Source organism: Elephas maximus, chromosome 7, assembly GCF_024166365.1.
Source record: "Elephas maximus indicus isolate mEleMax1 chromosome 7, mEleMax1 primary haplotype, whole genome shotgun sequence".
Lineage (NCBI taxonomy): Eukaryota > Metazoa > Chordata > Mammalia > Proboscidea > Elephantidae > Elephas > Elephas maximus.
Window position 1 is genome coordinate 129,088,558 of NC_064825.1, and position 67,481 is coordinate 129,156,038.

The 67,481-nt window shown below is 51.4% G+C and overlaps 5 protein-coding genes across 6 annotated transcripts; 4 read left to right on the top strand and 1 right to left on the bottom strand.

Moving 5' to 3' along the window:
- Positions 1-336: 336 nt before the first annotated feature.
- Positions 337-11,580, top strand: TSGA10IP (testis specific 10 interacting protein). The gene is given in 9 exon segments (XM_049890363.1): positions 337-483; positions 2,632-2,768; positions 2,866-3,599; positions 3,750-3,897; positions 6,397-6,567; positions 10,177-10,276; positions 10,634-10,758; positions 11,452-11,530; positions 11,533-11,580. Coding segments are annotated over 9 exon segments (1,689 nt in total).
- A 955-nt stretch (positions 11,581-12,535) lies between these two features.
- SART1 (spliceosome associated factor 1, recruiter of U4/U6.U5 tri-snRNP) lies at positions 12,536-28,101 on the top strand. 2 transcript variants are annotated; one of them, XM_049892536.1, is made up of 20 exons: positions 12,536-12,985; positions 14,637-14,694; positions 15,286-15,341; positions 15,791-15,917; positions 16,042-16,147; positions 16,415-16,492; positions 16,597-16,696; positions 16,781-16,923; positions 17,048-17,254; positions 17,959-18,083; positions 18,164-18,303; positions 18,384-18,517; positions 24,785-24,958; positions 25,054-25,164; positions 25,470-25,557; positions 26,134-26,224; positions 26,332-26,467; positions 27,047-27,136; positions 27,824-27,945; positions 28,028-28,101. In XM_049892536.1, the coding sequence occupies exons 1-20, from the start codon at positions 12,673-12,675 to the stop codon at positions 28,044-28,046; spliced, it is 2,418 nt and encodes an 805-aa protein (XP_049748493.1). In that variant the 5' UTR covers positions 12,536-12,672; the 3' UTR covers positions 28,047-28,101. The 2 variants fall into 2 exon arrangements, with proteins under 2 accessions (XP_049748493.1, XP_049748494.1); XM_049892537.1 differs by lacking the exon at positions 12,536-12,985 and having other exon boundaries at positions 15,748-15,917.
- A 21,301-nt stretch (positions 28,102-49,402) lies between these two features.
- EIF1AD (eukaryotic translation initiation factor 1A domain containing) lies at positions 49,403-54,792 on the bottom strand. The gene is made up of 6 exons (XM_049892538.1): positions 54,501-54,792; positions 53,769-53,939; positions 53,524-53,632; positions 53,319-53,427; positions 53,097-53,147; positions 49,403-51,690 (listed from the first exon to the last, which is right to left on the bottom strand). The coding sequence occupies exons 2-6, from the start codon at positions 53,853-53,855 to the stop codon at positions 51,546-51,548; spliced, it is 501 nt and encodes a 166-aa protein (XP_049748495.1). The 5' UTR covers positions 53,856-53,939; positions 54,501-54,792; the 3' UTR covers positions 49,403-51,545.
- A 101-nt stretch (positions 54,793-54,893) lies between these two features.
- BANF1 (BAF nuclear assembly factor 1) lies at positions 54,894-57,127 on the top strand. The gene is made up of 3 exons (XM_049892539.1): positions 54,894-55,174; positions 56,196-56,334; positions 56,603-57,127. The coding sequence occupies exons 2-3, from the start codon at positions 56,212-56,214 to the stop codon at positions 56,747-56,749; spliced, it is 270 nt and encodes an 89-aa protein (XP_049748496.1). The 5' UTR covers positions 54,894-55,174; positions 56,196-56,211; the 3' UTR covers positions 56,750-57,127.
- Positions 57,128-63,705: 6,578 nt separating this feature from the next.
- On the top strand, positions 63,706-65,230 carry CST6 (cystatin E/M). The gene is made up of 3 exons (XM_049890896.1): positions 63,706-63,945; positions 64,606-64,734; positions 65,058-65,230. The coding sequence occupies exons 1-3, from the start codon at positions 63,706-63,708 to the stop codon at positions 65,142-65,144; spliced, it is 456 nt and encodes a 151-aa protein (XP_049746853.1). The 3' UTR covers positions 65,145-65,230.
- The last annotated feature ends 2,251 nt before the right edge of the window (positions 65,231-67,481 follow it).

Sequence of the window (67,481 nt, forward strand, 5' to 3'; positions counted from 1 at the left end):
TAGGAGGGCAGCCATGAGACAGGCTGAGGGACAGGGCCCACTCCAGGAACAACCTGGGCATCTTCATAGGACATCAGGACCCCTATGGCCCCACTTGCAGGTAAGTGGGGAAACACAGGCAGAATGAGGGAACGGGACTCACCAGGCCTGGACCATTCCTCAGCATCCTGCTGAACTCTCCAGCCCTGGAAGGAAGTCAGCCTCACGCACCCTGGCTGACCACTTCCTGGCCTGCCTTTTGCTATAGCCCTTGAGACTGGTTAAGGACTGGTTGCCATAGAGATGGCAGGGGGTGGGGGTAGGGGCAGTTCCACTGCTGGCAGGTAAGGGTGGGGGATGGGGGAGGACACCAATATGCTAAACACCCAGGAACAGTTGGTCAAGACCACAGCAGGGAGGCCAGGGCAGGACACAGGGCCTCAAGCTCCAGGGAAGGCCATAGGGCTGCTCGAGCTTCTGTCAGGCGCCCCCTCAGCAGAGCAGGTAAGGGAGGCCCAGTGGGGAACTTCCAACCGCCTGTAGGCAGGCTGGCTATCTGGCGGTCAGGGGAGACCCATGAGCAGCCACAATGCTGGAGTTTCAGTCCAAGTGACAGTCAGGGAGGCTGGAGGAGCAGGGGCCACAGGGAGGCCTAAGGATGTGGGGTGAAGATGCGGGTTGATTCCTAGGCTTCTGTCATTTAGGGAGCACTGCAGGAGGAGCAAGGAGCCCTAGTGGCACGGTGCTTACGCGCTTGGCTGCTACTTGAGAGGTCGGTGGTTTGAACCCATCAAGCTACTCTGCAGGAGAAAGATGCAGCAATCTGCTCCCGTAAAGACTACAGCCTAGGAGACTCTATGGGGTGGTTCTACAGGTGGTCCTATAGGGTGAGTCGGAATTGACTCAAAGGCAATGGGTTTTTAAGGAGCAGGAGGAGCAGCCCTGGGGGAGGCAAGGCGTTCCTTCCGCCTTGGCTATCTCGAGCCCAGGGCCCTGCGGGGCATTCCAGAAGAGCTGTCCTGGGCAGCCTAGAGCAATGGCGACAAATACAGGCTCTGGAGGCAGATGTTGAGTTGTTACTGCCCCACTCTGACCCTCAGTTTTCTTATCTCCATAATGGGAATCGTAGTATCTACCTCAGAGGATCCCTGGGAAGGTTGAGTTAATCTTTGAAAGTCCTGAGCTCATCAGAGCTGCTCCATAAATGGTGTCTGTGGCCATTTTAATATTAAGAATTGAGGTTAGTAATTGGTTTTAAAGGAGGCTTGGTGCTGCAGTGATTGAGCGTGAGAGAGTGATGTGGCAGTCTGCCTCCGTTACGGTTCCAAGGCTGCAATTTTGTTTGTTTGCTTTTAACAGGCATAAGTTTTTATTTCTCTAGAATAAATGCACAGGAGTACAGTTTCTGGGTCATACAGTAGTTCCGTATATACTTTTTTTTTTTTTTAAGAAACTGCTAACCTATTTTTCAGAGTGGCTGTACCATTTTACACTCATGTATGAGAGATGTACTTTCTCCACATCTTATTGGATTTTGGTATTACCACTGTATCTTTCTTTTTTTAATTTTTTATTGTGCTTTAAGTAAAAGTTTACAAACAAGTCAGTCTCTCATACAAAAATTTGTATACACCTTGCTATATACTTCTGGTTGCTTACCCCCTGAGACAGCATACTCCTTCTCTCCACCTTGTATTTCTGTGTCCATTTAACCAGCTTTGTTCCCCTCTGCCTTCTTATCTCCCCTCCAGACGGGAGCTGCCCACTTAGTCTCATATGTCTACTTGATCCAAGAAGCTCACTCCTCACCAATATCATTTTCTTGTAGTCAAGTCCAGTCCCTGTCTGAGGGTTGGCTTTGGGAATCTTTCCTGTCTTGGGCTAACGGAAGGTCTGGAGACCATGACCTGCAGGGTCCTTCTAGTCTCAGTCAGACCACTAAGTCTGGTCTTCTTATGAGAATTTGAGGTCTACATCTCACTGCTCTCCTGCCCCTTCAGGGGTTCTCTGTTGTGTTCCCTGTCAGGCCAGTGATCAGTTGTAACTGGGCACCATGTAGTTCTTCTGTTCTCAGGCTGATGTAGTCTCTGATTTATGTGGCCCTTTTTGTCTCTTGGGCTCATAATTACCTTGTGTCTTTAGTATCCAAAGCTGCAATTTTTATGGGAGCAGACTGCCACATCTTTCTCCCTCGGAGTGGCTGGTGGTTTGAACTACTGACCTTTGGGTTAGCAGCTGAATGCTTAATCACTGCACCACAGCCTAAGAAATCCTGTAGGGCAGTTCTACCCTGTCCTACGGGGTCGCTGTGGGTGGGAATCGACTCAACAGCATATAACAACAACAACAAACCAAACCCATTGCCGTCAAGTCTATCCCATTGCATAGTGACCCTGTAAGACAGAGTAGAACTGCCCCATACGGGTTCTAAGGAGCACCTGGTAGATTTGAACTGCTGACCTTTTGGTTAGCAACTGCAGCTCTTAACCACTACACCACCAGGGTTTCCAGGTAACAATAGCAATCGGTTTTAGTAGTAACCAGGACCCAGAGGGGCCCAGCCAGAGTGGGCAGGAGAAAGGCATCTCTGGGAAGGTTCGAGGTGGTCCAGGGGGTGCTCAGAGCTGGGCCTCCTCTCCTGTCCTCGCCCAGGGGAGCCTCGGGAGTGGGGAGAGTGTGCTACTTCAGGGCCAGCGGCGGAGGTCTCGCAGTGCAGGACAGACGGCAAAGAAGGACCGGGCACCCTTGAGCGGGAAGAAGAAAGGACATGGCTTCGCAGAGGCTGAGGAGTAAGTGGCTTGTGGGGTGCAGCTGAGTGGGATGTGGGATGTCAGGCCCCCCTGGGGGCCAGCCCCCGGGCCCTGACCCCACTCTCTCCCTCCTCAGTCTCTTCCCCCCTCCTCCTCGGAAGCCCTCCTTCCCCTTCCAGTGGGCCTGGGAGAACTTCACCTTGGATGGCCGGGTCCTGCTTCAGCCTAGCTTCCCCTTGGCCTCTGGCCACCAAGCCCAGAGGGCCCGGGGCCTGCCCTTGCCTCCAGCGGTCTCCCAGTCGCAGCTCCAGCCCAAAACCAGGCGCAAGTCCACCACCAACCTCCCAGGGCCCCAAGGCTTCTGCTGGAAGACAGAGGCGCAAAACGTGGAGAGGAGACGGCTGCCAGAGGCCTGGGGTGGGAAAGGGGAGCACCAGGGGCCGGAGCAGTCCAGCGAGTGTGGCCCCTGGCTGCCCGGGGAGAGGTGGGGAACCAAATCTGAGGAGGCTGCTGGGCCTGAAAGCCCGGGCACTGAGGAGGCCAAGCAGGGTCTGAGCCCTGGGGAACTACCGAAGCTCCCCAGGAGGGAGCCGGTCTGGGAGCAGGAGGATGCAGGGGAGGCCAAGGAAGGGGAGCACAGGGCTCTCCACAGAAGGAGGGGCCAGTCTCGAAGTAAGGGGCGGAATTCTGGCGAGGAGAACTTGCACAAGGGTGAACCACAGGGCCGCAGCCAGGGGAGCAGCTCCAGCGCCAGCGACCTCCGAGGGGCACAGAGGAGAAAGCCAAGGGCCGAGGAGCTGGAGGGGCCGTGGGACCTGGAGAAGCTGCAGAGGCAGTTACAGCAGGACTTGGAGGAACAGGGCCTCTGTGGTGAGTGAGGGGCTCCCCACCCAGGTTTCCCAGGAAGCCACACAGTGGGGAGAGCAGCCAGGGAGCCAGGACTGTGTTCCAGGTGCCAGGGGGACTGCCCAGTGGCCTGGGGAAGGAGGGTGGTCTCTGACTTGGTCCTACTGTGGACAGGTCCCCAAAAGCAGCCTTGGAAGGTTTTGCGGGCTGCTGTCCAGGCCTCTGGCCGGAGTGGCAAAACTCACACCTTGGGAGATGTCGAGACTTCCCTGTCCTCCAACTTCCCTAACCGCACCTTCCACAAACGACAGGAAGCCACCAGGTAAGGTGGGAGAGGAAGGAGGGTGGGGTAGAGAAGAGCTGGTTCTCCAAGAGACACTTAGCCATTCATCCTTTCACTCATTCCTTTATCCATTTACCAATCTTCCTGACCATCCAATCATTGATTGATTCATCCATCCATTCACTCACTCACTGGCCACTCATCCTTCCATCCATCCGTTCATCCACCCACCCACCCACACTTCCTTCCTTTTGTCCATCCATTCACCTACTGATAACATTCATTCAACCATCCATCCATCCATCCATGCGGCCCATCATCCATTCATCTCTCCATCTACTGATATGTCCATTCCACCATTCGTTCGGAAACCCTGGTTGCATAGTGGTTAAGAGCTACAGCTGTTAACCAAAGGTGCTCCTTGGAAACCACACAGGGCAGTTTACTTCGTCCTATAGGGTCGCTATGAGTCAGAATTGACTCAAGGACAACAGGTTTGTTTTTTTTATTTACCATTCATTCATCCATTTTTCTGTCTGCCTGCCCATTGACACAAACCACTTTTCACTCATTACTTATCTTTTCTTCTATCCATCCATTAATCTATTAACTAAGTGACACAATATATACTATCTACTCGTGGGTCTTTACAATATAGAGATAAAAAAAGACTTGGCCCCAGCCCTGAGAAACTCAAAGCCTGGAAAGGGAGGCACATGAGCAAAACAGCAAGGATGGCAGTAGGTAGATAACTGCTACCCTTGGGGCTTAAGCAATAGGCAATGGGAGCAGAGGGGAAAGAGTGGAGGAGCCATGCTGGAAGCTGTGAGGGGCCTGTAGGCGTTGTCTAGGTAAGGGATGATAAGGGCCTGAGCCAGGTGGCCATGGGGATGGAGAGAGGGGGATCCATTTAAGAGATATTTGGAAGTTGGTTGGATGGGCTTTGATGACCCGTTAGAAGTGGTAGGTGAGGAGTGGGGAGGATACATTCAGCACTCTAATAACCCATTGCCATTGAGTCAATTCCAACTAATAGTGACCCCTTAGGACAGAGAAGAACTGCCCCATAGAGTGTCCAAGGCTGTAATCATTACAGAAGCAGACTGCCACATCTTTCTCCCATGGAGTGGCTGGTGGGTTTGAACTGCTGACCTTTTATTTAGCAGCCAAGTGCTTAACCATGGTGCCACCAGGGCTCCTGCAGCATTCTGACAGCACTCCTCAATTCCTACTCTGTCACCCTCTGCTTGAAATCCTTCCCTGCTTCCCAGTTCCCTTGGAACAAAGCCCAGATTCCTTGGTGGGGAGGGTTCCTGTCTCCTGCGCCAGCTGGTCAGAGTGTCTGGAATGTCCCACGCTGTCCCTCCTCTCCTGGGATTTTCATTTTCCTTCACTCATCCAGCATCTTTCAACTCCCATGCCCCCACCCCATTCCAGGAAGGTCTCCTCTGTCACAGGAAGCTTGCCTCTGTCACAGCACTTGCCACATTCCATTGCATCAGGGTGCTGACTGCCCCCTCAGGCACAGGCTGAGGACTCCCTGAGGGCAGATGCCAGATCTTATTGCTCATCCTTTCTGGTGCCCCACATACCACCCTGCATATATTTGGTACCCAATAAATACACACCAAGTGAATGAACACATCTACACTTCTCTTTGTCTACCTGACCATGATTCAAATATGTGTGAATTCACCAAATATATGTTAGTTACTGTTATGGTGCTGGCGATAGATTGATGGTGAACAGGATACACAAGGAACCCTGATCTCATGGAGCTTACAGTCTACTTTGGAAGAAGGATCATTAATAAAAAATGAATAAAATGTAGAACTAGAGATGGAACATACCTGGGAGGCTACTTCAGATGGGATGGTCAGGTAAAGCCTCTTTAGGAAAGTAACATTTGAGCAAAGATATGATTGACAAGAAGGAACTAGCCATGAGATCTAGAGGAAGAATGTTCCAGGTCAATCTAGCTGCTGCCTCTTCAACCATCCACACCATTCAGCCATATGTTCATCTATCCATTGGTTCCTTCGCCATTTTGTTTCACTTTCCCATTCATCCATCTCTCTATTCACATGTCCATCCATCCAACTTTCTGTCCAACCAATAGGCATTAACTGAGCTCCTGCCAGATATGGAGGTCATAGAGAAGAGCAAGACTGCCCCTACTCCCTCAAGAAGAGTGCTTTGTGAGGGGAAGTTAGCAATACAAGTTGGGTCACAGGCTGTGTGTGCTGAATACCACATGGGCTCAGCAAGCCTGGGCTGAGGAAGTCCCCAGTTGGAGCTCACAGCTGGGGTGAGCAAGAGCCTTCCAGGAAGAGAAGGGAAAGGCCAAGCCCCCAGATGCAGACCTCCATCACATGAGGCTGTCATGACAAACTCTATCCCCAAGACTTTGGCTCTCTGGGCTCCCACAATTCCTCTCTGGAGGTCCCCATACTCCCCTACCCGGCCCCTGACCCTCCTTGAGACTCTCATTCCCCTGAGGACTTCTCCCATCCCTCTTTCTCCCCTTCTCCACCCAAGAAGCCTGCTGCAGTCCTGGGAGCGGCAGCAGCAGGAGGAGCAGCAGAGGGCTGAGCTGCGCCGGGCCCGGGAGCAACGGGTACAGCAGCAGGTGGCGCGCTGCCTGGCAGCCTACGCACCCAGAGGGAGCCGCGGGCCAACGGCCACCCAGCGCAAGCTGGAGGAGCTGAGGTAGGAGGCTCAGGGCTCAGAGAAGCTGGAGGGTAGCCAGCAGGGAGGCTAAGAAAGGATCCAATTGCAGGATGTAAGAGACCCAGCCCTCGCTTCCCTCAGGGCTGAGCCTCCACGGCCATCTTTCCACTTCAACCCATTTTACAGATGAAGACATTGAGGCACGGGAGAAGGGGCTGGTCCAAGGTCACCCAGTTAGTAATAACAAGCCCAACAGCTGTTGAGTACTCAAGGTTAAAATGGCCAACGTTACGCATTATCACACTCTCACATTTTGTTCTTCTGACTTCAAATGCCAGACGCGCTTAACATAACAATTTGAGCATTGCAGGAAGAGTTCATAGAGGATTGAACAGCCCCTGACCTGTCTCCTGGAGACAATTGCTGTTCATGGCCAAGTGAATGGTTACCTGTGTTTTTCCCTCTTCTGTATTTTGACCATTTTTTAAAAACAAACTTGGAATTCAGGCAAATCTTTTTAAAAATCATAACAGGCCCACGAGGTAGGTATTATCACCACCCGTATAATTCTGTGGGGGCAGTGATGGTTCAGTGGTGGAATTCTCATCTTCCTTATGCGGGAGACTGGGTTTGATTCCCAACGCGTGTCATGTGCAGCCACCACCGATCTGTCATGGAGGCTTGCACGTCGCTATGATGCCGAACAGGTTTCAGCAGAGCTTCCAGACTAAGACAAACTAAGAATAAAGTCCAGGTGGTCTACTTCTTGGAATCAGCCATTGAACACCCTAGGGATCACAACAGTCTAATCTGCCACTAATCACGGGGATGGCGCGGGACCCAGCAGCGTTTCGTGCTGTTGTGCGTGGGGCCACGAGTTGGGAGGCTGATGTGACAGCAGCTAACAACAATTCTATAGATGAGGAAACCGAGGCTCAAAGGGCTGAAATAATATGTCAAAGATCACAAGTAGGCAGCAAAGCTGGGATTCCAACCCAGCCAGCCCCTTGGCCACCTCACTACTCTGCCTGTGAGTGTTCAAACAGCCCATCTTTAGGTAAGGTGCCCCAGGATTGTCCCCCCAAAGCCCGACCTAATGAATCAGATGATAAAAACTAATATAGTCACCGATGGCATTGATATGGAGCACCTACTGGGTGCAGCTGGTGCCAGAGCAGCCCCTTCCGCCCCTCGCTCCTTCGGTCCTGGGACAAGTGCTGCTGAGACAGAAGCAGGTTCCTGCCCTGCCACCATTGAGGACTCCGTTGGCCTCTGAGCATCTGCTCTTTGTGGCTCAGTCTCACTGCCACTATGTTACAGATGAGGAAACCAAGGCTCCCAGAGGCCAAGTGGGTTTTAGGGGAATCCTTGGCCAGTGATTAGGGAGATGTCTCCTCCTTGCCAGGCCTCAAGTTCAGGGTTGGTTTTTTTTTTTTAATAAGGCAGGGAGCCTAAGGTTCAGAAATCCAGGGGCAGATGCCAGGAGAAGAGGGTTTCACCATGCCCCATTTATTTTCTACTCAAGAGCGGGTTAAGGCATGAGCAGATAGTTCCCACCTGGTCTCTCAGCACTGCCTGCCCGTCAACTCTGAGCAGCACCGGAGGCCCACCCTGCTGAGGAGGGACAGGCAAGAGAGAGCTTTGGCCACAGCGAGGCCCCACGGACTAGGCCTGCCGCCCTCACCCCGTGATAGGGAGGTGATGTGTCCTCCTTTCGTTCCTGACATGGGCAGGGTTGGCCTCCCCCGGCAATGCTTGCTTTCTCATTTGGGGCTCTGAGAGGTGAGCTGCTTCTTATTCCTAATAGAAATGGCACAAAGTACCAAGCAGGAAAAATGCACATGACATCACAGGCAAGACAGAGATGGGTAGCCAGCTCATGCTCCCCACCCCGTAACTGCTATACATACTCTCTTGTATGGGAAACCCCCCCCCTTTTTTTTTTAGTGAAAGTTTACACATCGTCAGTCTCTCATACAAAACCTTCTATACTTGCTTTAGACTTCTAGTTGCTCTTCCCCTAATGAGACAGCACACTCCTTCCCTCCACCCTGTGTTTCCGTGTCCGTTCAGCCAGCTTCTGTCCCCCTCTGCCTTCTCATTTCCCCTCCAGACAGGAGCTGCCCACATAGTCTCATGCGTCTCCTGGATCCAAGAAACCCACTCCTCACCAGCATCACTTTCTGTCTTGTAGTCCAGTCCAATCCCTGTCTGAAGCAGCCCTCTGCTGCTCCTCCTGCTGCTGCCGCTCCCAGGACTGCAGCAGGCTTCTTGGGTGGAGAGGGGGAGGAAGAGGGATGGGAGAAGTCCTCAGGGGAATGAGAGTCTCAAGGAGGGTCAGGGGCTGGGTAGGGGAGTATGGGGACCTCCAGAGAGGAAATGTGGAAGCCCAGAGAGCCAAAGTCTTGGGGATAGGGTTTGTCATGACAGGGTTTGTTCCTGTCTTGGGCTAACAGAAAGTCTGGGGACCATGACCTCCAGGATCCCTCTGGTCTCGGTCAGACCATTAAGTCTGGTCTTTTCACTACAATTTGGGGTCTGCACCCCACTGCTCTCCTGCTCCTTCAGGGATTCTCTGTTGTGCTCCCTGTCATGGTAGTCATCAATTGTCACTGGGTACCACCTAGTTCTTCTGAAAACCCCATTTTTGCAGTAACTTATGTTCTTGGTTCCTGGGTGGTGCAAACGGCTCGCTCTGAACTACTCACTGAAAGATCGGCTGTTCCAACCCACCCAGAAGGCTGCAGAAGAAAGGCCTGGTGATCCGTTTCCATAAAGATTACAGCCAAGAAAACCCAAGAGAGCTCACTTCTCATTAGGAACTCTGGTGGCGCAATGGCTAAGCACTCAGCTGCTAACAAAAAGGGTGGAAGTTCAAACCCACCCAGTGGCTCTGTGGGAGAAAAGGCCTGGCAATCTGCTCCCATTAAGATTACAGCCTAGGAAGACAGGAAACCCTACGTAGCACATGGCCACCCTGTGTGTTACAGAGTAGAACTGCCCATAGGGTTTTCTAGGCTGTAATCTTTGTAGAAGCAGATTGCCAGGCTTTTTTTCTACACTGCTGCTGGGTTGCTTCAAATTGTCAACCTTTTGGTTAGCACGCAAGTACAAAGTTTGTGCCACTCAGGAACCAAACCCCACAAGAAGGAAGAAAACTGAGCCAAAAGCCCAAAGAAGGGCCGTGACTGGGCCAAAGTCACACAGCCAACAACCACAGCTTCCTCCCTGGAGCTGCAACAGGAGAGGGTGTAGGCATGTGGGACTGCGGGATGAGAGAGGCTGAGCAAACAGATGTCCAGGGGTCAGAACCCTGTCCTGACCCCTCTGCCTTGGGGGTGGATGGGAGGCCACGTGGGCCCTGGCTGTACAGCCTGCAAGTCCCCCACTTCCCAGCTGGTCAACCTTGGACAAGTCCCTCAACCCTCCTGAGCCTCAGCCTTCTCATTGGTGAAATGGGGCGAATAATTCCCGCCCTGATGACCTCACCAGGAACCCAGGGATGGGGATGAAGTGGCTTTATAAAGGTGGGGGAGGGGGAAGCAGAGCCCTTAGTGAGGACAGCAGACTCAGAAGGGGGTGGGTTGTGTCCACGGGACCACAGGGCCTGGGGGCAGATTAGCTGCCCTGAGGCTTGTCTCCGTGCAGGTGCCAGGAGCGACAGCGCTTTGCTGAGTACCAGGCAGAGCTGCGGGGCATCCAGCATAGGGTGCAGGCCCGGCCCTACCTGTTCCAGCAGGCCATGCAGGTAAGGGCCTACCTATTCCAGCAGGCCATGCAGGTGAGGGCCTACCTGTTCCAGCAGGCCATGCGGGTGAGGGCCTACCTGTTCCAGCAGGCCATGCGGGTGAGGGCCTACCTGTTCCAGTAGGCCATGCGGGTGAGGGCCTACCTGTTCCAGTAGGCCATGCAGGTGAGGCCAGCAACTGGGCAAGCAAATGACCTCCCCTGAGGACAGAGCATCTCCCAGCTGAATGAGGAGGGAAGCGAGATGGGGAGTGGGCCCTCTCAGAGCCTGGAAGCTCTGAGACCTCCTGCGATCAGAGCTCCATTGTGAGCTTGGTGGCCCCGGTGCAGGACAGGAACCCATCTTCCTTTTCTTCAGGCCAATGCCCGGCTCACTGTGACCCGGCGCTTCTCCCAGGTGCTGTCAGCACTGGGTCTGGATGAGGAACAGCTGCTGGCAGAGGTCGGAAAAGAAGACACAGAGGGCACCTCCAGGAAATCCAGGTGAGGCCGGCTGGCTGGCTAAGGAGCTGGCTCTGCCAAGTTGGGGGAGAGGGGGCCCAACAGGAGTGCTCAGAACCCTACAGAATCCCACCCCTACGTCCAGCCCCACCTGGACTAGGGCTGGACATCTTGCGAAAGGCTGGGGGAACCCCAAGGACAGCCATATTGATCAGCCCTGAATCTAAGCTTCAGTCCGTGCTGCCCTGTGCCATCCTTCTCAGTCTCCCTCCTGGAGGACTCAGCCTAGCCCCAGGGATCAGCAAGGCCTTCCCAGGCCTCCCGTCCTCCACATCACCTGAGGAAGGCAGGGCCTGGATTATTCTGCCCACTTCTTAATAAAGACAGGGCCTTGCCGAAGGACACAGGCAAGCAGCAGAGACAGTCTGGGGCTCCATGGCCATCTGCGGTGTAACACCCCAAGCTCCCATCACAGGGCTGGTGCCCCACCAGTGATCTCAAGTATACCATCCCTTACTCCTTACAATAACCCAGTACAGAAGGAGTCATAAGGCCCGCTTTACAATAAGGAAACTGAGGCGCAAGAAGGGAAGTCACACAGCACTCCAGTTGAGGAGCTGGGATTTGAACTCACATCGTCAGAGACAAGTCTTTCCCCTCCTAGAGCCCAGATCTCCTTGGGCATGGGAGTGGGGTGGGGATGGGGAGATGCGGCCTCTGTGTGTGGTCTTTAAGGAGTCATAGGTCAATAGGGGTGAGAATGGAGCAAACTTCTCAGAGCCTCCCAAGGACAGAACCCAGACTCACCAGAGCCATCCTGATAGACCCTCCACTCCCAGCCCAGACCCAGCATCTAGTCCTTGAGATAAAAATTAAAGGATTTATGGAAAATGCAATGTGGGATTTTGGGGGGAGGGCAGCTGGGGGCTGGAAATAGGAGGTGGCAAGTGGGTAGGCAGCAAGCTTAGCCTCTCCCCATCTGGTTGTCTCTGCTTTTGGGGGTGGGGCAGCTTGAAGGGGAACAGTTCTGACTCCCCCACCCTCAGTCTCTAATACATACTAACACATGCTGCATCCTAGGAATTCAAGGGTGAACGGGACGGACAAGGCCCTGGCCTTTGAGGACTCCCAGCCCAGTGGTGGTCATCACCGTGAAAGGGAAGCATACAACACACCATGACCTGTATGAGATGCGCCACAAGGGGAGCCACCAGAACCCAGAAGCCAGCAAGGCAACTGTTGGATGGAAAGTGTCAGAAGGGATTGTGTGTACTAGGCCTAAATGTCCCAGCCCCTCTTCTCAAGTTAAAAAAATATATATATATGCTTATACACACAACACACAGATATGTCAAATTTTGCGCTCAATTTCAGGGACTTTAGACACAGGCTCATTTGGAGCGCCTTAGCCGTTCACAGACTCCACTGAAAAAATCCAACCCAGGGGACGCCAGGAGGCTGCGTTTGGGGTCAATGCCGACTGTGGGAGCTGGGGGCTCTGGAGGAGGACACGCAGCATCGCCCGACACCTGAGGGAGTACACTAGGAGGACCCCTATCGAGTGGCAATGAGCGCCCCGTGGGGTGTGCAAGTGAAGGGGGCCAAGGAAAGGTTTACAGTTCTAGGGATGTTGGATTAGAACGCCTCTAAATCCCCGCAGCTCCGGGAGTCTACGGTTCCGGGTCTCCAAACCAGGTCCGGGAACCTGGCGGAGCGCATGCGCACTCGGGCCACCGGCGCCAAGGCCACCACCCCGCCCGAAGCGGCCGCGACTGCGCAGTCAAACTTCACTTCCGGCCTTCCCATGAGCCTTTGGGGTAGCCTCCAAGGCGAACGAGGGAAACAGTCGCTCTCGGTTTCCGGCAACAGAACAGCGGCAGCCGGGCGACCCGGAAGTGTTCCCATCTTGCGTCGTCGAGACTCGGCGGTGGCCGGGCTCGGGGTGGACGTGCCACCATGGGGTCGTCAAAGAAGCACCGGGGCGAAAAGGAGGCGGCTGGGACAACAGCGGCGACCAGCACCGGGGGCGCCACGGAGCAGCCGTCTCGGCATCGGGAACACAAGAAACATAAACACCGGAGCGGTGGCGGTGGCAGCAGCGGCGGCGAACGAAGGAAGCGGAGCCGGGAACGCGGGGGCGAGCGCGGGAGCGGACGGCGCGGGGCCGAGGCTGAGGCCCGCGGGAGCGCGCATGGGCGGGAGCGCAGCCAGGCCGAGCCCTCCGAGCGGCGCGTGAAGCGGGAGAAGCGTGACGACGGATACGAGGCCGGTGAGGGGCGGGGCCTCCGGAGGGGCGGGGCCAGGGTTCTGGGGTGGGGACGGGGTCCCGGTGCGTGCAGGCCCAGCAGGCACCCTCAGACTCTCATCACTAGCGCTTGATAAAGAGCCTTCCTGCAGTTGTTAGAATTAAACACTGTTTCTCTTTATACATCTCCACGAGACACAGAGATTATCTGTTTTTTTTAGTTTCCTGGCATATCACAGACCCTTAGTGTGTTGAGTGAATGAATGAATGAAGTGGGAACAACATGTGCAGAGGCAGGAGCAAAGCTGGTATTTGGCGGATTGTGTAGCGTTTATGGTAGAGATGGGAGGCTGTAAGATAGGCACTGAGTGGTTGGAATAAGAAGTGTCCGTAGACCAAGTTAAGAAATGTGAACTCCGTCCTGAGGGCAGTTAGAAGCTACGTATATGAGATGGGGAGTGAGATGATCGGATTCACGGTTTGTAATTATCATTGTCCTGGAAGCTGGGTAGGCAGGACTCGGGGCAGTGAGATCAGGAGTGCTGTAGACACTTGGGGGCTGATGGAGGCCTGCACCCAGGCAGCAGCAGTGGTATAGAGACATGTGAACAGAATGAAGAGGTGTTTTGAAGGAGGAATCAGCAGACCTTAGCGCTAGGATGTGGGTGGTGAAGGAGTAGCGGGTGACTCCTTGGTTTTGATTTAAGCACCTCGGTGAGATGCTGCCGTTTGTTGAAATGGGACAGGTCATGGGAGAAGCAGGTTTGTGGAGGAAGATCATTAATTTTGTGTTAGAGACTGTTGAGTTTGATGTCCAGGGTCTTGCCCAGAGAGGGCAGCTTGGGAATCATTAGTGTTTAAACCAAAAAAACCCAAACCCATTGCTGTTGAGTTGATTCCGACTCATAGTGACCCTATAGGACAGAGCAGAACTGCCCCATAGGGCTTCCAAGGAATGGCTGGTGGATTCGAACTGCCAGCCTTTTGGTTAGCAAGCCTAGTTCAACCACTGTGCCACCAGGGTTTCCCATGGGTATTTAGGCGGCAGGTAAAGCCCCCTGAGAGGGAGCATGGGGTGAGAAGCCAAAATAGGAAAGAGAACCTGAGAAATGGCAATATTTTAGAAGTGGGTGAAGGACGAGGGTCCAAAAAAAGAAGGTAGAGCAGCCAAAAAGGCAAGAGGAAAACCAGAAGAGTCTTGTGTCATGGGATCTCGGAACGAGAGTGTTTTTAGAAGGGAGCAATCAACAGTGTCGCACGTGTAGCACAAGAGAACAAGCAAAACCAGAGCTGAAAAGAATGCATTGGGTTTAGCAATCAGGAGGCTGGTGACCTTGGAGAAAGCCCAGAGGGGCTGGGATCCAGGGCCCAGGTGGAGAGGGGAATCTTTGGGGTAAAAGGGGAGAAGGCAGGTTGGTGGGGTGGGGATACAGGGAGATGAGCACGTGGTAGCAGCTGGTTGGGGAGCTCCATCTGATGGTGTCTAGCTTCTCTGTGGTATCTGAGGTTTGCTGTTCGTGAGGCTGGGGTGAAGGCCCAGGTCTTTGCTGTTTCCTGGGGTCTCTGCAGGGCCAGGTTCTGGTGAGGGACCCTCTTCTCTGCCCTCAGTTGGAGCCAGGGTGCTGGCTTCCTGGCCCTTTGCTCAGCTCCTGAGCCATGCTTCTTGTTTTTCCAGCTGCCAGCTCTAAAACCAGCTCAGGAGATGCCTCGTCACTCAGCATCGAGGAGACCAAGTAAGTCTAGGAATTTCTGCTTTTTCCTTCTGAGACAAGTGGCTTCTAGGTCAGCCACTTAGGGGGGCTTTCCTGTATTGAAGTGTTTTGATGAAAGCTGGACTGGCCAGATGAATCATCTTGGCAAACCATTTGGTGACAGAAGAGAAAACTGAAACCCAAGAGGAAGGGTGGCATTCCATGGGTTGGGGCAGGCCAGGCCCAGTGGCCATGCTCCCTGCTCTTGAGGCCAGCGCCTTTTCCAGTGCCCAGGCTGCCTGAGGCAGATCCTGTGTTTGGGAGACAGAGAAAAAACCAAACGGTTGCCATCGAGTCAGTTTTAACTCATAGAGTAAAACTGCTCTATATGGTTGCCAAGGTTGTAATCTTTATGGAACCAGACTGCCACATTTTTCTTCTGCAGAGCGGCTGGTGGGTTCGAGCTGCTGACGTTTTGGTTAGCAGCCAGGCACTTAACCACCGTACCACCAGGGCTCCTTCGGGAGCCTTAGGACCACTCATTCCCATTCCGTTTCCATCTTCTGTCTGTCCAGAAATGCATCTGATGCGCCATTTCCTGGCAGTCCCTAACACTGTGTTTCTTGTTCTCAGTAAACTCCGGGCAAAGTTGGGGCTGAAGCCCTTAGAAGTCAATGCGGTCAAGAAGGGTGAGTGTGGGGCTGAGGATGGGGCGGGGGAGGCTATGTGAAGGGGTCTTCGAAGAGAGGAGGATTAAAGCTTAGACTCTTCGCTGTTTGGCGGGCATGTGGTGTGCATGTGCAGGGGGGCCCCACTGGTCATTATGAACCATGGGTCACTGCATCATCACTCTGTGGTGAAGTGGTGTGACGTGGGCTGTGAGACGCACAGTTGGCACAGACTGCTCAGGGCCAAGCAGATGTGTGTTTGTTTAAAGCCTCTTTTGAGGAGATTTGGAAGGTGTGGAGGATCCCACCATGCTGTGGGAATGACATGGCAGTAGGGAGGAGAAGGATTCTTCCCGCCCTCCTGGCCCCTTCTGGCCCCCTGAGCTGGAAGGGGGCAAGGTGAGCGGTTCCTTCCTCTCCCCACCAGACCTGGGGGCAGACATGGCCTCACGTCTGGGCCCCCCTTCCAGAGGCGGGCACCAAGGAGGAGCCCCTGGCAGCTGATGTCATCAACCCCATGATCTTGCGACAGCGAGAGGAGCTGCGGGAGAAGTTGGCAGCTGCCAAGGAAAAGCGCCTGCTGAACCAGAAGCTGGGGTGAGGGGGCCCCTCCAGGGCGGTGATGGAGGGCCTGGGGAGGCAGCCAAGGAGAGCTGAAGCTGTGAAGCGGGGCCGGGGGACAGGAGCTGGGGTCCTCAGGGCCCCTGTTTTCCCTTTTCAGGAAGATCAAGACCCTGGGGGAGGACGATCCCTGGCTGGACGACACTGCGGCCTGGATTGAGAGGAGCCGGCAGCTTCAGAAGGAGAAGGACTTGGCAGAGAAGAGGGTGAGGCTCCTGGGGAGCTCCAGGTGGTGGCCAAGTGCCTGTGGAGCCTGGCTGGGTGGTGGGGCAGGAGGCTGACCCTTGGCGGCGGGGCGGGAGGCTGACCCTTGGTGGCGGGGTGGGAGGCTGACCCTTGGTGAAGTTGGCCTCAGCGTTAGGGGGTCTGTGTGTTCCTCTGGATTCCCTCGCCCATGAGGCCGCACTTCTCATGCTCTCCTTTTGACAGAATCTGGTTGTGTACCTGGTAAGTCACACCCCTCTGTTCCACAGGCCAAGCTGCTGGAGGAGATGGACCAGGAGTTTGGTGTCAGCACTCTGGTAGAGGAGGAGTTCGGGCAGAGGCGGCAGGTGAGGCTGTAGCACAGCAGGGGCCCTGCCGTCCTGGTGCTGGGATCCCAGGTCTGGGTCGGCCAGGGCTCCTGACTCAGCTGGCCCTTCCTCCACCCATCTAGGACCTGTACAGTGCCCGGGACCTGCAGGGCCTCACCGTGGAGCACGCCATTGACTCCTTCCGTGAGGGGGAGACTGTGATCCTCACCCTCAAGGACAAAGGTGAGTCGAGCGGGGTGCTCTGGTTGGGGGCACAGGTATGGCTGGGTCGAGGGCAAGTGTGAGTGGCCTCTGCCCTGCCCGCAGGCGTGCTGCAGGAGGAGGAGGACGTGCTGGTGAACGTGAACATGGTGGACAAGGAGCGGGCCGAGAAGAACGTGGAGTTGCGGAAGAAGAAGCCTGACTACCTGCCCTACGTGGAGGACGAGAGTGTGGAGGACTTGGCACAGGCACGGCCAGGAAGCGTGGGCACCAGGGCAGAGCGTGTCAGGGTGTAGGGGGTGAGGAGCAGATAGTGGCTCAGCGGCTCTCAGCAGCCAGGCTGGGTCCCAACCCAAACTGCTTGCTTTACAGCAAAAACCCCGGTCTATCCTATCCAAGTACGATGAGGAGCTTGAGGGAGAGCGGCCGCAGTCCTTCCGCCTGGACCAGGGCGGCGCAGCCGACGGCACCCGGGAACGAGAGCTAGAAGAGATCCGGGCCCGGCTGCGGCTGCAGGCTCAGTCCCTGAGCACGGCAGGGCCTCGGCTTGCCTCCGAGTACCTCACACCCGAGGAGATGGTGAGCCTGGGGCTCCCACTGTGCTGAGGAGTAGGCAGGGATGCCTCCCCCACCCCTCAGGGGTCACGTCCAGCCAGGATGCGCTAAGGAGGGCGGCTGAGTATGGGAACAGTGCCTGGCACCCGTGAATGAGCAGTAAATGGCAGCTCTGGGGAGGTGGTGGGCATGGAGCAGGAACTGCTGAGCCAGTGGGCCTCCATTTGTGTTTGGGCTCTGCCACGTAGGTAGCTTGGTGCCTTGGGTGAGGCATTTAACTGTGAGCCTCACTTGCTATCTGAAATGGGAATGACAGGAGCCATGTCTCCAGAGTTGTCGTGAGGATCAGGTTAAAGTGATCATTTTACACCCTTACGTAGAGTTTGTATCTGGAGTGACTGTGAAGTTACAAGTAGATGGCTCTGTAGTTTATAGCAGACAGCTTGGCGAAGTGGCTAAGAGTAGGCACTCTGGGACCAAGGTTCATTATATTTATCTCTCTTGCTTAGGAGCTGGGTGACCTTGAGCAAGGCACTAACCTCCCTGTGCCTCAGTTTCTGCATCTCACAACTGGGGATAATAGTACCCACCTCACATGTCCTTCGTGTACACAAAGCCCTTCAGATGATGGCCCGCATAGAGCAGTGCTGAGCAAGTGTTCACTCTCGGGAGCTTGCGACTGGCCTGCCATTCCTTTTCACCCTCCTCATGTTCCGCTTTTCCACCAGGTGACCTTTAAAAAAACCAAGCGGAGGGTGAAGAAAATCCGCAAGAAGGAGAAGGAGGTGGTGATGCGGGCTGACGACTTGCTGCCTCTTGGGGACCAGACTCAAGATGGGGACTTTGGTTCCAGGTAGGCTTGGTCACAGATGGGCTGTGAGGGCCGGGCCAGCCCAGGGGCCCATGCTCACTGGGGAGGCCTCTTCCCCCCAGACTGCGGGGCCGGGGTCGGCGCCGGGTGCCCGAGGCTGACGAGGAGGCCCTGGAGGAGGAGGAGAAGGAGAAGGAGGCTGTGCCGCAGCCCCTGCAGTCAGATGACACCCGTGTGGAGAACATGGACATCAGTGACGAAGGTGAGGGGGGCACAGAGGGCAGGCACGAGAGCCAGGGCTCCCAGGAGGTGGCCTGAGTGGCATTGCCTGTGTTTCTGCAGAGGAGGGCGGAGCCCCTCGAGCTGGCTCCCCAGAGGTGCTGGAGGAGGACGAGGCGGAGCTGGAGCTGCAGAAGCAGCTGGAGAAGGGGCGCAGGCTGCGGCAGCTCCAGCAGTTGCGCGATAGTGGCGAGAAGGTGAGTGAGAGCATGAGCTGGGCACAGGCTCTGGTCTGGGCGGGGTGGGGCCTGTGGTCAGAGTTGTCTGTGGTGGCCTGTCCTCATGAGTGTGTCTCCATGTGTCATTGTAGGTGGTTCTCACGTTCCGTCGGAGTTCTGTTCTTGTTTAATACTGCATTATCGGCAGATTTCTGCACTCCTACAGTGTTTGCATTGTTGGGTGTTTTTGTGGTTGGATCCTTCCCTTTCTCTTCTTTCTCCAAGTGCACCGTTCGCGCGGCATTCCAGGGCTGGGAGTCACTGGCACGTGGGACAGAGAAGAGCCCTGCCCTGTGCTCAGGGAGCTGACTTTCTCGGTCAGGGGAGGGAAGAGTTGAGTGAACTCGTGAGCGAGTGAGCAGAGTGATCTCTGATGAGAGCTGGGCAGGTGGTACAAGATAAGAGAGTAATATGGGGGCTGGTACCCCAGATTGGGTATTTAGGGAAAACATTTCAAGGGTGGCTCTGAGCTGAGACTTGAGTAACACAAAGGAGCCAGCCTTGCAGAGATTTGAGGGTGGAGGTAGGGTGGGGTGGGGAGTGGAGAGGAGAGTGGGCGTTCAGTCAGGGAGACCGCAGATGTTCTCAGGGGAATGACCCTAGAAGTGCTTCTGAGGCCCAGGAAGGCTGGAGCAGTGAGTGGGAGGATGGGGCTGTGAGCTGAGGTGGAGCCATTAGCAGGACCATCACAGGGCACTTATGTGTGCCAGGCACGCCGAGACACTTAGTGTGCATCGATTCATTTAGTCTTCACGGCCAACACCCTACGAGGAAGATCCCGTTATCTCCATTTTACAGATAAGGAAACTGAGGCACAGAGGCATTAGGCAAGCTGTCCATGGTTACATGGCTAGTAAGTGGCAGAGCTGGGATGGAACAGCTTGACTGAGTCCACGCTGTATGCGCCCCAGGTGCACTCCCACCTGGGGGGAGCAGGGCTGGAGAAGAGATGAGGCTGAGCAGTGAGCCCTGGGGTACCACCCACAGAGGGTAGGGTGGGGAGGCATTAGAGTCAGGGCTTCTGCGAAGGAGACAAGCAGCAGGCCTGGGGGAGGAGGAAACACAGGAGCTGGGCCCCATAGCCGCCAGGAAAGGGTTTCTAGGAGAGAGTCTCTCAAGTCCTTTGTTCATTTTTAAGCTGGGTTTTATGTTTATGCTTTTGTGGTAAAAAAAGATTAAGGCATAGAAAGCATAAACCGCGAAGGAAATAACAAAGTTGACTACCTAGAGATTAAGAACTTAAGTTAAAAAAAAAAAAAGATAATCACAAAGAATACGAAAAGACAAACCAAAGGGAGATTTTAAAAAACCAAACCTGTTGCCCTTGAATCAATTCCGACTGATAGCGACCCTATAGGACAGAAGAGAACTGCCCCATAGGGTTTCCGAGGAGCACCTGGTGGATTTGAACTGCTGACCTTTTGGTGAGCAGCCGTAGCTCTTAACCACTACATCGCCAGGCTTTCAGAGAGAGGATACTTACCCACCTGTATAGCCAACAGCGGGTTGGTATTAAGAACACGGAAAGAACCTGTCCAAACCAATGAGAATAAACAGTCTAACGGAAGGGTAAGCCGAAGACCCGAGTAGGCAGCTCCCAGAAGATGAACGGCCAGTAAAATGTGTGCTGCTGTTCAGCCTCACTGGGATCGAGGCAAGGGGAGTTCAAACCACAGCGAGGGGTTGTGCCACACCCGCACCGTGGCAAGACGTGAAAGTCTGGCAGTGTCAAGTTGTGAGTGAGGTTGTAGACCAACTGGAATTCTTATGCACACTCTTCGGAGGAGTACCCGGAAGTCTGAACCAGTAGTGAGGACACTGGCTTACCTAGTAAAGTTGAAGGGTAGTGGGTCCTTTAACTCGGTAGTGCCCACTGTGAGCGCGTACCCCGGGGAAACATCTGCATACGTGCACTGAGAAACAAGCATCAGACTGTTTGTTATTGTTGTTAGCTGCCGTCAAGTCAGCTCCTGACTCATGGTGACCCTGTGCACAACAGGATCAGACTGCTGTGATTGTAAGGTTTCCACTGGCTGATTTTCAGAAGTAGATCACCAGGCCTTTCTTCCTAGTCTGTCTTAGTCTGGAAGCTCTGCTGGAATCTGTTCATCATCATAGCAACACGTAGGCTTCCACTGACAGACAGGTGGGGACTGCACGTGAGGTGCATTGGCTGGGATCAAACCTGGGTCTCCTGCGTGGAAGGCAAGAACTCTACCACCGAGCCGCACTGCCTTTAGATTGCTTACAGCAGCGTTCTTTGTGATGACAGAGTGAGGCCATTCTTAGTAAAGAAAGCAGCTAAATGGAGGTACAGTCGTGTCATGAAACATGACTCAGCAGTGAAAACAAATGAACTGCAGCCACTGACATCAAGAGTAATCTCAAAAATATGTTTTCTTTAAAAAACAAATCAGGGCAGAGTCATACAATATGATTCAGATGGTATAATGTTTAAAAAATGCACAGCACGACCGTCCATTGTCCACGGTTAGGTCTTTATGTGGTGAAATGATGAAGAGGCCAGGGAGTCGTGACCACAGATACGGGGGACACAGCACGTGGGCCTGAGCACGTATTTGTGGTGCCATTGCTCAGCGGGATGATGGGTGCATGGATGTGTCTTGGTTATTTTTTCAAACAATGCACGTGTTAGAACCGTTTTGTGTTTGTGATGCAGTTCATTAAAAACCAAGTGTCAGTAATATGACTAAATGGAAGGCGAGGCAGTGGAAAGTGGACATGGCCTCCAGGCTTGCTGGAAAGGGGGCGGCGGGGGCGGGGGGGGATGCAGGTTAAGGGAGATTTTTTTTTTTTTTTTTTTTTAATGCACTTTATTTTTTAGAGTAGTTTTGGGTTTACAGAAAAATTGCCCAGGCATGCAGAGAATTCCCATAAGCTTCCTCTCCCTCTTGCATATAGTTTCTCCTCTTATCCACATCTTGCGTTAGTGTGGTATGTTTGTTACAACCGCTAAACCAATATCAATGTGTTGTTATTAGCTAAAGTCTATCGGTTACGTGAGGGTTCACTCTGCATGTTGTACAGTTCTGTGGGTTTCAACAAATGCGTAACATCACGTACCCACCCTGATGGTGTCACGCAGAGTAGTTTCATTGCACTTAAAACGCCCTGTGCTTCACCTGGTCATCCGTGTCTTTAGTTGTCTGTCTCCCCAGTTAGAGGCTCTGGAGGGTGGAACTGATTGTGAGACCACCACGTTCCCAGTTGCAAGCACTGTACCTGGCACGAATAGGTGCTCGGTAAATACCAGTGGAATGCGTGGATAGAGACTGTCTTCAGTGTGTTTTGAATAGAGGATGACGAGTGGAGGGGCATTGCTGATGGTACTACAGAGAGTAAAGCTGGATAGTGGCAGCTAACAGCTATTGAGTGCTTGCTATGTGTCAGGCACTGTGCTAAGGTCTTGAAATAGGTCACCAGGGAGGGTTTTTTCTTTTTTCAATTGTTGAGAATACACAGCAAAACATACACCAATTCAGTCGTTTCTAGTGTGCAGTTCAGCGACACTGATTATATTCTTCGAGTTGTACAATCATTCTCGCTTTCCTTCTGAGTTGTTCCTCCCTCATTAACATAAACTCACTGCCACCAGTGTTCCTATCTAATCTTTCAAATTACTGTTGTCACTTTGATCCTATATAGATAGTTCTTGAAAGAGCATAATGCTCAAGGCAGGTATATTTTACTAGTTAAGCTAAATATTGTTTTTTTGTTTGTTTTTGAGGAGATTTTTTTCCTAAAATTTATTTAGTTTTTTGTTGTTGAGATAATACATAGCAAAACGTGCACCAGTTCAACAGTTTCTACCTGTACAATTCAGTCACGTTGATTACATTCTGCAAGTTGTGCAGCCATTCTCATCCTCCTTCCTGAGTTCTTCCTTCGCCATTAACATCAACTCACCGTCCGTAAGGTTCTTATCTAAGCTTTCAAGTTGCTGTTGTCAGTTTGATCCCGTGTAGATAGTCCTTAAAAGAGCATAATGGCCTTTTACTAGTGTGATGATTTAGCTCTTACTAGTTAAGCTAAACCACTGTTCGGTTTTAAGATGACTTTAGGGGATATTTTTGGTTTAAGGTTTAAAAATGATCTCAGGGCAATAGTTTCAGGGGTTCATCCACCCTTCAGGGATCCAGAAAGTGTAGAGTCCAAAAGAACTTGAAATTTTGTTCTGCATTTTCCCCTCTTTGGTCAGGATTCTTCTATAAATCCTTGATGAAAATGTTCAGCAATGATAGCTGGGTACCAACCAGTTCTGGTCTCCTGGCAAAGGAGGCAGCTGACCAGGGAGGGTTTTTAAACAGGGGGGATACTGGGTCATACTTGCACGCTGACAGGAACCATGCAGCAGGGAGCAGAGTAGTGGGGCAGTTGAGAGAAGGACATGTCAGGAGCAGAATTCTCAAGTTTTGTAGGGGGCTGAGGAGCTCTGCCAGATGGAGCATGGCCTTAGGTGGGAGCAGGGCCAGCATCTGCTGCTACAGGAAGGAGTTAGAGGGTGTGGTATGAGTGAGTCTGTGTGTGGGGGTGGGTTTAGAAGCTCACAGTGTGGTCAAGTTTTTGGGGGATTATTAATGCAGGAAGCTTATGGTGTGGGCACATCTGTGGGGGAGTTAGTGCTGGAAGCTCGTGGTGTGGGCACATCTGTGGGGGAGTTAGTGCAGGAAGCTCGTGGTGTGGGCATGTCTGTGGGGGGAGTTAGTGCTGGAAGCTCATAGTGTGGGCATGTCTGTGGGGGGTGTTAGTGCAGGAAGCTCATGGTGTGGGCACGTCAGTGGGGGGAGTTAGTGCAGGAAGCTCGTGGTGTGGGCACGTCTGTGGGGGGAGTTAGTGCTGGAAGCTCATAGTGTGGGCATGTCTGTGGGGGGTGTTAGTGCAGGAAGCTCATGGTGTGGGCACGTCAGTGGGGGGAGTTAGTGCAGGAAGCTCGTGGTGTGGGCACGTCTGTGGGGGGAGTTAGTGCTGGAAGCTCGTGGTGTGGGCACATCTGTGGGGGGAGTTAGTGCAGGAAGGTCGTGGTGTGGGCATGTCTGTGGGGGGAGTTAGTGCTGGAAGCTCATAGTGTAGGCAGGTCCGTGGGGAGAGTTAGTGCAGGAAGCTCATGGTGTGGGCATGTCTGTGGGAGGAGTTAGTGCTGGAAGCTCATAGTGTGGGCACGTCTGTGGGGGGAGTTAGTGCAGGAAGCTCGTGGTGTGGGAACGTCAGTGGGGGGAGTTAGTGCTGGAAGCTCATAGTGTGGGAATGTCTGTAGGGGGAGTTAGTGCAGGACGCTCATAGTGTGGGCACGTCTGTGGGGGGAGTTAGTGCAGGAAGCTCGTGGTGTGGGCATGTCTGTGGGGGGAGTTAGTGCTGGAAGCTCATAGTGTAGGCAGGTCCGTGGGGAGAGTTAGTGCAGGAAGCTCATGGTGTGGGCATGTCTGTGGGGGGAGTTAGTGCTGGAAGCTCATAGTGTGGGCATGTCTGTGGGGGGAGTTAGTGCAGGAAGCTCGTGGTGTGGGAACGTCAGTGGGGGGAGTTAGTGCTGGAAGCTCATAGTGTGGGAATGTCCGTGGGGGGAGTTAGTGCAGGAAGCTCATAGTGTGGGAATGTCTGTGGGGGGAGTTAGTGCTGGAAGCTCATAGTGTGGGCACGTCTGTGGGGGGAGTGTGGGGGGAGTTAGTGCTGGAAGCTCATAGTGTGGGCACGTCTGTGGGGGGAGTTAGTGCTGGAAGCTCAATAGTGTGGGCCTGTCTGTACGTAGGAAGCTCCTTTCTCAAGGCTTCAGCTTTTCTCAGTGAAATAAAAGTTTCGGGGAGATGGGCTGTGGAGGGTCAGAGGTGACTGCCCTGTGGCCTCAGGAATGGGGTTCTGGAAGAAGTGATGTTTAAATGAGTCCTGACACTGGGGTTTGTCGGGTGATGGAGGAGCCACAAGAGCGGCCTGGTGCATCGAGGTCCTGCAGGAAGGCGTGGGGCTGAGGGCAGCGGGTAGTGAGGGGGTCGGCAGGGCCTGGTCACAGACGGCCATGTAGGATTTTGGATACTTAGGCAGTGGGGAGCCACTGACAGATTTGGAGCAGAGGAGTGTCTTGGTGAGAACAGACTGGAGCGGTAGAGAGGAGACTGCTGTAGACAGTGCGTCTGGCTTGTCTAACTGCCACCAGGAAGGACCCATGGGTTCCTGAGCCTCAGTGGCATCACTCCAGAGACTTCTGGGCTTGCCCACAGCTGCTCCTTCCCCCAGGTGGTGGAGATCGTGAAGAAGCTGGAGTCTCGACAGCGGGGCTGGGAGGAGGATGAGGATCCCGAGCGGAAGGGGGCCATCGTGTTCAATGCCACGTCAGAGTTCTGCCGAACGCTGGGGGAGATCCCCACCTATGGGCTGGCTGGCAACCGAGAGGAGCAGGAGGAGCTCATGGTGAGTCCTCGGCAGCGAGCCTCAGCTACCCTGCCCTCCTCACCTCTCAGGTGGGGTCGCGCTGTGGGCCGGACTGACCCATCTTCTGTCCCCAGGACTTTGAGCAGGACGAGGAGCGCTCAGCCAACGGTGGCTCCGAGTCCGATGGCGAGGAGAACCTCGGCTGGAGCACCGTCAACCTGGATGAGGAGAAGCAGCAGCAGGATGTGAGGAGGAGGAGCAGGGCAGGGGTGGTAGAGAAGCAGAGGCTTCCAGCCACATGGGGTTCCAGCCCCAGCTTGCCCCTTCCTAGCTCTGGGGCCTTGGGCAAGTTACTAAGTGTCTCAGAGCCTCAGTTTCCTCACCTGTAAAATGGGTCTGTATACCTCAGAGGGTCATTGTGAGGATTAAATGAGGCCTGTAGCCCAGGGTGGCTGTGTGAACAGGGCCTGTCCTTCGTAGTGGGGTGAGGGGGTGACTGAGAAGAGCCGTGTGGGCCACTCACCACCTCCCTCCCCTCTGCATCCCCCAGTTTTCCACCTCCTCCACCACCATCCTGGATGAGGAGCCCATCGTGAACAGAGGGCTGGCGGCCGCCCTGCTCTTGTGTCAGAACAAAGGTGAGGGCTTGAGGCAGCTGTGCTTCCTGCCCTGGTGGGGTCTGGGGTGCCATGTGAGGAAAGGCTGGGTGAGCGCTGACAGACATGGGTACGGCCGTCTGCTCCCTGTGTCGCTTCCTTCTCTCCATCCTGATGCCACGAGCCCACTCCCTGAGACCCCACAGGCCACTCCTCCCCGTGCACCCTGGCATGCGGTAGCTGTGTTTCCTGCTCAGCCTCACCCAGGTTTGAAGGCTTTGCTTACACATCACCCCTGCAAAGTACCTTCATCCTTCGGGGCACAGGAGCCAGGTACAGTTGAAAGAGTCCAGGCTTTGGCACAGAGAGACCCTAGTCCTAGCCTCCCAGCTCTGCTGTTTAGCCATGGCCTAAGTGGACAGAGCTCTCTGAGTCTGAGTTTCTTTGTAAAGTGGGCCTGATGCACAGTATGGTAGGCGGGGTCCCCAGCACCCACTGTGTGGCTGGTCCTGGGGAGGTCAGGGGTGCCAGGCCTGCTCTGTCTCCTCCAGCCTGCCCTGGAGCTGTGCCTGTCTAGGGGGGTGGGCATCCTGGACTCTGACAACCTCCTGTCCCCAGGGCTGCTGGAGACCACGGTGCAGAAGGTGGCCCGGGTGAAGGCGCCCAACAAGTCTCTGCCCTCAGCGGTGTACTGCATTGAGGACAAGATGTAAGTGTCCTGGGGCTTGCCTGGGTCCATGGCACTGCTGCCAGTGAGGGCTGCTGGCACTCATGCGGACTGGGCGGTGGCTGGCACTGAGCGCATGTCTTGGGCAGGGCCATTGATGACAAGTATAGCCGGAGAGAGGAGTACCGCGGCTTCACCCAGGACTTCAAGGAGAAGGACGGATATAAGCCCGATGTCAAGATTGAGTACGTGGACGAGACGGGCCGGAAGCTCACACCCAAGGAGGTGAGCAGGGCCCGTTCCAGACAGGGCCTGGCCAAGGGCCCCCACACAGTCTACCCCCTCAGTCCCTCTGGACACATCAAGCCCCTTAAGGGCTTTCCCCACTGAAGGCCACCATTCTAGCAGGTAGGGTCCAGGCTCTTCTCTGGACTTCTGTGCCCCATGGACCCCAGCTCTAGGCTACAGCCCTTCCAGGCTGGGCCTGACCTTCTATACTGCCGCCTCCCTGTCCCTGCCCCCCCGCACCCTGTGCTCTCCCCAAACACTGCCAGCCCTTCACACCCCCGGCCGGTTTGCCTCCCTGCAGCCCTAGCACAGTGTCATGGCCATGCTCCAGAGCTGAGTGCCCCCACCGCAGCACACCCATCTCCTGATGAGTCTCCCCGACTCTGCTTGGGACCCCCAGAGGGTGCTAGGCTCAGCATCCTTTCCCACCCCCTTCCAGCACAGGGTTGGGTAAATACACAACTTCCCTCCCTGTTCTTAAGCTCCTCTTGGGTGCCAGTGGCCCTGGGCTCACCTGGGGTTCTTGCAGTACCTGGCTCAGTGTGTCTCTGAGGCGCTCGTGCCCTGTGTCCCCAGGCATTCCGGCAGTTGTCCCACCGCTTCCATGGAAAGGGCTCCGGCAAGATGAAGACGGAGCGGCGCATGAAGAAGCTGGATGAGGAGGCGGTGGGTGGCCTGATGGGGAGTGGGGGGTGGCATGCTGGGCTGTTGCTGCCCACGCGGACTGTCCATACTGACTGCCCACACTGACTGCCTGTGGTGACTGCACTCACTCACTGCCCTCAGTGACTGCCCTCCCTGACTGCCCACGCTGACTGTCCATGCTGACTGCCCCCCTCCCTGACTGTCCACGCTGACTGCCCTCCCCGACTGCCCGTGCTGACTGCCCTCGCTGACTGCACTCACTGCCCTCCCTGACTGCCCGTGCTGACTGCCCACGCTGACTGTCCACGCTGACTGCCCCCCTCCCTGACTGCCCCCCTCCCTGACTGCCCTCCCCGACTGCCCTCCCTGACTGCCCACGCTGACTGCACTCACTGCCCTCCCTGACTGCCCATGCTGACTGCCCTCCCTGGCTGCCCACGCTGACTGCCCTCCCCGACTGCCCGTGCTGACTGCCCTCGCTGACTGTCCACGCTGACTGCCCTCACTGACTGCCCATGCTGACCGCCCGTGCTGACTGCATTCACTCACTGCCCTTGCTGACTGCCCTCCCTGGCTGCCCACGCTGACTGCCCTCCCCGACTGCCCGTGCTGACTGCCCTCGCTGAGTCCCCACGCTGACTGCCCTCCCTGACTGCCCGTGCTGACTGCACTCACTCACTGCCCTCGCTGACTGCCCTGCCCCCACAGCTCCTGAAGAAGATGAGTTCCAGCGACACGCCCCTGGGCACCGTGGCTCTGCTCCAGGAGAAGCAGAAGGCCCAGAAAACGCCATACATCGTGCTCAGCGGCAGCGGCAAGAGCATGAATGCGTGAGTAGGGGGAGACCTGGTGGACTGGGTGGCCGCACTCGGGGTGCCCACTCACAGTCTTACCCCTCTTTTCTCTCTGCAGGAACACCATCACCAAGTGAAGCTGGCTTCCCTCCCCTCCCCAACTTTAATATTAAATAAAGTACCTGCCTTATTTTCCCCCCCGGTCATGGTGCAGATCCCAGGGGTGGGCTGAGAGGAGGGGCAGCCAGTGTAACTCGGTGCCCCCTGGCCGCTGGGTCAGGCCACTCTGCGCCATCAGCTGTGTGATTTCAGGCAGTCATCAGCCCGCTCTGAGCCACAGTTTCACCTTTGTGAAATCTCTGCAGTCTCTTCCTGTAGAATGTTTTGTGAAGAGTAAATGGGCTCATTCATTTATTCACTCACTCACCTGGAATTCAGAGCTGAGTGAGACTAGGTAGAGCCCTGGACACATAAGGCTGCTAGGTGGGACGTGGCCATCAGGTGACCTGAATAACTGTCAGCGGATGAAGGGACAGACTTCACCCTGATCCTCTGAGTCGTTCCTCTGCCCCAGCCCCAGGCCTCAGCCAGCCAAAAAGATGGCAGTTGGGTTATTTTCTCAGTACCCCCCCAACCCTCACCCCCCCCCCCCCAACATTCTCACTTCCCACCCAGTGCAAGCTATCTGGTAAGAAATAGAAGGTGTTTTTAGAGGCTTAGTCATTCTGGGGTGACCCAGGGCTCCTGGCCTCCAACCCTGTTCCCCTCCAGGGCCCTCTGGAGCAGAATCCTCCCATGGGCCACAGTCACAGGGCAGCCCTGGGCGGCCCAGCCTGGCAGACAGGGGCTGGGCTCTGTGCAGGGCAGAGGCACAGAGCCCCCAGGTGCCCCTCACGCTCCTACACCACCTTGGTCTGTGTCGGGAAGAGGCAGAGCCATCCTCGGCTGCAGTGTTTCGCCCAGGGCTGGGCTGGGAGTTGGTTACGGGAGATGCTTAGCCCGGCGCCTTCTGGGAGATTTGTCCCATGTGCAGTTAAAACAGAAGAGATATGATTCTTCAGAGTGAACTCTGAAGAAAGCCTTAAAGTGCTGCTGAGGGACGGGAAAGAGCCTGGAGTGGATGGAAAGACAGTGACCAGCTAGCCATGTGCTCACGTCCTCCCCAACGCATGTCAAGATAAATGCCAGATGGCGTGGAAATTTTAAGATAAAAAAAAAGGACACCAAAAAATAAGTAAAAGAAAGGGTGACATTTTAAAAATAATCTGAGGTGGGAAAAATCCACGTAAACAACAAAAGCCACTTGCCTTAAAAGGTTTGTATTGGACAGCATAGTTTCTGCAGGGCAGGCAGTACCACGTGGAGTCCACTTGCTGTTCTTTGAGCTTGTCTCCTGGTGTGAAGTCTGATTTGATTTTCCTTTTGGCTACTTTCTCAGTCTTGTCAGAAAGGGTGTCTTTGGAGGTATACTTGGCGTATCTAGGCTGGGTCCAGGACTTGGGGAATCATGGTCCATTTCTTCTGAAAGCTCAGAGGAACTTCCAGTGTCCCTGGTGAGGCTCACACCTTACCATCTGCCAGAAACAGGGCCCATTGGGAGGCTGTAGAGGAGCCCCAGTGGTGCAGTGGTTAAAGCGCTTTTCTGCCCACCAGGAGGTTGGTGATTCAAACCCACCAGCCGCTCCGGGGAAGAAAGATGTGGCAGTCTGCTTCCATAAAGATTTCAGCCTTGGAAGCCTTGTGGGGCAGTTCTACGGCAGCGGTTTGGTTTGGTTTTGAGAGACTACTGCTGCTGTCCAAGTCAGAAACGACCGAGGCCTGGTCTGGAGCAAAGCTGGACCTAGGCCAGGGTGCCCTCTGCATTTCTGATTTGTGTAATTGGGCAGATGGTTAACCGTGAATGTAACATGTTTCCCCTAGGAAGCCCCATTGGTTGGCACCGTTTGCTTGCTTCCTGTCCTCACCCTCTGGAGCTAGGCCCCAGGCCAGGCTCTACCCTGGTGCTCTCCACATCCTGGGCTGTGTCCTTCCCACCTGGCGGGGGCTGGGAGGCCGCAAGGGATCAGCTCATCCCCTGGAGATATGAGGGGCTGGCACCCCCAGCTCCCTGCTCACTGGTAATACCTCCAGCAATATACCCTGCCCTCTTCCCGGGAGCCTCCCCACAGGTATGGTCGGCCTGGGGATCACCCGACCTCTCAGCCAGGGCCTTTGGGGCAGCACTAGTCCATGGAGCAGGCTGGTCGCTTTTTGCTTTTCCATTTACTGTCTGGCCTCAGGCTAGTTACCTAACCACTCCGTGTTCTTATCTATGAGATGGGGAACATGCTGTCAGACTTACAGGTCTGTGTCAAGCTTGATTGAGAACATCCATTCCTTTCATTACTTCAGGTTTTTACTGGTCATCAGCCAGCGCTGGGAATACAGAGGAGCAGAGCCAGACGGGTCCCTGGCCCATGGGGCTCAGTCAGTGGGTGAGCAAGCAGTGCAACATGAGGGAAGGGAATCCTGCCTGCCTGTCCACGTGGATCCCAGCCCTGCATATGGGCTCCAGGGAGCTGAACTTCAATTTATACAACCCCACCCAGCACCCCCCACAACCCACCAGTGCCTCTTTGTTGCTCTGCTTGCCAGGCTGGCTCAACCCCAGGAAGTTCTTCAGGGCAGATGACCGGGACCGGTGATGGAATCCTTGCTGCAAAGGCCAAGATGGCCGATGCCACTGTGGCGTGGGCTCCAGGCAAGGGCAGGTCAGGTCATCATTCTGTGTTGTTGCTGCCCACGTCCTCCAACTCATCCTTCAAGTCCCAGTGGCCAAGTCCCTGCCTGTGGCGCCACCTGTTGGCTAATGGCCTCTTAGGTTCCCTCCTGGCGGGGTGAGGGGTGTTGAGGCTCAGGACCAGGAACCTCACCTGGCCCCTGGAGTGGTCCCTGGGCACCGCCTTCTCCAAAGCTGGCTGAACTAAGAAGCGTCCTCCCCCATTCATTAGAAGCCTCTGGGGGCCCAGGCCAGGTCAACTACAAAAGTGGCCCTCTGGCCAGACCCTCCAGCGCTGGCGGCACCCCTCTACCCCCACAGCACTGTCCTCCCTGCAATCCCTCAGTCCCTGGCCCAGAATTGAACCTGGGACCTCGGTTCCCTGCTGCCTTCCCCAGGCAGTCCTGCCAGTTGTCCCTTGGCATCTTCAAGAAGGGCTCAGAGAGGTGCAGGCTGGGAAGTGTCTGAGGGAGCTGAGCAGGATGAGGGGCTGGCTTGCTGGAGTCAGGGGCTCTGGGCCTTCAATGTCATAGGCGGGGGTGCTCCCAGGGGGGTGTGCAGCAGGATATATTCAAGTGCCCACTTCCCTCGGTCACTGGACCAGGCCTGCCCTCACTCACCATCCACATGATCCAGGGCATCCCCTGGCCTGGCTGAACCTCCGAAGGAGAAAAGCCTCACCTGGTTGGAGGAAGACTGAAACCAAGGACAGAGAGAGGTTCCTGGAATGGAAACTTCTATTAAGAAAAGAGACACCCAACCAGCCCATCTCCTTCCCTGGCCCCATCCAACGTGGCAAATGTCTACCCAGGAGGGCCAGTGTTGAGTCTCCTGCTTGCTCCTTCAGTCAAACAAGCCAGAGCTGTCCTCAGAGTTGGGCTGGGACTTCACCCGTCCCTAGGACTTGGCTGGGAGTTGGGGCTGGGCTACCCAGGGAGCAGCAAAATAGGCTGGTGCTTCTGAGCCAGTTTTAGAAGCTGGTTTTGATGCCCAGGCCTGAGGTCTTCTCTGAAGGGCCAGGAACTAACAGGAAACAGATGAGGAGTCAGAGCCACAGAGGGGCTGGGGAGGCAGAGAACAGGGCCTTGGCCTGGTGCCCTGGGGTGAGGGAGTGGCTGGATAGGACAGAGCAGAACTGTCCCGTAGGGTTTCCAATGCTGTGAATCTTTACGGAAGCAGACTGCTACATCTTTCTCCCACAGAGCAGCTGGTGGGTTCAAACCACTGACCTTTTGGTTAGCAGCCGAGCACTTTAACCACTGTGCCACCAGGGCTCCCATTCTTTACTGGTTAAGCTACACTACTGGTAGGTTTTGAGAAGACTTTAGGCGAAGATTTAGGTTTAAGGTTAAGGATTCCACATAGTTCTTTTAAGAAATGGCTGAAGGGAAGCTGGGGAAAGCCACGCTTGTCTTGCCCAGTTCTCTCCCACCCCCACCGTGGATAACTTCCTTTAATAATTTTGTGTGTGCCCTTGCCAATGTCTGTCTATGCACAGGCCACACCTGAATGTGCGATCGATGCCCCTCTCCCTGTTGGAATCAGAAGGGAGCAGATCTGCCACACCAGTGCGCGCTGCGCTATAACAGGGAAGTTTCTCCAAAGCAGGGCGCTGGCGGCCTTTCTCACGGCGGCCTGCGTGGGGCGGCGGGAGGGGGGAGCGTCCCACTGTGCACCTGGGCTGTGACATGTTTACCCGGACCCATGCTTTCCCCTTTTGCTGCGGCAATCACGTGTGCACATGTAATTGTAGGATTGTTGGAAAGGGGTCTTTGGAAGAGTGATCGATCTTGCCCCATCGCCCCTGGTGGTGGCTGTGCCACGGTGCCATCCACCAGTGATGCACAGGGACCTGTCCCCATGGCCCTGCCAGCCCCCCTCCTCTTGGGACCCTGACTATTCTACCGTGTGGGGAGCATGCTTGCCAGGAAGCTCTACTCTGGGCTGCCTCCACCTGGGCACTTGTTCTCAGGGGAGCCGAGAACTTGGACCAGGATGTGGGGGTGGGAGGCCCCCAAAACAAATGCCTCCTGGACCGCCCCCCCATCGCAAACACACCTCCCTCACTAGCCAAGTGACCAGGGTTAGGGTGTAGTCACGTTACACCCCTCCCCGTCCCATCCCAGCCTCTTCCATGTTGTCTTCAGCTGGAGACCTGCCTGAGGGGAGGGCCCTGGATGCTGGCTACCTTGTACCTAACTCCGCAGCCCAAGGTCTTCTGTAGGCCTAGAAGCAGTGGGTGGAGGAGAGCCATGATTGGCCCATTGGCTGGAGCTTGAGATAGGTCTGTCTGCCAATGGTGTGGATGGGCTTGGAAGGCAGGGTGGGGAGGCTGGGGCCCTGAAAAAATGCAGATGATCCTTAAAAAAATAATTTGTATATATGTATATGTAATTTTGAAACCATCTTAAACCCATACGAAAATTGCAAGAAAACAGAGAACTCTTTTCCCCACGGATCATTTGAGAATAAGTGGATAATTGTTCTCTGTCAACCCCTGAATACTTCCGTGTGTAATTCTTGCCAGCAAGGACATTTACCCACAGAACCCAGAGCAACCAACAAAATCACCCCTGCAGCCCGCCCCTACAGGGTCGCATGGACCCAAGATCCTCAGTGTACAAGGCAAGGGACAGCATGTCATTTTCCAAACAGGGTTTCTAGAGGGGACATACAAAGCTATAGTTACTGCTGTACGAGTTGCCCTGTGCCCTGATTTGGGTACTTTCAAACTGGAAGAAGAGCAGGGCTGTGGCCTGGTTCCCAATGCACCCCAAGGTCTCACCGACCACGTGTTCCTGGTTGTATATGCTAGAAGGGGTGGGAGAGTGGTCCCTGACATTTCAATAAATGAATTCCTCTCTGGGGGACCTTGTGTTACCTGTGGTTGACCAGAGCCACAATTGCTGTTAGACCGTTTGATTGGGCTGTGATTGCTTTCTCTTACTGGATTGTATAATTTGGATGGGCCTTTTTGTGCATGGGAGCTGTCTTAGTTACTTAGTGCAGCTATAATGGAAATACTACAAGTGGATGGCTTTAACAAAGAGAAATTTATATTGAATTGTATAAGCCTTTTGTGTATTAAAGATACCATATCCTTGAGGGAAAAAAAAAAAAAAAAAAAGGAGGAGAAATTTATTCTCTCACAGCCTAGTAGGCTAGAAGTCCAAATTCAAGTGCCAGCTCCAGGAGAAGTCTTTTCTCTCTCTGTTGGCTCTGGGGGAAGGTCCTTGTCATCAATCTTCCCCAGTCTAGGAGCTTCTCGGCACAGGGACTCCTGGTCCAAAGGACACGGTCCCCTCCTGGTTCTTCATCCTTGGTGGCCTGAGATCCCTTTCCTCTCTTGTTTGATTCTTTTATATCTCAAAAGAGATTAACTCAACATACAACCTTTTCCTGTAGACTGAGTCCTGCCTCATTAACATAACTGCCTCTAATTCTGTCTCATTAACATCATTGAGGTAGGATTTACAACACAAAGGAAAATCACATCAGGTCACAAAATGGTGGACAACTACCCAATACTGGCAATCATGGCCTAGCCAAGTTGACACACATTTTGGGGGGACAAAATTCAACCTGTAACAGGAGCCCAGGGCAAGGTACGGACATGCTGATTGGACATGCTTATTATGACCCTTGCTGGTGGCTTCTATAAACATTGGCTGAATACATAGCAAGGAAGAGCTTGTACCTCCCCAAATGGGCCAAGGTCATGCAGTTGGAACCATACTGCATACCAGAAGGAGGAAAAGGAATTACTTTTCTCATGCAAGAATTAATAAGAAAAGAGTGGTACCCAATACCATCTCCAAGTTTAACAACCTGAACTGGTTAGTAACAAAGGTGTGTGTGTGCTTTAGGTGAAAGTTTACAGAGAAAATTAGTTTCCCATTCAACAATTCATACACAAATTGTTTTGTGACATTGGTTGCCATCCCAGGATGTGTCAACACTCTCCGCTTCCCCACGTCGGGCTTCCTGTTTCCATCCGTCCATTTTTCCTATGCCTCCCAGCCTTCTCGTCTTCGCCTATGGGCAGGTGTTGCCCATCTGGTCTTATATACATGATTGAACTAAGCACTTTTTTTTTTTATTAACTTTTATTAAGCTTCAAGTGAACGTTTACAAATCCAATCAGTCTGTCACATATAAGTTTATATACATCTTACTCCGTACTCCCACTTGCTCTCCCCCTCTTGAGTCAGCCCTTTCAGTCTCTCCTTTCGTGAGAATTTTGCCGGCTTCCCTCTCTCTCTATCCTCCCATCCCCCCTCCAGACAAGAGTTGCCAACACAATCTCAAGTGTCCACCTGATATAATTAGCTCACTCTTCATCAGCGTCTCTCTCCCAACCGCTGACCAGTCCCTTTCATGTCTGATGAGTTGTCTTCGGGGACGGTTCCTGTCCTGTGCCAACAGAAGGTCTGGGGACCATGGCCGCCGGGATTCCTCTAGTCTCAGTCAGACCATTGTTTGGTCTTTTTATGAGAATTTGGGGTCTGCATCCCACTGATCTCCTGCTCTCTCAGGGGTCCTCTGCTGTGCTCCCTGTCAGGGCAGTTGTCGATTGTGGCCGGGCACCAACTAGTTCTTCTGGTCTCAGGGTGATGTAGGTCTCTGGTTCATGTGGCCTTTTCTGTCTCTTGGGCTCTTAGTTGTCGTGTGGCCTTGGTGTTCTTCATTTTCCTTTGCTCCAGGTGGGTTGAGACCAATTGATGCATCTTAGATGGCCGCTTGTTAGCATTTAAGACCCCAGACGCCACATTTCAAAGTGGGATGCAGAATGATTTCATAATAGAATTATTTTGCCAATTGACTTAGAAGTCCCCGCAAACCATGTTGCCCAGACCCCCGCCCCTGCTCCGCTGACCTTTGCAACATTCATTTTATCCCGGAAACTTATTTGCTTTTGGTCCAGTCCAATTGAGCTGACCTTCCATGTATTGAGTGTTATCTTTCCCTTCACCTAAAGCAGTTCTTATCTACTGATTATTCAATAAAAAACCCTCTCCCACCCTCCCTCCCTCCCCCCCTTCGTAACCACAAAAGTATGTGTTCTTCTCAGGTTTACTATTTCTCAAGATCTTATAATAGTGGTCTTAAATAATATTTGTCCTTTTGCCTCTGACTAATTTCACTCAGCATAATGCCTTCCAGGTTATGAAATGTTTCGAGATTCGTCACTGTTCTTTATCGATGCGTGGTATTCCATTGTGTGAATATACCACAATTTATCTACCCATTCATCCGTTGATGGACACCTTGGTTGCTTCCAGCTTTTTGCTATTGTAAACAGAGCTGCAATAAACATGGGTGTGCATATATCTGTTTGTGTGAAGGCTCTTGTATCTCTAGGGTATATTCCGAGGAGTGGGATTTCTGGGTTGTATGGTAGTTCTATTTCTAACTGTTTAAGATAACACCAGATAGATTTCCAAAGTGCTTGTACCATTTTACATTCCCACCAGCAGTGTATAAGAGTTCCAATCTCTCCGCAGCCTCTCCAACATTTATTATTTTGTGTTTTTTGGATTAATGCCAGCCTTGTTGGTGTGAGATGGAATCTCATCATAGTTTTAATTTGCATTTCTCTAATGGCTAATGATCGAGAGCATTTTCTCATGTATCTGTTAGCTGCCTGAATATCTTCTTTAGTGAAGTGTGTGTTCATATCCTTTGCCCACTTTTCGATTGGGTTGTTTGTCTTTTTGTGGTTGAGTTTTGACAGAATCATGTAGATTTTAGAGATCAGGCGCTGGTCGGAGATGTCATAGCTGAAAATTCTTTCCCAGTCTGTAGGTGGTCTTTTTACTCTTTTGGTGACGTCTTTTTTTTTTTTTTAGATGAGCATAGGTGTTTGATTTTTAGGAGCTCCCAGTTATCTGGTTTCTCTTCATCATTTTTGGTAATGTTTTGTATTCTGTTTATGCCTTGTATTAGGGCTCCTAGGGTTGTCCCTATTTTTTCTTCCATGATCTTTATCGTTTTAGTCTTTATGTTTAGGTCTTTGATCCACTTGGAGTTAGTTTTTGTGCACGGTGTAAGGTATGGGTCCTGTTTCATTTTTTTGCAAATGGATATCCAGTTATGCCAGCACCATTTGTTAAAAAGGCTATCTTTTCCCCAGTTAACTGACTCTGGTCCTTTGTCAAATATCAGCTGCTCATACGTGGATGGATCTATGTCTGGGTTCTCAATTCTGTTCCATTGGTCTATGTGCCTGTTGTTGTACCAGTACCAGGCTGTTTTGACTACTGTGGCTGTATAATAGGTTCTGAAATCAGGTAGAGTGAGACCTCCCACTTTCTTCTTCTTTTTCAGTAATGCTTTACTTATCCGAGGCTTCTTTCCCTTCCATATGAAGTTGGTGATTTGTTTTTCCAACACATTAAAAAATGACATTGGAATTTGGATCGGAAGTGCATTGTATGTATAGATGGCTTTTGGTAGAATAGACATTTTTACTATGTTAAGTCTTCCTATCCATGAGCAAGGTATGTTTTTCCACTTAAGTATGTCCTTTTGAATTTCTTGTAGTAGAGCTTTGTAGTTTTCTTTGTATAGGTCTTTTACATCCTTGGTAAGATTTATTCCTAAGTATTTTATCTTCTTGGGGGCTACTGTGAATGGTATTGATTTGGTTATTTCCTCTTCGGTGTTCTTTTTGTTGATGTAGAGGAATCCAAGTGATTTTTGTATGTTTATTTTATAACCTGAGACTCTGCCAAACTCTTCTATTAGTTTCAGTAGTTTTCTGGAGGATTCCTTAGGGTTTTCTGTGTATATAATCATGTCATCTGCAAATAGTGATAACTTTACTTCCTCCTTGCCAATCCGGATACCTTTTATTTCTTTGTCTAGCCTAATTGCCCTGGCTAGGACTTCCAGCACAATGTTGAATAAGAGCGGTGATAAAGGGCATCCTTGTCTGGTTCCCGTTCTCAAGGGAATTGCTTTTAGGTTCTCTCCATTTAGAGTGATATTGGCTGTTGGCTTTGCATAGATGCCCTTTATTATGTTGAGGAATTTTCCTTCAATTCCTATTTTGGTAAGAGTTTTTATCATAAATCGGTGTTGGACTTTGTCAAATGCCTTTTCTGCATCAATTGATAAGATCATGTGGTTTTTGTCTTTTGTTTTATTTATGGGATGGATTACATTAATGGTTTTTCTGATATTAAACCAGCCTTGCGTACCTGGTATAAATCCCACTTGATCATGGTGAATTATTTTTCTGATGTGTTGTTGGATTCTATTGGCTAGAATTTTGTTGAGGATTTTTGCATCTGTGTTCATGAGGGATATAGGTCTATAATTTTCTTTTTTTGTAATGTCTTTACCTGGTTTTGGTATCAGGGAGATGGTGGCTTCATAGAATGAGTTGGGTAGTATTCCGTCATTTTCTATGCTTTGGAATACCTTCAGAAGTAGTAGTGTTAACTCTTCTCTGAAAGTTTGGTAGAACTCTGTAGTGAAGCCGTCCGGGCCAGGGCTTTTTTTTTGTTGGAAGTTTTTGGATTACCGTTTCAATCTCTTCTTTTGTTATGGGTCTATTTAGTTGTTCTACTTCTGAATGTGTTAGTTTAGGTAGGTAGTGTTTTTCCAGGAATTCATCCATTTCTTCTAGGTTTTCAAATTTGTTAGAGTACAATTTTTCATAATAATCTGAAATGATTCTTTTAATTTCATTTGGTTCTGTTGTGATGTGGTCCTTCTCGTTTCTTATTCGGGTTATTTGTTTCCTGTATTTCTTTAGTCAGTCTAGCCAATGGTTTATCAATTTTGTTAATTTTTTCAAAGAACCAGCTTTTGGCTTTGTTAATTCTTTCAATTGTTTTTCTGTTCTCTAATTCATTTAGTTCAGCTCTTATTTTTATTATTTGTTTTCTTCTGGTGCCTGATGGATTCTTTTGTTGCTCAGTTTCTATTTGTTCAAGTTGTAGGGACAGTTCTCTGATTTTGGCTCTTTCTTCTTTTTGTATGTGTGCATTTATTGATATAAATTGGCCTCTGAGCACCGCTTTTGCTGTGTCCCAGAGGTTTTGATAGGAAGTATTTTCATTCTCGTTGCTTTCTATGAATTTCCTTATTCCCTCCTTGATGTCTTCTATAACCCAGTCTTTTTTCAGGAGGGTATTGTTCATTTTCCAAGTATTTGATTTCTTTTCCCTAGTTTTTCTGTTATTGATTTCTAGTTTTATTGCCTTGTGGTCTGAGAAGATGCTTTGTAATATTTCGATGTTTTGGACTCTGCAAAGGTTTGTTTTATGACCTAATATGTGGTCTATTCCAGAGAATGTTCCATGTGCGCTAGAAAAAAAAGTATACTTTGCAGCAGTTGGGTGGAGAGTTCTGTGTAAGTCAATGAGGTCAAGTTGGTTGATTGTTTTAAGTAGATCTTCCGTGTCTCTATTGAGCTTCTTACTGGATGTTCTGTCCTTCTCCGAAAGTGGTGTGTTGAAGTCTCCTACTATAATTGTGGAGGTATCTATCTCACTTTTCAATTCTGTTAAAATTTGATTTATGTATCTTGCAGCCCTGTCACTGGGTGCATAAATATTTAATATGGTTATGTCTTCCTGATCAATTGTCCCTTTTATCATTATATAGTGTCCTTCTTTATCCTTTGTGGTGGATTTAAGTCTAAAGTCTATTTTGTCGGAAATTAATATTGCTACTCCTCTTCTTTTTTGCTTATTGTTTGCTTGATATATTTTTTTCCATCCTTTGAGTTTTAGTTTGTTTGTGTCTCTAAGTCTAAGGTGTGTCTCTTGTAGGCAGCATATAGATGGATCGTGTTTCTTTATCCAGTCTGTGACTGTCTCTTTATTGGTGCATTTAGTCCATTTACATTCAGCGTAATTATAGATAAATAAGTTTTTAGTGCTGTCATTTTGATGCCTTTTTATGTGTGTTGTTGACAATTTCATTTTTCCACATACTTTTTTGTGCTGAGACGTTTTTCTTAGTAAATTGTGAGATCCTCATTTTCATAGTGTTTGACTTTATGTTAGTTGAGTCGTTACGTTTTTCTTGGCTTTTGTCTTGAGTTATAGAGTTGTTATACCTTTTTGTGGTTACCTTATTATTTACCCCTATTTTTCTAAGTAAAAACCTAACTTGTATTGTTCTATATCGCCTTGTATCACTCTCCATATGGCAGTTCAATGCCTCCTGTATTTAGTCCCTCTTTTTGATTATTGTGATCTTTTACCTATTGACTTCCATGATTCCCTGTTATGTGTATTTTTTTTTAATTAATGTTAATTTGTTTGTTTTTGTGATTTCCCTATTTGAGTTGATATCAGGACGTTCTGTTTTGTGTCCTTGTGTTGTGCTGATATCTGATATTATTGGTTTTCTGACCAAACAATTTCCTTTAGTATTTCTTGTAGCTTTGGTTTGATTTTTGCAAATTCTCTAAACTTGTGTTTATCTGTAAATATCTTAATTTCGCCTTCATATTTCAGAGAGAGTTTTGCTGGATATATGATCCTTGGCTGGCAGTTTTTCTCCTTCAGTGTTCTGTATATGTCGTCCCATTCCCTTCTTGCCTGCATGGTTTCTGCTGAGTAGTCTGAACTTATTCTTATTGATTCTCCCTTGAAGGAAACCTTTCTTTTCTCCCTGGCTGCTTTTAAAATTTTCTGTTTATCTTTGGTTTTGGCGAGTTTGATGATAGTATGTCTTGGTGTTTTTCTTTTTGGATCAATCTTAAATGGGGTTCGATGAGCATCTTGGATAGATATCCTTTCGTCTTTCATGATGTCAGGGAAGTTTTGTGTCAGGAGTTCTTCAACTATTTTCTCTGTGTTTTCTGTCCCCCCTCCCTGTTCTGGGACTCCAGTCACCTGCAGGTTATCCTTCTTGATAGAGTCCCACATGATTCTTAGGGTTTCTTCATTTTTTTTAATTCTTTTATCTGATTTTTTTTCAGCTATGTTGGTGTTGACTCCCTGGTCCTCCAGATGTCCCAGTCTGCATTCTAATTGCTCGAGTCTGCTCCTCTGACTTCCTATTGCGTTGTCTAATTCTGTAATTTTATTGTTAATCTTTTGGATTTCTACATGCTGTCTCTCTATGGATTCTTGCAACTTATTAATTTTTCCACTATATTCTTGAATAATCTTTTTGAGTTCTTCAACAGTTTTATCAGTGTGTTCCTTGGCTTTTTCTGCAGTTTGCCTTATTTCATTTGTGATGTCTTGAAGCATTCTGTAAATTAGTTTTTTATATTCTGTATCTGATAATTCCAGGATTGTATCTTCATTTGGGAAAGATTTTGATTCTTTTGTTTGGGGAGTTGGAGAAGCTGTCATGGTCTGCTTCTTTAAGTGGTTTGATATGGATTGCTGTCTCCGAGCCATCACTGGGAAACTAGTTTTTCCAGAAAATCCGCTGCGTCCAGTCCAAATCCGGGCGGGACGGTTCCCCGGCTGGGACGCTGCTCTCCCCACTCCAAGACCAGTCACTGCCTCCCGGGGACTTCTCCCACCGGCTGCGTCGCCACGCGGCCCGCGCGAACTGGCTGGGCCCCCTCCCGGGGTTAGTTCAGGTGAGTGGAGCAGCTCCCCGTGCTTGTGCCATGACCGAGTGTCCCAGCTGGGACGCTGCTCTCCCCACTCCAAGACCAGTCGCTGCCTCCCGGGGACTTCTTCCACTGGCTGCGTTGCCACGCCGCCCGCGCGAACCGGCTGGGCCCCCTCCCGGTGTTAGTTCAGGGGGGTGGAGCAGCTCTCTGTGCTTGTGCCGTACCTGACTGGGACACTGGCTCCAGGCTCCAAAAACAATCGCTGCTTCCCCGTATTAGTTTGTTCTCCATCTCTAAATCTGTGTTTGTTGTTCAGGGTTCGTAGATTGTTATGTATGTGATCGATTCACTTGTTTTTCCGTGTCTTTGTTGCAAGAGGGATCCGAGGTAGCGTCTGCCTAGTCCGCCATCTTGGTCCCGCCTCCTAAGCACATTTTTTGTTTTATAGACCTGTCTAATCTTTGGCTGAAGGGTAAACTTTGGGAGTGGCTTCAGCTCTGAGTTAAAAGGCTGTCCAGGGGCCATAGTCAGGGGGTTCCTCTAGTCTCTGGCAGAGTCTGGTCTTATTTATTTATTTATTTATTGTGGATTTGAATTTCGTTCTATATTTTCCTCCGGCTCTATCCAGGACCCTCTATTGTGATCCCTGCCAGAGTGGCCTGTGGTAATAGCCAGGCACCATCGAGTTGTTCTGGGCTCAGGCTGGTGGAGGATGTGGTACTTGTGGTCAATTAATCCTTGCGGCTAATATTTCCCTTGTGTCTTTGGTTTTCTTCATTCTTTTACTCCAGATGGGATGGTACCAGTAGATATATCTTAGATGGCCCCTTGCAAGCTTTTAAGGCCCAGGAACACAGGGTTTTGATACCTGGCACCTCATTGTGAACTTTGTTGTTGTCGGCTACCGTCAAAGTCAATCCCTGATTCATGGTGACCCCAAGCACAACAGAACCAAACACTGCCCGGTCCTGCGCCATCCCTATGATCATTTGCAGATTGCACCATTGTGATCCACAGGGTTTTCACTGGCTGATCTTCAGAAGTAGACTGCCAATTCTTTCTTCCTAGTCTGTCTTAGTCTGAAAGCTCTGCTGAAACCTGTTCAGTGTCACAGCAACATGCAAACCTCCACGGACAGATGGGAGGTGGCTACACTAAGGTACAGTGCGTGGAATTGAACCCGGGCCTCCTGCATGGAAAGTGAGAATTCTAACGTTGAACCACCACTGCCCCGTTGTGAACTAACGAGAATTAAATAACAAAGTGAATATTTTAACACCATCAAATTTAATACCATAACAATAACTGATGCAATTGCTGCCACTATCAGCACTTGGTACATGGCCTTGGACATGGTTAATACTAATTTCCTCTATGTCACCTGGTGGGGCGTGTCGTGTTACCTTTACCATCCTTCTACAGGGGCTTTTGGATCCTCTTTGCAAAAGCCATTAAACTTGAGCATAATATGAGCCACTGTTAGGTGTCCTGACTTTTTATTGTTGTTGGGTACCATCGAGTCAATTCTGACTCATAGCAACCCCATGTGACAGAGCAGAACTGCCGCACAGGGTTTTCTTGGCTGTAATCTTAAGGAAACAGATCACTGGGTCTTTCTCCCGCAGAGCTGCTGGGTGGGTTCAAACCGCCAATCTTTTGGTTAGCAGCCCAGTGCTTAACCATTGCTCTGCCAGGGCTCCTTTGAATTTTCATGACATTGATGATATTCTAATAGTGGGTCCCACTGTGAAACCGCCCACACCTCCTTGCATGCTCCTCAGGCACAGGTAAGTCGAGATGGTTGGCCCTTGATTGAAGACAAAATCCAAGGTCCTGCTACTGAAGTAACTTTCTCGGGGGGACACCTGGGCAGTCCACCAACTACTAAGGATAAAGTGCTGGGTTTATGGCCACCAGCTACAAAGAAAGAGGCCCTATGCCAATTTGACTTCTTTGATTATTAGACAGCATATCCCACAGTTAAGAATTTGATTAATGCTGGGTCACCAGACAAGAGGCCACGTCTGAATGGGGCCCAGCAACAGGGAAGTCTCAGAAGCAGATGAGGAAGCCATGGGACCGGCCCTGCCACAGACCCCGGGGAATGAGAGTCCCAGCTGGCTGTAATCTTTGGGAATTACATTCCACCTGTGTTCACTGGCCCCTAGGATTTCGGACTTAAGGACTTCCTCCCTCTGTTCTACAGCGAGTGCACACCCGTTGTAGAACAATCCTACACACGACCCCTCAGCACATAATAGTGTCAGGCTAGCCGGCCAGAATTTCAATGACCAGCACCTGCAACTGTGTGCACGGGGCTTTCTCTGGCTACCAAAACCTGGATTATCCACACATGGACAGGCTGAAGTTGCTGCCTCCAGGAGCGCCCTCTGCCAATGACTGATGGGAATTGATGGGAAAATACCTCAGCTGCCTTGCCCTCCAAGGAGTGTAAAAATGGCATGACCGAGGCACTTGACTCATCTAACTTCACAACGATGAAGGAGAATCAATATCAACAGCCCAAGGCTGATTCCTATGAGGCAGAGGTCAGACATGCCTCCTTTCTCCACCATCTTTACTGATTCTGACACCAGCTGTCCCTCCCACAGCACTCTCTACTCTGCTAAGTTTGATAATTCATTGCAATGGCCATAAAGAACTCACAGACAATACCCACAGTTACGGGGTTTATTAAGGAAGTAACAGGTTATAATTCAGGTTCAGGAACACTCAGGATATAGCTCTTCCATCAGGACAGCCTCTTCTCAGCCTTGCCTGCAGGCAGGTCTCTCCCTGCCCCTTGGCCCTTCAGCTCCTTGCCTTGCCTCTGCCCTGCTTGGGCAAGTGTTACAAAGTTCTTTTACCTCTGCCAATAAGTGCTCAGAGGCAACCCACTCTGCCAGTAAGCTTCAGTAAGCTTCGGCCTGAAGGTGCTGGGCTCTAGTTCTGTGGGTCAGCAAACCTACCTCGACCAAGTGTCTGGAGGAACGCTACTCCGCCAGAAGCCTCCTGCCTGAAGGCGCTCAGCTTCTCACTCTGTGGGCTGGGAAACCTACTGTGCCGTCTCCTGCCAGTCTGTCCTGTGGCCTTTCTCTGCCCGAGCTTCTCACCATCTTCAGTTACAGCTCTCTCTCTCTCTCTATCCCCTGGTTCCAGTGCAAGGATCCTGAGTCCAAAGGACAAGCTCTGCTCCTGACTCTTCTTTGGTGGTGGTGAGATCCTCCCTTCCTGCCTCTGGGATGGCTCGTTTTAAGCCTAGAGGGATGGCAAAACTAATACCCTTGTTAGGGTTCCATATATTTTATTTGCATAGCCCCACTCAATCATTGTGTGTGAGTCACAAAGACTATGGCTGGAGGGCCATATTAAGCAATTCACTGCACTGGAGGGGGCTAGCCCCAGAGAGTGTTCTACTCTGGCTCCCAGAATTCTCTAGCAGGTTTATGCTCCAGGCAACCATACTGGAAATTTGGTTGATATTGTACCCCAGGTTAGCTCTCTGTCCTTCCCTGTCTCACTCTTCCATTCCATAATGGGGTTTCCAGGGATCATCTCCTAAATAGACTACTTGAGCTTGAATCTGCTTTTTGGGAAGAATCCAAACTAAGATAGTGCTCAAGTGGTCCTAGGGAGTACTTCCCCAGGATGGGATTCTAGAATTAGATTCCCCAATATCCAGTGTTGCAAGATGGAAACAAGATCCTGTTGCTGAGAATAGTCCGGGGGTGGGGAGCAGGGCAGGGGTCTATCTATGGAAAACAGTGCCTATGGCAATTAGTTCTAAATTGTTGAATGATGTCTTGCAGCTGGCAATGGAAACTGTGATGGCCAATAGAAACTGCTCGTTAGTGCCCCTCTTCAAGTGTTGCCCAGGGCATGCACCTGCCTGCAGGGCCTTGCCCAGACCTCTGCTTAGCCCTGGGAAACTCTAGCACTGGCATCGCTAAGATTTCCCTGTGGTGGGTTGGGTTAGGCACTCAGGAAGAGGATGTCCTGGTTTACGTAATGTTCTCCGAATTGCAGAGACAGGGTGGTGATGGTGATGATGAGGACTATGGAGCTGCTGGTTGTTGTAAACTGCCAGGGAGGCACTTCAGCACAGTGAGGAAGGGGGAGGCCAGAAGGCAGAGCCCACATCCTGCCACCAGAGGGCAGACTGTACCAAAACCTGAGCCCAACTCCCAAAACTATGGCCTCCAGGCGCTTTGTTAACCCAGAACTAAAAGCATTCCTGAAGCCCACTCTTCAGACAAGGATTACCCAGGACTATAAAACAAAAAGTAATACACGTGAGGAGTGTGTTTCTTAGTTCAATCAAGGGAGGGGAGTGAGCTGGGCTGCATGGGACAGCCCTAGGGAAGTGGCCTGGATGTAAAGGTTAGTCCTAAAGTGCTAGAGGTGTCAAGTCTAAAGGGTCACAGAGTCTAGAACCTGACTTCAGTAGAGGGTCAGTACAATCAGGCAACCAGTCACAGGGCCACAGTACTGGGGCAAAGGGCTCTGAGAACACTCAGCTGCTTTGTTGGGAGAAGAGGGGTAGGATCCTGCTTCAGGATTTGTTTGCTCTCCTGGCAGTCCTTCTTCGGTCTTTCTTATTCATTGTCTAGCTTTCGCACTATGTATCACTTTTTGCCAAAAAGTTAAAATATTCATGAAATATGTGCTTCTAGAAAAATATAAATTACCAAATTTGATTCAAGGAAGGATAGACACAAGGGGTAGCAGTATGCAGAATACAAGACCCTCCATCAGGAGTCTTAGCTACAACCCACAGAAGCTAAATGGCTTCGAGTTAGAGAAACAGAGATTAAGAGGCTGTTTTTGTGTGTGTGGGGGGATGGGGAACAGGTGATAAGGTAGCTCACAGAATCATTGAGAGAGCTGGAGAAAAACTTAAGGCCAAGTTGACAACGCCAAAAAAAAAAACCTCCCACAGACACATTAAAGTGGGGGAACAGCCAAAGAAGCACCTAGAGGAAAACTCATAACCATATTATAAAACAATACTGGTGTTAAATTAACTAAGCATACAATTCAAGAAGCTAGAAAATGAACAAATATACCCAAAGAAACAGAAGGAAACGGTCAGTGGACAGACCTCTTGCAAAGCTAATTAACAAAAAAATAGAACACAAGACACGTGTTGGTTGGCTGTATCTGCCACTACCTCTTGTTCTCCTTTTTCTGATAACAGAACCTCTCTACTGCATAAGAAACATATCACACAGATGAGGTGTGGCTCTTCCTGCCCCCTCCCCACCCCACAAACACACTCCTGACCATCATGAGTACTTAGCAAAGGGCAAGTGACCTGAGCAGACCAACTAATCTTCCCTGAGATACATGGATTCTAGAGAAATAACTCTTTTTCTCTAAGGACCTCGTGTATAATGGTGCTTCCTGCAGACATCACCTGCAGGAGAGAACGGGATGGATCAACAGAGGAGCAGAGACAATCTGAGGGACAAATGAAGAGAGAGCCCTGACGAAAGAATCCCAGCCCCAGATCTGCTCTGCCTAAGGCTTCAGGCCAACGAGCCCTTTGCTTCTAGTTTGAATTAGGTTTTGTCACTTACAAGTAAGAAAGTCCTGAGAATTTCAACACTGTTTTTGTTGTTGTTAGTTGTTGCCGTTGTTTCCAATCCATAGCAACCCTATACACAATGGAACGAAACACTGCCTGCTCCTGAACAGTCCTCAACAGTCATTGCTGCATTTTGTTGCAGCCGCTGTGTCAATCCCTGTCGTTGAAAGTCTTCCTCTTTTTTCCTGACTCTCTACTCCCTCCTGATAACATGTCCAAAGAACGTAAGACAAAGTCTCTCTATCCTCCCTTCTAAGAAGCATTCTGGCTGTACTTTTTCCAAGACAGATTTGTTTGTTCTTTTGACAGTCCATGGTATATTCAGTATTCTTCACCAACACCATAATTCAAATGCATCAATTCTTCTTTGGTCTTTCTTTTTCATTGTCCAGTTTTTGCATTATGTTTCACTTTTTGCCAAAAAAGTTAAAACATATATGATTCCAAAAACACATAAATTATCAAATTTGGCTCAAGGATGGCTAGAAAACCTAATAAAATGCCACAGAAGAAATTAAAAAGGAGCCAAAAATCTATTTCTTAAAACAGGCATGAAACACAGATGTTTGTCTAAGCAAGTTCCACCACATTTTAAGAAAATGATTTTTGTTATAAATGAAGCCTGTAGAAAAAGATTGTCTCCAAGCTTATTCTACAAGGCTAGCATAATGCTGGTATCAAAATAGGACAGGGAAATCATTAAAATTTAAAAAAGTAAATAAAATTGGCTCAAGAATAGGTATAAAAATCCTGGGGTGGGGGAAATGATATATATACACACATATATGTATCAAAACCTGAGTCCCTGGATGGTAGAAATAGTTAACACAATCAGCTGCTAACTGGAAGGTCAGAGGTTTGAGTGTGCCCAGAGGCATCGCTGAAGAAAGGCCTGGTCACCTACTTCTGAAAAATCAGCCACTGAAAAACCTGTGGAGCACAGCTCTACCCTGACACACGACACACGGGGTCGCCGTAAGTCAGAGGCGACTTGATGACAACTCTTTTTTTTTTCAAAGCAGTGTTTATGTCAGACTGCAAGAACGGTTCAACATTAGGAAATCTATTAATGTAATTCACTACAATAACAAAACAAAATCTTTTGTCTCAATAGATGTCAAAATCCAACACTAATGAAAATTATCTGCCAGATACCGAAGCAAAAATTGCATTTCATGATGAAACGTGAGAGCCATACCCACTAAGAGAGGTACAGCCAAGGGTGCCATTTGACCTTCTATCGGAAGCCCTCACCCCATAATTCACAGGAAAAGAACGAGCGGAGAGCCGAGAAGGCAAGATAAAACTGCCACTGACAGGATATGATTTGATCTGGGAAAGCCAACAGACACGGCTGAGTAACTATTACAACTCCTAGGAGTCCGATCAGATCTACTAGGTGAGTGAGTGCCACACATCTCAGATCTACTAGGTGAGTGCCACACATCTACAGCTTTCCTATATGCCAGCAAGAGGTAGGAATGCAATTCAAAAGATCCCATTCTTAACAACAAATAACTCTCAAATTCCTAAGACTTAACTAACTGAAGGAGTGCTGGCGGCACAGTGGCTGCTAACCAAATGGTCGGCGGTTCCAACCCACCAGTGGTTCTGCTAGAAAAAAAGACCTGGCAACCTGCTCCCCTAAGATTAAAAAGGAAGAAAAAATAATTCCATTGACGTAAAGTCGATTCTAACTTATAGCAACCCTATAGGACAGAGTAGAACTGCCCCATAGGGTTTCCAAGGAGCAGCTGGTAGATGTGAACTGCCGACCTCTTGGTTAGCAGCCAAGCTCTTAACCACTAACCTTAATCCATAAGATTATAGCCTAGAAACCCTATGGGCAGTTCTACTCTGTCCTATAGGGGCGCTATGAGTTGGACTGATTCGGTGGCACACAACAACAAACCTAACCAGAAACATGAAAGATCTATATGACACAAATAACACCTTACAAAAAAACGTGTATCTCATTTCTGGGTGGGAAGATTCAAAACTGTTAAGCTACTACTTCTGAAATCTAACCTTAAAATTTAAAATCACGCCAATAAAAATTGCAACAGGACTTTCAAATGAAAGTTCACAAGTTCACTGTAAAGTTCAAATATAAAAGAAAATAGGCAGGGTGGGGACCATCTATCAGATATCGAATCATGCTACTGAACACGGTATGCTACTGTTGTGGATGGAATCATGTCTTCCCAAAATGTGTTGTAAATCCTAACCTCTATGCCTGTGGTTATAACCCCATTTAGGAATGGGTTCTTTGCTATGTTAATGTTGCAGGATTAGTGTGGGATATATCTTGAGTTAATCTCTTTTGAAATATGAGATTAAACAAACAAGGGAGAGACGCAGAGATGGGGGAAGAGAGATGTCAAGCCACATGATCTCCCAGAAACAGAAATTCAAGAGAGACAAGGACCTTCCTCCAGAGTCGAGAAAGCCTTCCTCTAGAGCCAGCGTCCTGAATCCAGACTTCCAACCTCCTGTGAAAAAATAGTTTGTTAAAGCCACCCACTTGTGGTATTTCTGTCATAGCAGCACTAGATAACTAAGATAGCCAAACAGACCAAAGGGACAGATTAGAAATCCAAAGAGATTCACGTATATGCAAGAACTTAGTTTATTTTAAAAGAGGTATTTCAAATCCGTAAGGAAAAAAAATGACTCATTCAATAAACAGTGTAGGGACAAGTGGGTATCCATTTAGAAAAAAGTTAGATCTCCACCTCCCATAAAAAACTAGAATGAGTTAAAACGCGTACGAGCGCACGCACACACCCCATCTTTAACTCATCTGGTTTTTTATACATACGTGCTTATGTACACACACACACAAGTATGTATACATACATATCTGAAGCTACGCTAAGCAAACGTAAGACAAAGTGAATGGAAAACAGCAAACGAAGCCACAGCTAGAGAGGACATGGGGCTCAGAGACAGGTTTTCTGGACTGTTTCTTAGGAGACTCTATAGCACGTCTGATTCTGATGACACACGTACGACAGCTGATGACCAACACCTAAGTCCTTGAGAATCAACAGAGACAGCTCCAAAGTACACAAGGGTTTACTTGCTGTTGAATCGCAACGGGAAGTTAAGGCAGGAAGATACGCGAGCTATTTGTAAACGTTCGTGGGGAGGCGAGAGCTGCCTCCAGTGGCTACCCTCTCTTAATGAAGTATGAGCAGTGGTCGGTAACTAGAAGGGGGAAGGAGAACCGGTAGGTGAGATAGAAGCTTTGAAACAGAAATCCCGAAGAGTAGGTCTGCTGGGCAGTACTGAGTACCCATCTGAGGTGTGTAATTATGAATTTAAGGTAGAAGCAGTGGGCCAGGTTGCTTATCTTCTCTCTAGTAGTATTCACCTGCTTGGGCACAGGCACAGAGGTGAATGATGGGGCTTCCCCCAGCCGGGGGTTTTACCCGACAAATACTGAAGAGACGGGAGTAGAGGGTGCGGGCTGTGGAGTCCACGCTGCATGATGGAAGTGAAGATAGCAAACTAATGTGAGAATGTGAGAGGGCTTGTTTGCAGAAAGATGAGGATCGAGAATTTCTGCAGAGGTAGTAGTTGAGAAGGTAAGAGAGCCAAGAGGTGGCAATTATACAGATATTTAAATCCAAAACGTGGTGTAATTCCTAGCCACGTCAGGGGTCCAAACAGCGACCAGATATGTAGGCAGCAGACAGACTAGAGGACAGGGGCATCAGAGCTGAGGGTATCAAGGAACTTGGAAGCCACAGTGTTGAACAGGCCCATCTACAGGAGGTAGAATATACCGACCTAAGTGGGGATGGAAGACTCTAAGCCAAGACGAGAACTCTCCAATGACTAAGCAGTGACTACAAGGTCAACGGCAGCAATGCAGAGAGAAAGTGTACAGCCAGAGATAAACACTTCCAAGGAGAGGTGGGAGGATGTAGCTGGCAAGGGGAAAGACAGTGATGGTCCGAGCAGCCACCAACCCACCTCCTCGCTGAGGCACGAAGGTAAAAAAGCAGCCTCCTTTTAGAAGGTTACGGGGCAACTGATGTCCTCGGGGTATAACCAGGTTTCAAATAAAGTTAGGAAATGGAAAGACCTTCAAAACAAGGTTAAAGACACGTAGAGGTTTGCTGGTCACAAAGCAGACGTTCTGGAAGAATGGCCGAGGGTAGAGAGACAGAGGGGAGCACCCTGCAGTGACGGAATGGAGGACCATAAAAGGCCGGGACTGCGGCTCCTGAGGCATTGCGGGATTTGTCCTGAGTGTCTCCTGGAGGCAGGTGGACCCTAGGTTCCAGGGCTGTGACCCTGACTGCTTCCAAAGGGATTAACTGCAAGCAGGCAATGAGGTGGGGCTACTCCTAATCATCAAACACATGCAAGGAGACACAGCACAGGGCCAGGCACTTCCTAAGCATTCAACGATGCAAAAAGAAAGAACTCAAACCACCTGGGGGAAGAGTCCAGCCAGTCCCCGTTTCCCTGCCATTCGGCCACTGGCCCATGAGACTTCCACCAAAGAGCATGCCGTTTTTTACTTCACATGTCCATCCTCTCCCAAAGAGCCACACGGACACCAACACAAGTCATCACCCACCAGGGGTTTAATTCTCCTGTCGGTCAGGAAAGTCTGTTCAGAGAGGGGCCCTGCCTTGTCCCCATCCAGGGGGGAAGAGCTGCAGGGCACCCTGGGAATGTCTGAGCCCAGGGGAGCCAGGGACTAGTCTCTGAGCTAGTGGAGAGGTGGGCCCAGGGTCTCAGGCTGCCTCCTCCTCCTTGCTCTCCTCTTCGCTTTCATGATACTGTCTGCGGTTGGTGTTAACAAAGAGGTCAGAATCGTCTTCAGAGCTGGACTCGTCTCCTGATGACTGGGGCTCAGCTGGGAGTTCTGGCTGAGTCTGTCTGCATGGGAGAAGAGAGTTAGCCCAATGCCTTCTGGGAAAACCAGATCTGCAACCAAGGGGCCCCACAAAAAGAAGGATCATTTGGCCAAGCAGTCAGGGCCCTACAGGCCTGCCAAAATTCAACAACCCCTTAAAGACTAAAATGAGGCACAGAATCAGAGCAGTTGAAAACTTGGCCAAAGAAACAGGCTGAAGACTGCCAGCCACCCCCAACTTTACTAGACCCACTCATTTTAGTTAAGAACAACGATTCTACCACCACCAACTAACACTCCTTGAGCCCACATCACATACCACACTAAGCAGTTTTATAAGCACTAAGCTCCCATTTTGTTGAGAAGACAGGTGAGAATTGAGAGATTAAGTAAATTGCTTAATAGCACTCTGCTCTAAATGGCAAAAACCAAGATTCGAACCTGATCAATCTTCTAATCCACCCTTACACACACGTGTTATATCACATATTAAAGAACCCTTACCAGAAACCCTGTGTAGTGACAAAGGAAAGCCTGACACCAGGGCTTGGACCCCTACTTTCTGTCTTCCCTCTTGTGACGTAATGAATTACTTCATGTAGCCCTTCTACCCATGATGTTTATAACTCACACATAAAGACAGTGAATCCATGCAAATAAAATATATGGAACCAATGATGGTCAGAGTTATGTGTCAACTTGGCTAAGCCATGATTCCCAGTATTGTATGGTTGTCCTCCATCTTAAGTGTCGTGGATGCTGACCTCTACATGTTTACGAGACAGGACTGGAGTGTCTCTGGTTGCAGCCTTGCAGGAGGGCGTGACTCAAGTCCCACCCTTACTCAAGCTACCACCTTCCCTAGGGTGTCACCTGCATCTAAGGTGTATATGTAGATGCCCTGGTGGGGCTCTCTATCTGGATCCAGCGTCCAGTTTGTGATCGACTGACTCCCAGTTCTTCAGACTCAAGCCTGGTGATTCTGAGATTCGCCAGCCTCTATAGCCCCACGGGCCTGCAGCCTATCATCTGACTTGATTCACCAGCTTCTACAGCCTTGTGAGCCAAAAGCCTGTGGTCTGAAATGCTGGTTTGGGTTCATCAGCCCCTATAGCCATGTGAGTTGGGAGAACCCTATGCCTGACCCGTGGATTTGGAACCTGCCAGTCTCCATAACCACATGAGTCACTTCCTTTATACAGGTTTTTGACTTCTGTGAGATGTTGCAGTAAACTAGGGAACCCAAAAACTGGAAAAAGAGAACTGACAAAAAAAAAAGTAAATGACATTAGAAAAAACGGACTAGGACAGCAGTTTAGAAAAGTTAGACACTTGGGGCATCTTTAGTCTCTGCCTCAGAGGAACCAGCTTTGTACTGATCCTTATGTAAGAAATTATTCGTCTACTTATCTCAAAGCTTGTTCCTCACCTGTTCCTGCTGTTGTTGTGTTTCTCAGCCACTTCAGAGAAGGCCTCAGGCCTGCGCCAAAAGAAAAAACAGGGTCAGAGAAAACTAATAAGTCTCTTGGCAAAAGCACTGTTTCCAGCAGTCTCTGCCTGGGATGCCATGATCTTCCCTTCCCCAATTACAAGGATACAAAGTCCATCCGCCCAGAGGCCAGGGAGCCAACAATGAAGGGGAGCGCCCTACCAGAGCCCCTCCTTCTGCAGAGAGCGCACGTGGTCCTTGCAGAGCACAAAGGAGATCTCCGCCTTCACCTTCTCTCCCTCCTCAATGGGGTCAACGATGAGGAAGTCCCCTGTAGGGAAACAGGAGGAAAGACCAGGTCAGTCCTGGTGCAGGCAGGAAGCCAAGGCCATGGTAAATGGTTGTCTCCGAGGGGACCCCCCCTCACCTCGCTTGATCCAGATGTTCTTTCGGTACTTGGAGGGCATGCTCACCAGGAAGCGTTGCCCCTGGGCCGTCTCCACCTCATGCAGATTGTTCCCTGGGGTCCTGAGTACCTGGTTCAGGGGCAAGGGAGAACCAGTCTGTCTCATCATCAGATCAAGGGCCCTCTGAGCTGCACCACACCCTACCTGGACCCCAGAGGTCCAATGGGGGTGGGAAATAGAGCAAATTGTGCCCCATGCCACTCACCCTCACAATCTGCTGCTGGTCTGAGGGCACCATGTGCTCCCCCAGCAACTCCTTCACCACATGCTTCCTCTTGGTGGCCTGAGACATGCTGGGTTCCGTCCTCGGGCGTGAGGGACGCAGAGACTGTCAACTTCTCCTGAGTTCCTCGGAATGCAGGCTCAGAGCCCAGGACTGTTTTGTAAATGGGAATGGCCTCTTACTGAAGAGCGAGCCACACAGTGTCCTGGTTAAGAACATGGGCTCCGAAGGCTAACTGCCTGGACTCAAATCCTACCTTGACTACTTCTCAGCTGTTCAACCTTTTTAGGGCTTGCTGAACAAAACAAAACACCTAACTCGGAGCACTGTTAACAGTATGAGACAATGTAAGTTACGCACTTGGCACACTGAAATGCCGTAAGCGCTCAAAAACGCTCTTGTTATCGTAAATATCTGAGAAATTATAATTATACAACTATACGTACTTTTACTTTTTTACATACTCTAAAACCGTTTCTTCAAGTACAAAACTGTAACTTCGACAAGCTTGGACGTCACAAGTCTAGCACAGCCACGGCAACACAGAAGCTCAGTTTATAATCTCTCCACACACTACACGCAGAGGCTAATTAGGAGCCCACCGCGATGGTCCAAGCCAGTAACCAAGAGTGATGGTTTCCAAAGTCTAAAGCGTCACCCCTAACTGCCACCCCCTGCCCTCCTCTCTCCCCTACCCCAGGAAACCACACTCACCTTCCGGCCCTCGACTCTCCCACGGGCGCTAGCCGAGCGACCCCGCTCTACAGGTCGGACGCTGAGAGCGGCTCCTCCACGACTCACTTCGCAGAAGAGCCAACGAAGGCACGGAAAAGGGATTTTCTGGCGGTCACGATGGTGGCGCTGGCCCCGACTCAGCTCTTCGGTGCTCTGGGGTCCCTCCCGATTCCTACCAGCCCGACAGCGCTACGAACAAGGCCAGGCTCAGTCAGACCCGTCCGAGAACTGTACTTCCGGCGCGCTCTCGGAAGCCACACGGCTACTCTTCCCCCCCCCCCCCGCCACTTTGTCCGTCCCTCTAACTCTTCCCACCGCCAGGTCGGCCGGGGCTAAGTCCTTGAGTTCCGGGGCCGGGCAGCCGGGAAGGGAAGTTTTCTCCTCCGCGGCCTCTGCTCCGAGACCGGAAGGGCCGCCTGAGAAGTGAGACCATAGAAGGCAGCCCGCTTCCCGCGAAGCTACCGGAAAAGAGCGCCCCTAAGGGCGCGGTCGAGGACCGAAATGCCTCATCTCTATGGCGCTTAGAGGCTAGAAGTGCCCAACTTGGGTTTTAGAAGACGGCTCTTGAGGCGAGCCGGAAGCGGAAGTCGAAGAAAGTTCTAGTTGTTGGGGTAGCGGCGGGAGCGGCCGGGTGGCGAGAGGAGCCGTTACGTGTGAGTTGCCAGTGAGCGCGAGCTGCGGAGCAGGGCCCGGCGAGAGGCTAGAGGAGGCGCGGGACAGCAGGGAGGAGAGAGGTCACGAAAGCGCGGTGGGAGGCTAAGGGTGAGCCCCCCGAGAGGAGTCCGCCCGCCGCGTGGAGGAGGCGGGGCGCGGCGTTGCGCTGCGCGTGGGAACGCGGCGCGTGCAGGGGCGGGGCGGCAGGAGCGAGCGCGGCTGGAAGCCAGCGCGACCCGGCCGGCGGGAAGACGGCTCCGGGCGCTCTCTGCCTGTGCCTTCGCTCCGTAAGCAGCCGTGGCGTGCGGGTGGAGCACAGAGACCATTCGTCTGCTTTTCAGACCAGGTGGCCTCTTAGCCGGGGTCAGCTTTTGCCCAGCGAAGGTCACAGAGGGAGTGACAGCCGCGGGGCGTGCCCTGGCTACTGACTCTGGGAATCTTCCCATTTGCCAGCGCTCTGCCACCTGTTAGGGCAGGAGAGTTTTCCCTCTCCAAACCAAAACCAAAACCCGGCTTCTGCAGGAAGTAAAAGAGTTCTCTTTTGCGTGCAGGAGGTCCCCGATCTACGACGGGGTTCGTTCTGCTGACTCCGTCCTAAATCGGTTCTGATGGAAGTTGGATACCTGTTTTTTTTTTTTTTAATTCTTTTTAAGTTTTTGTGTTTTGAACAGTAAAATCATAAAATTGCACAACTGCGAGTGAACACCCGGGAATGATAACAGCACAATTTACCTGTGGGAGCTTTGTAGTACATATTATTGATGTTAAAATATATATTTTTAAAAAATAAGGAAAGATTGTAAGTGCAGTTCGTGGTAATGGGATTGCATTCTAAGTCGGAGACTATCCTTGTGGAGAAAAGACTCTCCCCGGGTCTCAGTTTTCTCATCTGTGAAATGAAGGGGATTCAGTAAGCTACCCTACTGGCTGGCCTAGCTCCCTTGTCATATGGGACTACTAGTGGCCTCTAGGGAGTTTCCAGGTCTTCAGCCCTAACCTGCTTTTTGTTGGGATTCCCAGATTAAGCCTGATCAAGATGACAACTTCCCAAAAGCACCGAGACTTCGTGGCAGAGCCCATGGGGGAAAAGCCAGTGGGGAGCCTGGCCGGGATTGGTGAAGTCCTGGGCAAGAAGCTGGAGGAAAGGGGCTTTGACAAGGTGTGGGGTGGCCGCATGTTGCCTGGGGGGGCTGGAGGTGGGAGTCCATTTATTTTCTGGCAGATGGAGTGAGGAAAGTGAATGTACTTGTTGGGGGGTGGAGAGTGGAGTATAATTTAAGAGACAGCTGAAGTTGGTCACCTGGTGGAGGTGAAGCAGGCAAACTCATTCTGCCTCCTGGGCTTATGTGCTTTGAATACCTCAAAGGTGGCTTTCTTAACCCCACAATGCACTTTGTGGCATGCCCTTTGCTTTGCCTGTTTTGCAGGCGTATGTGGTCCTTGGCCAGTTTCTGGTACTAAAGAAGGATGAAGACCTCTTCCGGGAATGGCTCAAGGACACGTGCGGCGCCAATGCCAAGCAGTCTCGGGACTGCTTTGGGTGCCTTCGAGAGTGGTGCGACGCCTTCTTGTGATGCTGTCTTGGGAGCCCCCAGTCCCCAGCCCTGAGTCTCCAGAGTTTGCAGCTGAGTGGCGACTCCTCCCCTGTCCTCTACAAGGAAAAGATTGCTGTTGTCAGGCTCACCTCCAACGTGCTCCAGAATCTTTTAGGAGTTTTGTCCCATCACCATTTCAACTTTTTTGGAATTCTCACTTTTGCATGAATTCCCCATCCTCCTCCTCCCTCTGCCAGTTCCATGGCGATAGTTACCAGCTTTCCTGAGTGGATTCTTGGCCCCTTCCTTCACTCTCACCCTCACATCTGGTCTGTTTTTATGCCATTTGGCTCTTTTTTGGCAGAATAGTCACTGTCCTTGTAAAGTTTTTTAAATCAATAAAGTCAGTGGCCTTCAGGTTTGGGCTTTGTGTGTTGAGAAGTGGGCTGGGAGTGGCCTCTTCCTTGGGGACCCAGCAGGCATCCTGTGCTCCTTATCAGCACAGACCGAAACTTGCCTTCCCACTCCCAGAGGGCAGCCACCCCAGCCTTGTGGGCCTCGGCAGGTGCCGTGGAGTGTCTCAATCAATGTGGGAGAGAGTGCAGGCTGATCCTTTCCTGGGAGCCAGACTGGCTCTGGCTCCCCATGGTGGAATCAACAGCCGGACCAAGCAGCACCTGGTGGAAAAGTCAGTGGGAGTCAGGTGGTCGGAAGAAGGTGGGCCAGATGTGGGTGTGAGCTCACTTGTGGTCATGTCCTTCCCTAGCCTCCAGGAGAAGTGGGCAGTGCTCTTGCCATCTGCGTGCTGTCTGCAGGGCGGCGGGGAGGGGCACGTAGTGTGAATATTACAGCCAGGAGAGAGTGAGTTACACTTTTATTCAGTATATTTAATTCCTGTCCTTTGTCGAACATTTAGTACATATCAGAAACTGTGGTGGCGTAGTGGTTAAGTGCTACAGTGCTAACCAAAAGGTCAGCAGTTCAAATCCACTAGGCGCTCCTTGGAAACTATGGGGCAGCTCTCCTCTGTCCTGTAGGGTCGCTATGAGTTGGAATTGACTCGACAGTGGGTTTGGTTTTTTTTTTTTTTTGGTTTAGTATATACCAGGTTCAAAGCTAAGATCCTCACAAGTATTTATTTTTTCACAACGATCATTAATTGTTTTCTACAGATGAGGAAATCTGGTTAAGAGAGGTTTTTTTGTCTGTGGACTTGCTACTACGAAGTAGCCAGACTGGAACTCCAGCTTGAAAACCTGTGTACCTGGGAACATTGTGGTTCTCAGTCATGTTGCTTGGCTTCTCTGAGCCTCAACTTCCGCACTTAGAAAATGGGGTGATTGTGAGAATCTAATGAAACGCTAGCACTACTGTGTAGTGCTTGGCCCTGCTTGGCATTCAGCACCATTGGGGAGCTACTTGCTTGCATTATAAATAAAATTATTCCTCATAGGGCTTGTAGTCTGGGGAGGAGAGAATGATAGTTATTAAAGACAAGTACAAAAACATAATATGAGATGTTTATGATCTCAGAGTAGAGATGAATTTCTAAAAGAAGAAAAAGTTGATAAATTCAACTCCATTAGAAACTTCTGTTCATCAGCCAGCCAACCAGTTGCTGTCAAGTTGATTCCAACTCATGGCAACCTCGTGTTAGAGCAGAACTGTGCTCCATAGAATTTTGTTGTCGATTTGTGACTTGGGAGACCCCATGTGTCACAGAGTAGAACTGTTCCGTAGAGTTTTCTTGGCTGTAATCTTTACTGAAGCAGATCGCTAGGCCTGTTTCTTCTGCGGTGCCATGGAGTGGGTTTAAACCACCAACCTTTTGGTTACCAGCCGAGTACAAACCATCTGCACCACCGAAGGACCGTCTGTGTAAGATTTCAATGGCAGCTTTTTCAGAAGTAGGTTGCCAAGGCTTTTCTTCCAGGGTACCTCTGGGTGGACTCAAACCTTCAACCTTTCAGTTAGCAGCCGAGCACATTAACTGCACCAGCCAGGGACTTTCTGTTCATCAAAAGATACAGTAAAAGCTGAGTACTGAGCTTAATCAATTGCATTGATTAAGGTAGGATTACACAGTTGATTAACGTAATTGCTGTCAATAAGTTGAATTGGCAGAAGTGTAATAGATAATATTTACAACAATGACAAAAAGAAAAAGAGTAGCTACCGAGGCAGCTTACGTACAACCAGACACCTCATGGGATTCAGTTCTTTGCCTGGAGGTTTAGGGTCATAGTTTCATGGGATGTCACAGTTAATTGGCTTAATGATGCGTTCAGTGCTTCTGTTTTACCTCATTCATCGCATAGTCCCTGGGGTCTTAAAAGCTTGCAAGTGGCCATCCAAGGCACAGTAATTGGTCTCTGCCTGGAGCAACAGAGGAAGGTGGAGAGTCAGGAACAGGAGGAGGAAATGGAATGTGTGGCTAATTACCTCCTTGAACAGTTGCCTCCTTTGCTGTGAACTGGGTGGTGCCCAGCTACCACTACTGAACATTTGGGTCAAAGATTCTTTAGAAGAATCCTGAGCAAAAGGGGAAAATGCAGAACGGAATTTCAAATTCTTACGGAACCCAGATTTTCTGGAGCCATGGAGGCTGGATGAACCCTGAAACTATTGCCCTAAGACAATCTTTAAGCCTTAAACCAAAAATATTGATACAGTTTAACGATAATTTATTTTAACTAGTAAAGGTCTGCCTTGAGCATTACGTTCTTTTAAGATCTGTCTATATGAAATCAAATTGACAACAGCGACTCAAAAGATGAGATAGGAACCTCGGGGTAGTGAGCTTATGTTAACGGGAGAGGAACAACTCTGAAAAGGAGGGTCACAATGGCTGCCCAACTCAGTATAATCCATCTCCCTGAATTGGACATGTGGAAACTTGACTTGGTTTATGTTTTTGTTGTGTATATTCTCAACAACAAAAATAAAGTTATTTTAAAAATGCAAATTAAAGAAAGAGCGAAGAGACAAACCCAGAATGGGAAAAGGCACCTGCAACACATCTGAGTCCAGAGCATGTGTCAATCAGGGAAAGTGAGAGCACAACAGAAAGGTGGGTAAATGGCCTGAGAAGCAGACCAAGGTACCCAAATGGTGACTAAGCGTGGGAAAAGGTGCTCAATTCATTAGGAATTGGACATGTAAATGAGATGTCAGTACACACCCACTGGATTGGCAAAAATGTTTAAGCCTGACAATACCAAGTGTTGAGAAGATGGAGCAACAGGAACCGGTATCCAGTTGGTGGGAGTGTAAATTAGTATGAATGCTTTGGAAAACAGTGGGTGTTATCTCGTAAAGCTGAAAATAACACACCCTGTGACCCAGCAATTCCATTCCCAGGTATGTGCCTCGGAGACTCCTGAACACCTGTTCCAGGAGATCACAGTGAAGCAGCATTGCGCGTTATATCCCCCAACCACGAAGTCCCCTAATGGCTGCGGGCACTGGAACAGCTGAGTGAAGGAACTCCATTCGTGCCTTGGAGCACCTCATAGCCACTAAAATGCGCAAACAGCTGATGAGTGCCACGGAAATTATTGAGCGAGTCACACAAAACAAAATAGTGTAATTGCATTCACGTAAAGTTAAAAAGTAAGTTCTCGTTTAGGAATCCCTCCGTGAAATGAAATGCTCATTGCAAAAGTTGATAGCGATGACCTTTGGGGGACAGAGGAGGTGGGAGGGGTGGGTAGCTTGGGGGTTGGGGTGACAGTTTCCCTTTCTTGGCCTGTGCGGTGGTAACGCGTTCACTTTGTAATCATTTGTAAACTGAATGTGTATGTTCTAAGTGCTTTCCTGTAAATTAGCAGTATCTCAGGATGAAAGACAAGGATAAAAGGGAAACCAAAAATAAAGAGCCAGGGACAGAGAGATGGCGGGGTGAACTGGAGACTGCTCGCTGTTGGCAGAGATGACGGAGGGGTCGGTGCAGGGTGGGTATGGGATGTGGGAGCGGCCCTCCCTGGGAGGGGCACTAGGTGGCCACCCCGGGACCCCCTTTGAGCCACAGGCTACCTCCTGACCCAGGTGGAGGTGGTGATGAGGATCTGTCTGGAGTTCCAGACCATTCTACATTTCTAATTTTTCTTGGATAGGTCACCCAGAATCCCCTTAGCCCTGCCGTCACACAAGGCCTATGTGCTTGGGAGGGAGGGGTGCGTGGTAGGGCCATGGCCTCCCTGCACTTGAGCCCTGATGCTGTCGGTTTTCGCTGGCACTCTGTGAGCCCTTCCCAAGGCTACCACCCATGGGAGTTGCCTGTGGCTGCCTCCTCAGCTCTGGCTCTGGGGCCTGCCTGGCCGAACCCTGCAGGACGTGTGCTGGCTGCATTGTTCCCACATCACTTGCCCTTCCCTTGGCACACCCACAGCCTTTGTCTCCACAGGTGCTGGGACCTGCTTTCTCACCTCTGCCTTGGCACTGGGCAGTGCCCGTGAAGGTTAGCAAGCTCCAAGCCCTTTATCCAGGCTCCGCTGTGCATCCCACACAGTTCCTGGATCAGTCCGGGGGCAGCGGGGGACAAAGAGCGTCTAGAGTGTACTGCCTTTCTGAGGTCCAACCCCAACCCAGGCAGCAGGATAAAGGGACCAAGGCCTGGCATGTCAAAGAAAAGAGCAGACTCGGGTGGTGGGGGCCAGAGAGCAGGTTATCTAAGTGCTCAATCTGCCCAATAGGACATGCCTGGCCACTCACCAGCCTGGGAGCATGGGCGGGCCCCAAAGTCAGCAAATGTTCACTCAGTGCCCTCCCTGCACCTGGCCAGAGCTTAATCCTCGCAGCCAGTCTAGTCATAGTGTGCGGAGCTGGCCTGCCGTCCAAGCAATCCCAACTTTCCCCTGGAAAGGAAGTGGGGGGAGGCTACTGGATCAACCCAAGTTCCAGCCCAAGACACGCCATCCCACCCTGCCCCCTACTCATGAGTGTGACAACCTTTCAGGCTGTCCTTACCCTGGAGAGACCCAAAGCTCTCTCTGATCTGCTGTCACTGTGGCCTTGACTGATGGCAATGGCTGAGCTACGTGGTAGGGGAGCCTGAGGAGGCTCCCTGCACCCCAGGGGCTGCCACTCCTCTGCTCCCCATGAGCCTCTTACTCCACCCTCACCCGGGTTCTCTCCACTTAGGGTCCCTGCCTGGCCTTGGCCCCTCACTGAAATAAGTTGGTCCAGCTTGCCCACAAACTGAGGCCTGTCCATTTAAGGCAGACACTTGAGCTTGCAGCAAACTCGTAACTGTTCCTTGGAATCCCAAGGAGGTGACAGGGTGTTTGTCACAGTGGGCTGTGGCAGGTGGGGTGGGTTTGGAGTAGGGGGGCTGCACAGGCTAGCAGCTTTGAGGTGAGGGCAGTGACTGCACTCTGGTCTGGGTCTCCAGGAGAAATCACTTCCTTTTGTGGCCCTGGGATTCTAAGAGGCCCAGAGTTGGGGCGGGGAGGCAATAATGCCTGTTCACAATAGTCACTACAACAATCCAACCCAAACTCACCGCTGCCGAGTGGATTCCGACTTATAGCAATCCTATAGGACAGAGTAGAACTGCCCCGTAGGGCTTCCTAGGCTGTAAATCTTTACGGAAGCAGACTGCTACATCTTTCTCCCATGGAGCGGGTGGTGGGTTCGAACCGCTGAGCTTTTGGTTAGCAGCCGAGTGCTTTAACCACTGTGCCACCAGGGCTCCTTACCACAACAATAGCCACCACTTACTAAGTTTGTCAACTACTCTAAGCCACTACCTCTTCCAGGTCAAGATCCTTGGTCACTCAAAGCGCTGGCGAGATCTTAGCGCCCGGCCCCCACGTGACTGAAAGGGCAGTCAATGCCGAACTCTAAAGCATGGGTAAAGAATTCCAGCCAAATCCCGACTTCCCCAAGGTGACAACCACAGTGCAGTCTAAGTAATCACATTTTTTCCAGAGACTTTCCAAAGCCCCTGTCTGCGGGCACCCGACACCCCGTGTGCCTTGGGGGAGAGGAGCCAAGCCTTGCCCCTTAGTGTGGAAACAACCTTATGAGATACCGGTTGTTGTCACATTTCTTCAGGTAAGGACCCTCAGGTTCTGGGAGGACGGGAGATGTGCCCAAAGTCACCCAGAGTGATGGCAGAGCTGGTGGCACCCCCTCTTTCTGGCCACTGCATATCCTTTGGAATCAGGCTGAGGAGCAGATTCCATTAGAATGTCAGGGCTCAAAAGTCACCATTTACCCTTTACTGCTGGTGTTCTTGGGCAAATCCTGCCTCCCCTCTGTGTTGCTTCCTCCTCTGTAAAGCAGAAGCAATAACTGCTGCTCACTGCCGGTCCCAAGGGTTAAACGGTGTCTGATCAGTGTACAAGGAGCCCTGGTGGCACAGTGTAAAATGTCCAGCTGCTAACTGAAAGGCTGCTGGTTCAAACCCACCAGCGACTCCAAGGGAGAAGAGTGTGGCAGTCTGCTTCTGTAAAGATGTACAGCCTTGGAAACCCAATGGGGCTTGTATTCTGTCCTGTAGAGTCACTGTGAGTCAGAATTCCCTTGAGGACAAAGTGTTTGGTCAGTGTAGTAATGGCTCTCATTTACATGCTGTGTTTATAGCACCCACCCCAGTGCCAGGCCTTTTCTAGGTACTTTATATATATATATATATACATCAGTTCATCTCACAATAAGCAATTATACAGTTGAGGAAACTGAGGCAGTGAACAGTTAAGTAACTTATCCGAGGTCACACAGCTAGTAGATGGTGGCTAAGTAACCCCTGTTGTTAGTGGTCCCGGCCTGGGTGGCCCTCCTGGGAGCGTCTCCTGTCATGAGGACAGTCGCTGTCCTCTCTCACCAGGACCTTGCACAGTGGGCCCTGCAAGCCTGCCCGCGCCCCCCCCCCCAGCCTGGCTCCAGGCCCACGGGGCGCGGCCGGGTGGCGGGGGCGTCAGGCGAGCAGTGGGGCGGGACCGCTGGGCCAGTAAAAGCCCTGTAGCTGCAGGTTCAGCAGTCAAACGACCATGGCACAAACAAGCTGTGTGGTGGCGCTGGGCCTGGCCCTGGCTGCACTCTGCCTGCTGGCACTGCCCCAAGACGCCCGGGCCCGGCCCGGGGAGCTCAGGACCGGGGTGCGCCAGGAACTGTCGCCCGATGACCCGCAGGTGCAGAGGGCAACGCAGGTGGCCGTGGCCACTTACAACATGCACAGCAACAGCGTCTACTACTTCCGCGACACGCACATCCTCAAGGCGCAGAGCCAGGTGTGCTGGGTGGACAGTGGAGGGCAGTGGGTTGGGAAGAGGGGCTGGCAAGGGGACGTGAACGAGAGAGGTACCCGCCAGTCGCCAACAGAAAGATCAGTGTTTTAATGCAATAGTTTTAAAAACAGAAATTAATGCGAAAAACTCATGACGAACAAAATACTGGATCTAAATTTTAAATAACAGAACCCAGCCTGTATTTAACTTAGGGAACTTATCTCACTTGCCTCATCTTTGTCACGCCTGATAGATGGATTGGGGAGGTGGACGGGGTGAGGAAGATAGGAGGTGAGGGGGATGAGGGGCAGTGAAGGATGGGGGGGATATGGAAGGGGGAGGGAGATGCGGGAATGAGGACATGGAGGAGGGAGGGGGGAGGTGACGGGGGATTGGAGTGGGTGGAGGGAGATGGGAACAAGGGCGCCGAATTCCCAGCCTGCCTTGGGCTCAGGAAGGGGGTGTGTGCATTTGATCTTATCCTCCTGCACCTCTGCCAGAGACCTGGGGGGCCTTCTGAGCCCATGCACGCCCACCAGGACCCCCCAGGGCAGGTCAGATGTGTCCTGGGCGAATAGGAAGGTGTGGAGGGAAGTGAGGTTGGAGGGTGTAGGGGTCAGGGGTTGTCTCCAGGCACCTCTGACCAGCCTGCCTTGTTCCCAGCTGGTGGCTGGCATCAAGTACTACCTGACCGTGGAGATGGGGAGCACAGCCTGCTGCAAGACCGCAGTGACCGGAGACCGCAGCGTGGACCTCACCACGTGCCCCCTGGCCACAGGCGCTCAGCAGGAGGTAACAGCGTCGTTCCCCCCAGTCCTCCGCAGCCACCAGAGGCCCCGAGCTGTCCAGTCTGAACTGGTCTGGCTGGCCAGGCCCATGTCTGGCTGGACCTGATGGGCCTTCTGGGTGACTCAGTCCCCGAGGCCAGGGTAGGGTGCAGGGAGGAGAGTGTGTGCCTTCCCGGGGATGGGGAGGTTGGCGAGAAAGAGCTGGGGTCTGGCCCAGGCCACCTGATGAGTGGCCCCTTGGGTGGTGACTGCCCCTCTTCACAGGCTCTTGGGAGGCAGTAGCCTGTGGGGGCGCATTCAACCCCTTACCCCATGCTCTTTCTGCAGAAGCTGCACTGCGATTTCGAGATGCTGATGGTTCCCTGGCAGAACACGTCCCAGCTTCTGAACCACAACTGTGTGCCGCTGTACTAGGCCCATGGGCCAGGGGCCACAGGCCGGGGTGGGAGCGGGCAGCTGCAGTACAGGGTGCTGCAGTGTCCTGGACCACTTCACAATAAAGTGCTACAGATGCTTCCTGCATTAGTCTCTTCTGAATGCTTCACACCCCTCCTGGCAGCTCCCCAAACCCTGTGCTGCCAGCGCCCAAAGCACCAGAGCTGAGCTTCCACTGGCCGAGCCCACATGGCCGAGGGTGCTGTTCAGCCCCCAAACCTGAGGCTCCAAACACCCTACGGTCACAGATGCAAAGGAACGCACCTCCAGAGACTCCTGGTGGTCTCAGAGCTAAGGGCTGGGAGTCACAGCCAGGGGATGGTGCTCCAGACTCAGCGGGGGCTGGTGGCTGTGGGTGCTCTGGGAAGGGTGTGCCCTATGCTTTCAGCACCCAACAGGAACTCAGGTGCCACCTGGTAGGCTCAGCCAGGTGGGACCCAAGACATTGAGCTCCCAGCCCAAGAAGATTCCTGTACCTGCAGGAGGCCCAGAAAGGGTCTGCCAGGGGCCCTCAAAGAGACCCAGATTGAATTTACAGGAGGAATGGGGGACAGAGTCAACTTAATGTCATTTAAAGAAAACAGATTTGCAATTAGTGTTTACAATTTGAATTTGTGGCTACAATTCATACTCATTACATGCGCGCGCGCACACACGAACCCCCAGAACTGCTCAACACACTACACACACACACACACAACCTCCCTACAAACCCACATACACTCAGATGCTCCCAGACACACACACACACACACACACAACCCCCCACAAACCCACATACACTCAGATGCTCCCAGACACATACATCCAGAGAAACACAAACACCACAACCTAGCAACCTAGGAGCACAGACACAAACACAGAGACGCCCACACCCCCAGAGAAACAACTTGAAGATACACACAGACCCCCAAACACACACACCCAGAGACCCAGGTGCCTATGCCCAGAGGGGTCCTTCAGCCTCACCAGCACACCCACACCAGGGGCAGGATGGGCAGTAACTGGATCCCCAGGGAGCAACAGGTGTTGGCACCATCAGGACCAGACAAGCAGGGCTGCAGTGGCTGGGGAGGGTGCCCTGGTGGCCCCTGCTGCCCTCCAAGCAAGCCCTCCCACCCTCACTTGTGCCTGCCTGGTCTCCTGCCCAAGGCTGGGACCTAATGAATATCCCCAGCTCTGGGGCCCTGCCCTCTGGCCTCAGAGGCCACACTGGGGTGGGGGTGGGGGTAGGGAGTGGAACATAGACATGGACTCCCATGTGGAGTCTGTGGAGCTGAGGGAGCTTGACAGAGTTAGGGGTGCAGGGAAAACTGTCTCCAGCCCTGCTTCTGGTCAAGCCTGGAAGGTGTGGCAGCTCAGGAGGGTCACCACGTACCACCAAGTAGGAGTCTCCTACCTGGGGCTGGCACAGAGTCCCCCCAGAAAAACCAAACCCACTGCTGTTGAGTCAGTCAGACTCATAGAACTGCCCATGAGGTTTCCAAGGCTGTAAATCTTTACAGAAGCAGACTGCTACATCTTTCTCCCATGGAGCCGCTGGTAGGTTTGAACTGCCGACCTTTCAATTAGCAGGTGATTGCTTAACCACTGTACCACCAGGGCTCCTTCTGGCACAGGGTAGGTGGCGGGAAATGCTTGTTGAATAAATATGCGAGGTCGCAAGGTGAGGCAGAGGTGTCTGCCAGGTGGCCTCCCTGCCCCAGAATCTGTGCCCAGAGCCAGATGGCATTTCCTTGGCACAGTCCCTTCTTGGGCCCCGGGCCAGCCAGGACTCTCGCCAGACCAGGGAGGGGTGGCGCCGCTCCTGCTGAGGCCGGTGGCATCGCAGAAGCCTGGCCAGTGGGGGTAGGGGGGTGGTTGGCAAATCTGTCTGTGCTCCCCACCGGAATCCCACCCCTGCCTCCCTCCAGCCTGCACTGCGCCCTGGGCTCACCTCCACTAAAGGGGAGATGGGTGTTTGAGGTAGTGGAACACTGCCCCTCTGGGTGGGGAGCCCCCAGGGCTGGGGTTGGGCTTGAGAGGGACTCAGTGCCAGGTATCCAGTGCCCCACAATGGCCCAAGCACTTGGGGACCGTGATCAGGGCTTGTTGGATGAAGGCAGATGGGCAATGCTCCACCACCACCCCAGCCATGGGAACAGGGCTCTGAGCACACCCTCTGCCACTCCAGCTGTAAGGACAGAGCTCTGGGCACCTCCACCCCCGCCACCCTGGCCATGGGGACAGGGCTCTGGGGACCCTGCCCTGCCACTCTGACGACGGTGGCAGGACTATGGGAACCTCCCCCCCACCCCCGCTGCTACCCTGGCACTG

Coding starts and splice junctions, on each gene's coding strand:
- SART1 (XM_049892536.1), top strand. CDS start 12,673: ATGGGGTCGTCAAAGAAGCACCGGGGCGAAAAGGAGGCGGCTGGGACA. Junction 15,918..16,041: donor CTGCTGAACCAGAAGCTGGG/GTGAGGGGGCCC, acceptor TTCCCTTTTCAG/GAAGATCAAGACCCTGGGGG. Junction 24,959..25,053: donor AGGAGCAGGAGGAGCTCATG/GTGAGTCCTCGG, acceptor TTCTGTCCCCAG/GACTTTGAGCAGGACGAGGA.
- EIF1AD (XM_049892538.1), bottom strand. CDS start 53,855: ATGTCTCAGGCCACCAAGAGGAAGCATGTGGTGAAGGAGTTGCTGGGG. Junction 53,633..53,768: donor ACCAGCAGCAGATTGTGAGG/GTGAGTGGCATG, acceptor CCCCTGAACCAG/GTACTCAGGACCCCAGGGAA. Junction 51,691..53,096: donor CACAACAACAGCAGGAACAG/GTGAGGAACAAG, acceptor TCTCCCATGCAG/ACAGACTCAGCCAGAACTCC.
- BANF1 (XM_049892539.1), top strand. CDS start 56,212: ATGACAACTTCCCAAAAGCACCGAGACTTCGTGGCAGAGCCCATGGGG. Junction 56,335..56,602: donor AGGAAAGGGGCTTTGACAAG/GTGTGGGGTGGC, acceptor CCTGTTTTGCAG/GCGTATGTGGTCCTTGGCCA.
- CST6 (XM_049890896.1), top strand. CDS start 63,706: ATGGCACAAACAAGCTGTGTGGTGGCGCTGGGCCTGGCCCTGGCTGCA. Junction 63,946..64,605: donor TCCTCAAGGCGCAGAGCCAG/GTGTGCTGGGTG, acceptor CCTTGTTCCCAG/CTGGTGGCTGGCATCAAGTA. Junction 64,735..65,057: donor CCACAGGCGCTCAGCAGGAG/GTAACAGCGTCG, acceptor CTCTTTCTGCAG/AAGCTGCACTGCGATTTCGA.